This window comes from Lolium perenne, chromosome 5, assembly GCF_019359855.2.
Source record: "Lolium perenne isolate Kyuss_39 chromosome 5, Kyuss_2.0, whole genome shotgun sequence".
NCBI classification, from domain to species: domain Eukaryota; kingdom Viridiplantae; phylum Streptophyta; class Magnoliopsida; order Poales; family Poaceae; genus Lolium; species Lolium perenne.
In genome coordinates this window covers 7298614-7369170 of record NC_067248.2, presented here as the reverse complement: position 1 = coordinate 7369170, position 70557 = coordinate 7298614, and the positions used below count along the sequence as shown (strand labels likewise).

Here is a 70557-nt window from a genome sequence, read left to right as displayed (position 1 = left end):
CGGAAAAGTCATCCATGAATACCTCTACAATACTTTCACAAAAACCATGAAAAATAGCAGACATGCATCTTTGAAAAGTAGCAGGAGCATTACATAAACCAAAAGGCATACGCCTATAAGCATAAGTTCCATACGGACAAGTAAAAGTGGTTTTCTCTTGATCTTTAGCTTTAACAGCAATTTGTGAAAACCCAGAATAACCATCAAAAAGCAAAAATGAGTATTTTTAGACAATCTTTCTAGCATTTGATCAATAAATGGTAAAGGGTAATGATCTTTCTTAGTAACTTTATTAACTTTTCGAAAATCAATGCACATTCTATACCCTACAACTACTCTTTGAGGAATGAGCTCATCATTATCATTAGGCACAACAGTCATACCTCCTTTCTTGGGAACACAGTGCACAGGACTAACCCATCTACTATCAGCAATAGGATATATAATACCAGCTTCAAGAAGTCTTAATACCTCATTCCTTACCACTTCCTTCATCTTCGGAATTAGACGACGCTGATGTTCAACAACAGGCTTTGCATCATCTTCCATATTAATAGCATGTTGGCAAATAGACGGAGAAATCCCCTTCAAATCATCAAGAGTGTAGCCAATAGCGCCTCGGTGCTTCTTCAATATTTCCAATAACCTTTCTTCTTCAATCTCTGAAAGCTTAGAACTAATAATAACAGGATATATTTTCTTATCATCAACATGAGCATATTTAAGATTATCAGGCAATGGTTTTAAATCAAAGACAGGATCTTCCTTTGGTACGCTTTTATTGGTGGACTGCAGAGGGGAGGATTGCTGAGGCATACGCTCACTCGTTTGGCCAACTCAAGCAAGCTGACTTTGGATGAGATGATCTCCATTGCCAGTGATCACACTGCCGCCGATGATGACGCAGGCGGTGATCTCGCGGCTACAGCAATCCCCCTGCATCAACAGAAGAAGAACCGTGATAACGGTAGCAGCAGCAGCCATAAGCGGAAGAACCCTGATGACCAGAAGAATGGCGGATCCGAGATGGTCGCCATGGCGTTTCAACGCGGAGGTTCAGGAGGCGGAAGAGGACGTGGACGTGGAGGCGGAGCCGGCAGGGGTCAGCAGCATACCTCCGAGGTAACGGCTGGCGGATCCCGCGCCCCGCAAACCTATGAAGAGTACAAAGACATGCCCTGCCTGGCTCATCTGGATCCGGCTACAGGGAAGTCCACTCATACCAACCGCAACTGCAAGTGGGTCAATGATCTAAAGAACGACCCGGAGGCAGGATACAAGCGCGCCCGGAAGCATCGCCCACGCGGCAAAGGTGGCAAGGGCAAGAACAAAGACAAAGAGGACGATAGTTCCGAGGCGATGGATGAGGATGATAACTCACCGGATCCCAAGGCAGGAGCCGCAGGTAAATCCAACCCATTCGACAAAAAGAGCGTGGGGGCTTACCACACTTTCCTCGGAACCCCAACAGTACACGCCTCCAAGTCACCTACCCGGATCCTGAACGCCATAGTTCCGGCTGTGCCGCAGTACGTCAGGTGGTCGGAAATACCGTGCACATTTGATAGGAAGGATCATCCTGCAATTGTGCCAAAAGAATGCTACGCCTTGGTTGTAAGTCCCCGCATAGACGGGTATGATTTCTCCAAGTGCCTCATGGATGGCGGAGCCAGCCTGAACATCATGTACCTGGAGACTCTAGAGCGGATGAACCTCACCAAGGAACAGCTTAAACACAGCACCACTGAGTTTCATGGTGTGGTTCCGGGTAAGAAGGCAAATTCCCTCGGCAGCATCACACTTCCCGTGGCTTTCGGTGATGTTCATAATTTCCGCGAAGAGAAGATCACGTTTGAAGTTGTGCCCTTCAAGATCTCCTACCACGTCATCTTCGGCAGGCCCACCTACCACAAGTTCCACGCAAGAGCGTGCTACATCTACAACAAGCTCAAGATTCCGGGTCCTAAAGGTATGATTACCATATCCGGAGACTACAAAAAGGCTCATGAGTGCGAGTTGGGCGAAGCCGCCTTCGCAGAGTCTGTGATATCCGGAGAAGAGCTAAAAGGCTACAGAGCCGCGGTGGATCCGACTGAGATGCAGACCACCAAGAAGCAGATCTCCGAGCAGAAAACCTCCTTCAAGGCCGCGATAGAAACCAAGAAGCACGACCTCATCCCAGGCGACTCTTCCAAGCAGGTTTCAGTCGGAGCCAACATGGACCCCAAATAGGAAAGCGCGCTCGTCAAGTTCCTCCGCGCTAACATGGATATCTTCGCATGGCAACCTTCTGACATGTCCGGAGTACCTAGGGAACTCGCCGAGCACTACCTCAACATAAATCCGGGGGCTAAACCAGTGAAGCAAGCTATGCGACGCTTTGGGGATAAGAAGCGCCGCGCCATAGGAATGGAACTAGCGAAGTTACTAGAAGCAGGTTTTGTAATAGAAGTTATCCACACCGATTGGGTCGCGAATCCCGTCCTTGTACCCAAAAAGAACACTGAAATACTAAGAATGTGCATCGATTACTCTGGCTTGAACAAACATTGCCCGAAGGATCCGTTCCCCTTGCCGCGCATTGACCAAGTCATTGATTCGACGGCGGGGGCGGAACTTCTGTGTTTTCTTGATGCGTATTCCGGGTATCACCAGATCCGGATGAAGGAATCCGACCAAAAGGCGACTTCATTCATTACCCCGTTTGGTACTTACTGCTATGTTACTATGCCCTTTGGTTTGAAAAACGCAGGTGCCACCTACCAACGTACGATGCAGCGGTGCCTGAAGGACCAAATTGGCCGGAACGTGCACGCCTACGTCGACGACATCGCGGTCATGACCCGGAAAGGATCCGACTTGATCAGCGACCTCACAGAAACCTTCGACAACCTCCGCAGGTACAAGATGATGTTGAATCCGCTGAAGTGCGTCTTTGGCGTGCCAGCCGGAAAACTCCTTGGCTTCATAGTCTCTCACAGAGGCATTGAGGTTAACCCGGAAAAGATCAAGGCAATCCTGTGTATCAAACGGCCAACTTGTCTCAAAGATGTGCAACGACTAACTGGTTGCGTCGCAGCAATCAGTAGGTTTGTTAGCCGTCTTGGCGAGAAGGCGCTACCTCTGTACAAGCTGCTGAAGAAAACAGACAACTTTGTCTGGGACGATGCAGCCGACGCAGCTCTTCGGGGATTGAAGGAAATACTCACCTCCCCACCTATCTTGGCAGCTCCAGCAGAGTCAGAGCCAATGCTCCTTTATCTGGCAGCTACCAACAAAGTCATCAGCCTCGTCATCGTGGTGGAGCGAAAGGAAGAAGGTCATGAATATGACGTCCAAAGACCTGTCTACTACATAAGCGAGGTGCTGACAGAGTCAAAGCAAAGATATCCCCACTTTCAGAAGCTAGCTTATGGAGTGTTCCTAGGCAGCCGGAAGCTGAGACACTACTTCCAAGAGCACCCAGTAACAGTTGTGAGCAAGGCTCCGCTGTCAACAATTCTCAACAACGCTGACGCAACAGGACGTATGGCTAAATGGGGCATCGAATTATCCGCCTTCGACATCGCTTACAAGCCAAGGACTGCGGTAAAATCCCAGGTTCTGGCAGATTTCGTTGCAGATTGGACAGAAGCTCCGGATGCAAGTCTGGAGCCGGAACTAGAGACATGGGTCATGCACTTCGATGGATCCAAGCAGCATCAAGGCTCAGGAGCCGGAGTCACCCTGAAGTCCCCTACCGGAGAAGAACTGCAGTACGTTCTGCAGATCCACTTCGAAGCTACAAATAACATGGCGGAATACGAGGCTCTACTACACGGTCTGCGCATCGCTAAGGAAATCGGGATCAAGCATATCATATGCTGTGGAGATTCCGACCTGGTGGCACAACAAGTAGCCGGAACCTGGAACGCCAGAAATTCCGTCATGGCAGCCTACAGAGACGAAGTTGATGAGATCGCCAAGTGCTTCCTCGGATACGAAGTCAAGTACGTCAGGAGAGATGATAACACAGCGGCAGACATGCTATCCAAGCTCGGATCCGGCAGGAAGCAAATTCCGCCTGGCATTTTTCTGGAGCATCTCCGGATACCCTCAGTTAAGGGCGCTAACCCGGAAAACCCAGAGGTGGCAGTGTCTCCGGCTAGGGAAGTGATGGCTATCATTCCGGCTTGGACACAGCCTTTCCTGGATTACCTCATCGATCAGAAGTTGCCTGAGGACGAGGTCCTCGCAAGACAGATCGTCAGACGAGCAAGAACCTACACAATAGTTGATGGACAGCTCTACAAACGAAGTGCAGCAGGGGTATTTCTCAAATGCGTCTCCAATCAAGATGGCATTGAAATCCTCAGAGAGATTCACGCAGGGGATTGCGGGCATCATGCCGCTCCCAGATCACTCGTCGCAAAAGCTTTTCGGTTAGGGTTCTATTGGCTTACAGCTAAAGAAGATGCTGATAAAATAGTCAAGACCTGCCGAGGTTGTCAGTACTACGCTACTCAACCAAACGCTCCAGCCCAAGAGCTGAAGACCATACCTATCACCTGGCCATTTGCGGTCTGGGGGCTCGATATGGTTGGTAAGTTAAAAAGATCATCTCCTGGCGGTTTTGAATACCTCCTGGTCGCTGTTGACAAGTTCAGCAAATGGATCGAGGCTAAGCCAATGAGAAAAGCCGATGGTGCTACGGCACTAAAATTCATCTGCAGCCTCGTGATGAGATTCGGCATCCCACACAGCATAATCACAGATAATGGCACAAACTTCGCTCAAGGAGAGTTGAGGGATTATTGTGAAACGATGGGGATACGGCTGGACCTTGCATCTGTGGCTCACCCACAATCCAATGGTCAGGTTGAAAGGGCTAACGGCCTAATATTATCAGGAATTAAACCACGCCTTGAAGGACCGCTGCGACGAGCAGCTGGAGCTTGGGCTGATGAGTTGGAAGCTGTTCTGTGGAGTTTACGAACTACCCCTAATAGATCAACAGGGTTTACCCCATTTTTCCTGGTATACGGATCCGAAGCCGTACTTCCCTCCGACATCATCCACGATTCACCACGAGTTTCCGCCTACAATGAAGAAACAGCTGATGAGGCCAGACAGCTATCTGTGGACCTGATCGAGGAAGCTCGGAACTTAGCTGACCAGCGCTCCGCCATCTACCAGCAGAAGCTCCGACGCTATCACAGTCGCCGAGTTCGGAAACGCTCCTTCATGGCAGGAGACCTGGTCCTCCGCCTTCGACAGGTGAAAGACCATAAGCTGCAATCTCCATGGGAAGGACCCTTCGTCGTTAGCAAAGTGCTTCATAACGGGTCGTACTACCTTGTTGATTTCCGCGAGCCGAGGGATAGACCTGCTAACTGGCACCGGAAACGCAAGCGTGAGGATCCGGATGACATCTACGATGAAACAGATCGCCCTTGGAATATCGCACAGCTACGTCCTTTCTACACTTAGCATATTTTTTCCGAATTACAAACTCTGTAATAGTTATACATGATCAATGAAATAAAGCTTATGGTTCACTCTTTTGAGTCTTTTACCTCCTTTACTTATTCATTTTTAGATCGTGTATGTTTTCCGACTAAAACCGCAGAGCTGGATCTTTCCGCCTAGGCGTGTATAAAAGTTGTGATTTTCAAAAATCGTCCTTTAGGACGTGAGCTTAAGTTTTCTGATTAAGTTATTGTCTGTTGCGAACTCGTGGATTCCTAGTAGCGATTTCCGGCACCTATGCTTGGGGGCTTGTTTCCGCGGTTATTGACGGATTGCCATTGGGCTTCGTCGCCGCTGGCGAGCGTTTCCGGCTAAGGTTTTCCGGCTCGTGGAAGGTCAAGCGAGCAAGCCGGAAAATAACGAAGTCAGCACTTGCTTTCTGACACAAAACGAAACATGCACATAACATTAACGGATAGCAGGATAAGTGTTTCCGCCCCATGCATAATCGTTTCGTTCCTAGCTACTTAAGAATTTAAGTCTTATTACAAACCCACTCTGGGGCCAAAATGATGCAATTCGTTTCATTTCCTACACAGGAACTCTACTCGGAGTCCTCTTCTTCAGATTGCTGGTAGGTGGAGCCGTCGTCGCTGTCACCAGATCCGGCTTCAGAGTCGTCGCCAGAGTTTCCTCCGGAATGCTCGCTGCTTGACCCGGATCCTTCCCCATAATACTCCGGCTCACCTGCTTCTTCCTCCGCATCGGAAAATCCTTCAGGCAGATCGTGCTTGTTATACCAGAACGAGTGATCCACTCGCCTGACAAACAGCTGCTCATAGCCTTGGGTTTTCGCGAGGAGGGCACCCATGTCGGAATCCTTGGGGGTTCCGCGTGCAACATCCGCCAGGTTGAGCGAGGGGAAGTGAGCCTTGCAGGTGGCCAAGACTAGGGAGGCGGCTCCGCGTGCTGAAGACTTCTGCCAGTCCTTGATGAAATCCAGCACCTGTCGCATAAGTTTGGTCATCGTATCGATGACTGTGGTTTTGGCCTTCTTCAGAGACAGAGCCGTGGCGATTCCGCGACAGGCTTCAAATAACGCGTTAATTGAAATCCGCGCTTCATCGTATGCCTCCGTCCTCTTCAGGTTTGAATCTTTTGTCCATTCAAAGCCAAGGCTTGCTATGGAAGAAAGAGGTTCAGTTCCGCTAGAGAGAAAACATACAAGATGGTCGGAGCAACGACGCGGAAAAATGCTTACGGAAGATAAGTTTGTCAATGGCCTCCGCCTCCTCCTCCAGAACTCTGTTCTTGGATATCACGGAGAGCACGCGGCCCTGGCTTTTCTCCAGTTTGTCAATCAGCTCCGCCTGGTCGCGGGCATGCTTCTCGGAGAGTTCTTTCCTCGCCTCAGCCTCCTTACTAGAGGATTCTTGAATGAAGGCTTTGAGGGACTCGTTCTCCGCCTCAAGCACCTTGACCTTGGCGGAAAGCTCATCGAACGAGGAGTGCTTGGCAGTTTCTTCTGCAGGCAGTAAGTTAACATGTTATGCATCCTGAACAACTATGTCAGCACAAAGAGTGAGGACCCGGATCTCGTACCTTGAAGGCGGGTCTCAAGCAGCTGGATATATTTTTTGCTATTTTCCGCGTGCTGGCGCAGCCCCTCAATTTCCGTGATTTGTTCCAGCACATGCACGCGAAGATCTTCATGCAGTTTCCGCGTGGTCTGCGAAGCAGCAAAGAGTTAGTCGGATGTTAAAATCTGGGGGGCTGGCGAAGATTTCAGTCTTGGGATACAGATTTCAAATTTCCGACTAGCAGTACATTTTGGGAAAGCATCGGCTAATACATGTTACACGGAACTATATCACCCAATGCTTGGGGGCTAGTATTACCTGCCGCACTTCCTTGTGCTTGGCGAAAAAATCCTTCAGGTTGTCCTCCAGGTCGGCGAGTTCACGCACCTCCTCGTCCGGTTTTCCCCATACCTTGTTCAGCATGGCGGAAACCTCCGCGTGACGTTGTGCAAGGGTAAGTTTTTGGAGGGACGGAGTTGGTTGGAGGTTGACTCGGGTCGCGTTGGTAACTTGGAGGAGCTTAGCTTTTTGCTCCTGTTCTTCTCCAGTGGGCCCCGCGAAAGCGGAGCTTGGCTGATCTGGCGGAGGAACGGGTGAGGAGGTTCCCTGGGTGGAGTCGCCATGATGAGCGGGATCTTCAGGAAGGTCATCAATGTTGATGATATCCTTTGGATTCGGCTTGGAGGCGGATGAAGCCTTGGGCGGAACTTCAACCTCAGGAGTAATGGGAAAAGAAGCCGGAGATGGCTTGGCTCTCTTCTTGGGGACCCTTGGGGCCTTGGGGGGCTGGCTTCTAGAGCTTCAGGAAAAACAAAAGTATAAGAGCGAGCGTGAAACCAGAATTTGGGTCTCGGAAGTAGACGCTTACCCGGAAGGCTTGAAGAAATGCTGGATGGCAGGTTGCCCTTTGTTGCTGGTATTAATCAGCGAGAGGCGCTTCTTTTCCGCCTCCGCTTTCCGAGTAGCCGCGATGCTGAGCGCTTCGCGGGGGCGTTTCGCTTGGGGGCTGGAAGGGGCTGGCTTCTTCCTCTTCGCAGGACGTGGGGCTTCAGGAGCTTCCACCTCCGATGCGGCTTCCGGATCCGCGTTACCGGTCGATGGGACTCGGAGGAGAGTTCCGAGGTCATTTTCCTCAAGCGCCTCGAGCTAATACAAAGTTAAACACTTAGACAAAAAAGTTTGAAGAAAAACAGTAGACCAAAGTCAAGACGACGTACCGCGGTTCCGGATCCCTCCGTGTGGATGTCTTTGTTGCATACGTGAACATGGAGTTCACGTGGGATTTTGATGAGGACCCGGATCCTCTTGTCGATGGCGTCGGCGGAGAGATTGTCCTTGGTAGCGCGCATTGGATCGTCGCGCCCTGTGTATTCAAACATCAGGCGGTCCCTGTGTTGCAGCGGCTGGATCCGCTTGGTGAACCAGGAAAGGGTTAAATCCTTCCCCGTCAGCCCCTCCTCCGTGAGCTTGCAGATCCGCCTAACAGCGCGGGTCAGTTGAGGCGAGTCGGAGAAGTGGGGGCAGTGCGTCCATGACGGAAGCTCAGTGGCGGGGCAATTCTTGAAAGGCGGCAGCTTCTTTTCACTCGCGGGGTCGGAGACGTCCTTCAAGTAGAAGAAACCCCCAGACCAGTACCTCGCGGATTCGTGGCGGTCGGTGGGGGGGTAGACGCGGCCCGGGCGGATTATAAAGGTGACGGATCCGCAAGTCGCCAACTCGGAAGTCTGGCGGATCTTCTCCTTCTTGACAGAAAAATAGTATTGGAAGAGGGGAAGCTCGGGAGTTACCCGGAGGTGGCCTTCGCAGAGAGCGACGTGGTTGCTGATGGCGAGCACGCTATTCGGAGATATGTTGTGGGGTTGGAGCCCATACGCCTTCAGAATCTCCAGGAAGAAATCCGAAGGCGGGAAGGAAAATCCGCGCTCCACCAGTGCCTTTGTCAGCACCATCTCGTCGTCCCTCGGAGCCGGAGCTAGTTCATCTGGAACTGACCTCCAGCTTCCGGGTTGCAGGAAACCCTCCGCCTCGAGGTTCTTCAACTCCATCTCGGTGGTGGTACAGGGCCACCATTTTCCTTTAGCTTCGGAGTCCCGCTTGCGAGCTTTCGACTTTTTGGGAACCTCTTCCGCCTGCTGCTCCGTTTGACCCGCCTCGGAGGTTTTCTTCGGGTGAGCAGAGGTCCCCTCAGTCTCCTTGCCGGAATCCTTTGAAGGATCCAGCCTGACTGGAACGAAGGGAGGAGGGGCGGAGGAGAGTGGGGTCGCCATGATTGGTTCCGAGTTCGGAGGCGGAGTCGTTGAAGACATCTGAAGAAAAAGAGTTTGGCGGAAAATGTAATTTAGCCGGATCCAACGTCATCTTCCCCAGGTTCATCCCTACCAACTACGGCGCGAAGATGAAGCTCGAAGACTTACCGTAATGGCGCGTGCGGTGGTTGGAGTCGCCGGCGACGAGTTTTCCGTGCGGTGGCTCGCCGGAGTTAAGAACACGAAGAACACTGCGGTGGTGGGCTCGCTCCGGTGATGCTCCGGCGGCAATTCCGGCAAGTTCCGGCACGGCGGAGGAAGAGCTCACGGGCGGCACTCGGCAGAGAGGTGAATAGGGGGGTGAATGGGGGTAAAGGTCTCGACGGAGGATATTTATAGGCTGAAGGGATAAGATTCGTGTTCCGCATCCTGTGGTCGGAACGCAAGCGTCGCACCGTTGGTTGTGTGACACGTGTCCAAAACCCTAACAATAAAAATGGCTAGAGATAAGTTACCGCACAAATCGCGCGAAAATGGCGCCAGAATTGGCGGAACCGTTGAGTCTTTTAAGATTCCGGGTGATTGCGTGAAGATAAGTTGACTCACATTCGCGAGCAGGGAGTAACCCGGAAATGTTCTTTGGAACGTCGATGGATGAAGTCCCGCAGGGTGGGAGCATTTCGGAAAAAGAAGAAAATGCGAAGTTGGAGCTCTTCAAGTTTCTCCGCGTTACCACCGATGCCGGAAATTAAAGGTGCAAGCATGGCGGAAACTGCAGGCGAAACTCGGAGAACTCTGGGGGCTACTGTTGTGGGTATACTTCATAGGTGTACCATCGACAGTGCCTAGATCCGGCAAGCCCGGGTGGCCCACAGACGGTGATGAGGCATGTGGCCCATCGGGTGGCCCAGTTGCTGTTGATCATGAAGGAAGAAGTCCGGCCCAGGATCAGTAAGCCGGATCCGTACTGACGGTAGGAGTAACCCGGATCCATGGAGGCCCCTGAGGAACCCGGATCCGGTACGACGTATATGGAAGGCGGATCCGTGACGTGCACGGCAAGATATTGTACCGTAGCTAGGCTGTCTGTAATCCGGCTAGGACTCTTCATGTAAACCCTAGATCCGTGCGCCTTTATAAGCTGGATCCCGGGAGCCCTAGAGGCACAACCACAACTCATTGTAACAACGCGAAAGCGCCCAGATAATTCCAGACAAGCAGCAGTAGGCCCTGTCATCGTGCAGGTGTTCCGAAGCTGGGTAACTCGCGTACCACCGTCCCGTGTGCACTCCGCCCTATGGCCCCTACTTCTTCTCCCCCTCGTGAGGATCCCTCCTCCAGGGTACCGTCGATTAGGCAACGACAGGCGGTGTTGTACCCAAATCTTCCACCGGTAAATCATGCTTGAGAATAGGTTGGCGAAGAAAAATTTCCTCAAGCTCATCTCTTTCTTTCCTAAAAACTTCACTCTCGCTATCCTCCAAATGTTGCTGCAAAGAATTGTTAGGAACAAGAACAATAGATGCACACTGCTCCATTTTAAAATCATTACTAGGCAAATCAGCTTTATAAGGAGTTTTAGTAAATTTAGAGAAGTTAAACTCATAAGATTCACCAGCAAATTTAGTCAAAATTTTCTCTTTCTTGCAATCTATAATAGCTCCACAAGTATTTAGAAAAGGTCTACCAAAGATAATAGGACAATAATCACTAGCAGCAGAACCAAGTACCAAAAAGTCAGCAGGATATTTAATCTTACCGCATAAAACTTCCACATCTCGAACAATACCAATTGGAGAAATAGTTTCTCTATTAGCCAGCTGAATAACCACATCAATATCTTCAAGTTCACAAGAATCAATTTCGTGCATAATCTCCGTGTAAAGCTCATAAGGAATAGCACTAACACTTGCACCAATATCACATAATCCATAATAGCAATGATCACCAATTCTAACAGATAGCATAGGTACACTAGCTTGTTTGGGTTTATTAGGATGTGAAACAATATTAGAAGCATCTTCACAGAAAATAATATGACCATCCTCCACATTTTCAGTCACAAGATCTTTAATTATTGCAACAGCAGGTTCAACTTTTATTTGTTCTTCAGGTTCTACAGGTTTCTTTTCACTTTTATGAACCGCACTATTTATAACAGAGTACTCCTTCATTTTAGCAGGGAAAGGAGTTTTTTCAATGTAAGCTTCAGGAATAACATGATCAGCAGTTTCAACTACAACGCATTTATTAATAGATGAATCAATTTTATCTTTATACGGTTCATGATACTTATCAAAATTCTTCTTTGGCAATTCATAATGAGAGGCAAAAGCTTTATAAAGATTTACAAAGAACTTGAGAATCAAGACCATATGTAGCACTCATATTACGAAATTTATCAGTATCCATAAAAGCTTCAATGCATTTATAATCATAAATTATACCTGATTCTCTATCTTTGTCGTTCTCCCAACCTTCAGTATTTTCTTGGATCCGATCAAGAAGGTCCCTTTTAAACTCTTCTTTGTTGCGTGTAAATGATCCAGAACAAGAAGTATCCAGCAAGGTCTTGTCTTGAAAAGAAAGTCTTGCATAGAAATTATCAATAATAACATTACCAGGAAGCTCATGAATGGGGCATTTGAGCATTAAAGACTTCAATCTCCCCCAAGCTTGGGCAATACTCTCTCCATCATGAGGCCAAAAATTATATATGCGATTCCGATCCTTGTGAATTTCACTTGGAGGATAGAACTTAGAATAAAACCGGGCACAATATCATTCAATTGAATAGAATACCAATTATCCAGTAATTTATACCAATGCGCCGCCTTACCGGACAGCGATAAAGAGAATAGTTTCTTCCTCACTTCATCCATAGCAATACCTGCACATTTGAATAACCCGCATAATTCATGCAAAAACAGTAAATGATCACCGGGATGAACAGTTCCATCCCCTTCATAGCGGTTATCCATAACACGTTCAATAATCTTCATAGGTATTTTATATGGTATTACTTCCTCACCTGGCGCCTCATCTACTACCGTTGCAGTAGTAGTAGATTTCCCAAATAGAAATTGAAGAGAAGATCTCTCCATAATGACTTATAGCAGCAGGCAGAAATAAAATCAGCACAACAGTAAAGGTTTTCCTTACCAATTCCACTTACCAATAGCGCTTCACTCCCCGGCAACGGCGCCAGAAAATAGTCTTGATGACCCACAAGTATAGGGGGTGTATCGTAGTATTTTCGATAAGTAAGAATGTCGATCCCAACGAGGAGCAGAAGGTGTTGACAAGCAGTTTCGATGAAGGATTCACTGTAAATGCTCACAGACAAGTATTCAGGGGGTTTTGATGTAACAGTTGAATAAAGTACGAGTAAGTAAAGTGCGATAGTAACAATTGCAGCGAGTGGCCCAATCCTTTTTAGCACAAAGGACAAGCCGGTTTGTTTACTTATAATGACCAAACGTTCTCGAGGACACACGGGATTTTAGTCTAGTGCTTTCGCTACATACGGCTAAATAATCTTCATTGTTATGATAAGTGATGTGTGGGTGAACCTATGCTAATGTACTGCCCTTCCTAGGACTAATACATACTTGTGATTATACCCCTTGCAAGCATCCGCAACTACAAGAAAGTAATTAAGAATAAATCTAACCATAGCCTTAAACTCCGAGATCCTGCGATCCCTCCTGCATCGATATACCAACGGGGGTTTAGGTTTCTGTCACTCCGGCAACCCCGCAATTAGCAAACGAATACAAGATGCATTCCCCTAGGCCCATAAATGGTGAAGTGTCATGTAGTCGACGTTCACATGACACCACTAGAAGAATAACACCACAACTTAAGTATCATACCATTGAATATTACTCAACCATAGTTCACTACTAACATTTAGACTTCACCCATGTCCTCAAGAACTAAACGAACTACTCACGAGACATCATATGGAACATGATCAGAGGTGATATGATGATGAATAACAATCTGAACATGAACTTGGTTCAATGGTTTCACTCAATAGCATCAACAACAAGTATAGATCGATACCGGGAGAGTTTCCCCTATCAAACAATCAAGATCAAACCCAAATTGCTACGGCGGTGACGGTGTCCAGCGGTGATGACGGCGGTGATGATGATGGAGATGATGATGATGGTGATGGTGATGATGTCCAGCTCGATGACGGTGACGATGGCGTCGATTTCCCCCTCCCGGAGGGAATTTCCCCGGCGGATTCTTGCCCGCCGGAGAGCTCTTTTCTCTCTGGTGTTCTCCGCCCCGCAGAGGCGGCTGTAAATCTCCGTGAGGAACCCTCTGTGGCTTAGGTCTTCGGGACGAAGGGTTTCGCGAAGAAAAGGAGGCGAAAGGGGTCGTGGGCCCCCCAGACCACATGGCGGCGCGGCCAGGGCATGGGCCGCGCCGCCCTAGGGTGTGGGCCCACCCTGGGTCCTCCTGGCCCCTCCTTCTGGCTTCCTTCGTCATCTTGAAAAATAGGATTTTTGGTATAATTTCCTTCCACAGTTGATCTTCCGAAATATTGCGTTCTGACGGTGCTTTTTCCAGCAGAATCCTGGCTCCGGTGCTTGATCCTCCAATAATGATGAAACATGCAAAATAGATGAAATAACATAAGTATTGTGTCCCAATATGAAATATATCAATGAATAACAGCAAATTATGATATAAAATAGTGATGCAAATTGGACGTATCAACTATGCATAGTGCTCATACCTAATACTTGTGTTATTGCCATGATGATTGTTGGTATGCTTATCAAATGTTCCTAAAACCCTAAATCTTACTTTTCTTTTCACCATCCAAGATAAAACAAAATAAAAAGAAATTAAATTAAAAAGAAAAGGCCTAGGTAAGCCTATGGCTATTCTTGCAAATAATAAACTATGCCATGTTCTATCTTGTTTAGATGGTTTGAAAAACATCAACAAACCTAACCTATCACTTACCAACTAAATCCAAGGTGAAACGAAAAGAAAATAAAAATATACATAGAGGTATATGTGGCACATAGCCATAATGACAAATCTTGACCTATGCCCTCATACCTTACCCAAATGGTTTGAAACCTTTAACAAACTCAATCTAACCCTAAATAAACACTAAACCATGCCTAAGTGAAGCAAAGAAAAAGAAAATAAGAAAATAAGAAATGCAATTCATCACATACATGTGCTTATGGCCATTTTGCAAAACTTTGACCTAGGCCAATTTAGCTTGTGCCATTGGTTGTATAATGTTACTAAACACTTAATAACACTTTTTGAATCAAAGAAACTCAAATCAAATCAAATTTGAAATCAAATTATGCTCACGTGAGATAATGGTCAAATCTGCCCTTTTTAACATGACACCTACTTTGAGCCTCTGTATTAAGAGAATTTTAAACTAAACCACCTCAACTCTTTGCACCTCATCCAAGACCACATCAAGGTGAACAACTTTTCTCAAAACCACCCCTGCAAATTCTTGCTAGATTCAAAATTATGATCAAGCCAAGTGGCAACATTGAAACAAAAACAAGATCATACACAATTTGAAATTTTGCAAACCAATTCAATTTCGCACCCCACCACCACCATTGTGCATCAAATATTATATGAATCAACTCCACCAACTTTTTTTGCAAAATTCAAAAATAAATTTCTTTCGGCCATTTGGTCGAGCACCTTGCAGGCAGGGAGTAGAATTGAGCCCATGCTAGAAAAATAGGTGGACTAAGTCCAACCCTGGCACCCCTCTGCTACCCTGGACCCCTAGCACCTCCCTTGGCATCAGTGCCAGCCTCTGCACCCCTCCCACTTGACCTCCATGACCATGGCATGGCCATGCCGTGACCACCATGCTCACCCTGGCCATCTCTCTCCCCACACGTCACCAGCTCGCAACACCATGTCTGGGAGGTCCCCCTCACTCTCATGCGTCTGCTCGTCCACCCTCTTGACCGAGACGAGGCCTGCATGAGCCAGCAACGGACGCGCCCATAACCCCTAGTGACGCCAGGGCGTGCCAGAGCGCCGCGTCGACCCGTCAGCTCCGACCGCGCCTCGCCATCAGCGCCCGTTCGCAGCTTCGCCTCAGCGCCAGGACACTGCCAGACACCCCCACTAGCTCGCTGATACGTCTCCGACGTATCGATAATTTCTTGTGTTCCATGCCACATTATTGATGATATCTACATGTTTTATGCACACTTTATGTCATATTCGTGCATTTTCTGGAACTAACCTATTAACAAGATGCTGAAGAGCCGATTCTTTGTTTTGCTGTTTTTGGTTTCAGAAATCCTAGTAACGAAATATTCTCGGAATTGGACGAAATCAACGCCCAGGGTCCTATTTTTCCACGAAGCTTCCAGAAGACCGAAGAGGAGACGAAGTGGGGCCACGAGGTGGCCAGACTATAGGGCGGCGTGGCCCAGGTCTTGGCCGCGCCAACCTGTAGTGTGGGCCCCTCGTGCCGCCTCTTTACCTGCCCTTCCGCCTACAAATAGCCTCCGTCGCGAAACCCCCAGTACCGAGAGCCACGATACGGAAAACCTTACTGAGACGCCGCCGCCGCCAATCCCATCTCGGGGGATTCTGGAGATCTCCTCCGGCACCCTGCCGGAGAGGGGAATCATCTCCCGGAGGACTCTACGCCGCCATGGTCGCCTCCGGAGTGATGAGTGAGTAGTTCACCCCTGGACTATGGGTCCATAGCAGTAGCTAGATGGTTGTCTTCTCCTCATTGTGCTTCATTGTTGGATCTTGTGAGCTGCCTAACATGATCAAGATCATCTATCTGTAATACTATATGTTGTGTTTGTCGGGATCCGATGTATAGAGAATACTATGTTATGTTAATTATCAAGTTATTACCTATGTGTTGTTTATGATCTTGCATGTTCTCCGTTACTAGTAGATGCTCTGGCCAAGTAGATGCTTGTAACTCCAAGAGGGAGTATTTATGCTCGATAGTGGGTTCATGTCTCCGTGAATCTGGGGAAGTGACAGAAATCTCTAAGATTATGGATGTGCTGTTGCCACTAGGGATAAAACATTGGTGCTATGTTCAAGGATGTAGTCACTGATTACATTACGCGCAATACTTAATGCAATTGTCTGTTGTTTTCAACTTAATACTGGAGGGGGTTCGGATGATAACCTGAAGGTGGACTTTTTAGGCATAGATGCATGCTGGATAGCGGTCTATGTACTTTGTCGTAATGCCCAATTAAATCTCACTATATTTATCATGACATGTATGTGCATTGTTATGCCCTCTCTATTTGTCAATTGCCCGACTGTAATTTGTTCACCCAACATGCTTTCATCTTATGGGAGAGACACCTCTAGTGAACTGTGGACCCCGGTCCAATTCTCTTTACTGAAATACAATCTACTGCAATACTTGTTTTACTATTTTCTGCAAACAATCATCTTCCACACAATACGGTTAATCCTTTGTTACAGCAAGCCGGTGAGATTGACAACCTCACTGTTTCGTTGGGGCAAAGTACTTTGGTTGTGTTGTGCAGGTTCCACGTTGGCGCCGGAATCCCTGGTGTTGCGCCGCACTACATCCCGCCGCCATCAACCTTCAACGTGCTTCTTGGCTCCTCCTGGTTCGATAAACCTTGGTTTCTTTCTGAGGGAAAACTTGCTGCTGTGCGCATCATACCTTCCTCTTGGGGTTCCCAACGAACGTGTGAGTTACACGCCATCAAGCTCTTTTTCTGGCGCCGTTGCCGGGGAGATCAAGACACGCTGCAAGGGGAGTCTCCACTTCCCAATCTCTTTACTTTGTTTTTGGCTTGCTTTATTTTATTTACTACTTTGTTTGCTGCATTATATCAAAACACAAAAAAATTAGTTGCTAGCTTTACTTTATTTACTGTCTTGCACTCTATATCAAAAACACAAAAAAATTAGTTACTTGCATTTACTTTACTTGATTCATCATGTTTCCTTTTAATTTTACCACGAAAGACATACCGGTAGGACGTGGGTCTATAGTTGGGAGAAATAATATAGATGAATTTTTCAATCATGTTAGTACCACTGAAGATTTTGAAGATAGACACATGGTAGAACTTGCTCCTACTTATGAAATTGCTGCTGCTTCTTTAGTTCACATGTTGGAAACTAAATTTGTTAATCTTAATCCTATAATCCAACACATGTTTCTCACACTTGGTGATATGGAAGAAGGGGAAAAGAAAGATTTTGTTTTAGAAACCCTTCTTAAAGAATTTGGTGGTGTAGCAAGAGAGGCTAGAAAGGTCTTTATCAAATACAATATGCTTGGTTCTTACACCAACTTTGCTAGTACCCTTAAAAAGATGGACATTGATAGGATAAAGTACACTAATGATGTTAATGATGTAGGGGATATTAAGACATTAATACCTTGCAAGCTCGCAGGAATGTTCGAGGCACTAGAAAAGAATTATGATTGGATTGTTCCTAAAAATTTGTTTGATGAGAATAGCAAGCCTAAGAGTAATGAAAAAGGAGCCTCTGAAACTTACATAGATAAGATAACATGCATTGTTGAGGCAACTCCCAACACCCGAGGTAATGTTGATGCTTCATCTCTTGATGTTACTTGATTTACACTTTCTGCGCCTAGCTGAAAGGCGTTAAAGAAAAGCGCTTATGGGAGACAACCCATGTTTTTACTACAGTACTTGGTTTTTATTTGAGTCTTGGAAGTTTTTTACTACTGTAGCAACATCTCCTTATCTTAGTTTTGTGTTTTGTTGTGCCAAGTAAAGTCGTTGATAGAAAAGTTCATACTAGATTTGGATTACTGCGCAGTTTCAGATTTCTTTGCTGTCACGAATTCTGACCTGCCTCCCTGTAGGTAGCTCAGAAAAATATGCCAATTTACGTGCGTGATCCTCAGATATGTACGCAACTTTCATTCAATTTGGGCATTCTCATTTGAGCAAGTCTGGTGCCATTTTAAAATTCGTCTTTACGAACTGTTCTGTTTTGACAGATTCTGCCTTTTATTTCGCATTGCCTCTTTTGCTATGTTGGATGAATTTCTTTGATCCATTAATGTCCAGTAGCTTTATGCAATGTCCAGAAGTGTTAAGAATGATTGTGTCACCTCTGAACATGTTAATTTTTATTGTGCACTAACCCTCTAATGAGTTGTTCTAAGTTTGGTGTGGAGGAAGTTTTCAAGGATCAAGAGAGGAGTATGATGCAATATGATCAAGGAGAGTGAAAGCTCTAAGCTTGGGGATGCCCCGGTGGTTCACCCCTGCATATTCTAAGAAGACTCAAGCGTCTAAGCTTGGGGATGCCCAAGGCATCCCCTTCTTCATCGACAACATTATCAGGTTCCTCCCCTGAAACTATATTTTTATTCCGTCACATCTTATGTGCTTTGCTTGGAGCGTCGGTTTGTTTTTGTTTTTGTTTTTGTTTGAATAAATGGATCCTAGCATTCACTGTATGGGAGAGAGACACGCTCCGCTGTTGCATATGGACAAGTATGTCCTTAGTTTCTACTCATAATATTCATGGCGAAGTTTCTTCTTCGTTAAATTGTTATATGGTTGGAATTGGAAAATGATACATGTAGTAATTGCTATAATGTCTTGGATAATGTGATACTTGGCAATTGTTGTGCTCATGTTTAAGCTCTTGCATCATATGCTTTGCACCCATTAATGAAGAAACACCTAGAGCTTGCTAATTTGGTTTGCATATTTGGTCTCTCTAAAATCTAGATAATATCTAGTATTGAGTTTTGAACAACAAGGAAGACGGTGTAGAGTCTTATAATGTTTACAATATGTCTTTTATGTGAGTTTTGCTGCACCGTTCATCCTTGTGTTTGTTTCAAATAACCTTGCTGGCCTAAACCTTGTATCGAGAGGGAATACTTCTCATGCATCCAAAATCCTTGAGCCAACCACTATGCCATTTGTGTCCACCATACCTACCTACTACATGGTATTTCTCCGCCATTCCAAAGTAAATTGCTTGAGTGCTACCTTTAAAATTCCATCATTCACCTTTGCAATATATAGCTCATGGGATAAATAGCTTAAAAACTATTGTGGTATTGAATATGTACTTATGCACTTTATCTCTTATTAAGTTGCTTGTTGTGCGATAACCATGTTTCTGGGGACGCCATCAACTATTCTTTGTTGAATATCATGTGAGTTGCTATGCATGTTCGTGTTGTCTGAAGTAAGAGAGATCTACCACCTTATGGTTAAGCATGCATATTGTTAGAGAAGAACATTGGGCCGCTAACTAAAGCCATGATTCATAGTGGAAGTTTCAGTTTTGGACATATATCCTCAATCTCATATGAGAATAATAATTGTTGCCACATGCTTACGCATTAAAGAGGAGTCCATTATCTGTTGTCCATGTTGTCCCGGTATGGATGTCTAAGTTGAGAATAATCAAAAGCGAGAAATCCAAAATGCGAGCTTTCTCCTTAGACCTTTGTACAGGCGGCATGGAGGTACCCCATTGTGACACTTGGTTAAAACATGTGTATTGCGATGATCCGGTAGTCCAAGCTAATTAGGACAAGGTGCGGGCACTATTAGTATACTATGCATGAGGCTTGCAACTTGTAAGATATAATTTACATAACTCATATGCTTTATTACTACCGTTGACAAAATTGTTTCATGTTTTCAAAATAAAAGCTCTAGCACAAATATAGCAATCGATGCTTTCCTCTTTGAAGGACCATTCTTTTACTTTTAATGTTGAGTCAGTTCACCTATTTCTCTCCACCTCAAGAAGCAAACACTTGTGTGAACTGTGCATTGATTCCTACATACTTGCATATTGCACTTATTATATTACTCTATGTTGACAATTATCCATGAGATATACATGTTATAAGTTGAAAGCAACCGCTGAAACTTAATCTTCCTTTGTGTTGCTTCAATACCTTTACTTTGATTTATTGCTTTATGAGTTAACTCTTATGCAAGACTTATTGATGCTTGTCTTGAAGTACTATTCATGAAAAGTCTTTGCTTTATGATTCACTTGTTTACTCATGTCATTACCATTGTTTTGATCGCTGCATTCATTACATATGTTTACAAATAGTATGATCAAGGTTATGATGGCATGTCACTCCAGAAATTATCTTTGTTATCGTTTTACCTGCTCGGGACGAGCAGAACTAAGCTTGGGGATGCTGATACGTCTCCGACGTATCGATAATTTCTTGTGTTCCATGCCACATTATTGACGATATCTACATGTTTTATGCACACTTTATGTCATATTCGTGCATTTTCTGGAACTAACCTATTAACAAGATGCCGAAGAGCCAGTTGCTGTTTTCTGCTGTTTTTGGTTTCAGAAATCCTAGTAACGAAATATTCTCGGAATTGGACGAAATCAACGCCCAGGGTCCTATTTTGCCACGAAGCTTCCAGAAGACCGAAGAGGAGACGAAGTGGGGCCACGAGGTGGCCAGACTATAGGGCGGCGCAGCCCAGGTCTTGGCCGCACCGACCTGTAGTGTGGGCCCCTCGTGCCGCCTCTTTACCTGCCCTTCCGCCTACAAATAGCCTCCGTCGTGAAACCCCCAGTACCGAGAGCCACGATACGGAAAACCTTACTGAGACGCCGCCGCCGCCAATCCCATCTCGGGGGATTCTGGAGATCTCCTCCGGCACCCTGCCGGAGAGGGGAATCATCTCCCGGAGGACTCTACGCCGCCATGGTCGCCTCTGGAGTGATGAGTGAGTAGTTCACCCCTGGACTATGGGTCCATAGCAGTAGCTAGATGGTTGTCTTCTCCTCATTGTGCTTCATTGTTGGATCTTGTGAGCTGCCTAACATGATCAAGATCATCTATCTGTAATACTATATGTTGTGTTTGTCGGGATCCGATGGATAGAGAATACTATGTTATGTTAATTATCAAGTTATTACCTATGTGTTGTTTATGATCTTGCATTTTCTCCGTTACTGGTAGATGCTCTGGCCAAGTAGATGCTTGTAACTCCAAGAGGGAGTATTTATGCTCGATAGTGGGTTCATGTCTCCGTGAATCTGGGGAAGTGACAGAAATCTCTAAGATTATGGATGTGCTGTTGCCACTAGGGATAAAACATTGGTGCTATGTTCAAGGATGTAGTCACTGATTACATTACGCGCAATACTTAATGCAATTGTCTGTTGTTTTCAACTTAATACTGGAGGGGGTTCGGATGATAACCTGAAGGTGGACTTTTTAGGCATAGATGCATGTTGGATAGCGGTCTATGTACTTTGTCGTAATGCCCAATTAAATCTCACTATATTTATCATGACATGTATGTGCATTGTTATGCCCTCTCTATTTGTCAATTGCCCGACTGTAATTTGTTCACCCAACATGCTTTCATCTTATGGGAGAGACACCTCTAGTGAACTGTGGACCCCGGTCCAATTCTCTTTACTGAAATACAATCTACTGCAATACTTGTTTTCTGCAAACAATCATCTTCCACACAATACGGTTAATCCTTTGTTACAGCAAGCCGGTGAGATTGACAACCTCACTGTTTCGTTGGGGCAAAGTACTTTGGTTGTGTTGTGCAGGTTCCACGTTGGCGCCGGAATCCCTGGTGTTGCGCCGCACTACATCCCGCCGCCATCAACCTTCAACGTGCTTCTTGGCTCCTCCTGGTTCGATAAACCTTGGTTTCTTTCTGAGGGAAAACTTGCTGCTGTGCGCATCATACCTTCCTCTTGGGGTTCCCAACGAACGTGTGAGTTACACGCCATCACTCGCCCGCGTCCTCTCACCGCCGTGGACAACGACGACGACCGCCACAGTATCCACGGACGCGTGACCAGCACCCCTGTGCTTGACCACCTCCTGCTGTTCCGAGAGCATCGTGACGCTCGCTGCGCCTTCCTGAACGTTGCCATGCCCTCGCCCATGCCGTTGGTCGCCAGTAGCACAACCTCGCCGTTCGTCACCGTGACCTCCCGCAGATGCTCAAGGAGGCTATATAAGCCGCCCTCATCCCTTCGTTTTTGGCACAGAACCACCCTCTCCTCTCACCACTCCCTCTTCCACAATCGCCTCTCCCTCTTCCACAATCGCCTCTCCCTCGCCGGAATTTGGAGCCGGATCCCCGCCGGAGTCGAGCAAGGAGGAGGTGCAGTTGCAGTGCACCCCAGGCGACGCCACTGCTACCAGCTACTTCCTCTCCTTCCTCTACGTCGATCGTCGTCATCCCCGAGCTCCACCGCAGCCTAGGTACGCCGCCGACCCCCCTCTGGATCCGCCGCTAGGGTTAGAGCTCCGGCGAACTGTGGCGATGATGAGGATGTCCCTCACCCGTCCGATTCGTTTCTAATCCAACGGCCCTAAGCCACGTACCGCTTCGGGTTTTAAAAACCTCACTGACATGCGGGGCCCGTTAAGTCAGGCCGCCGCGGTGCCCGGATTCTCAACTGGGCCGGCCTGTTAGCATTTACCTCTGGCCCATTCTCATTTCCCGCCAAGCCCAACAATTCAAATCCGGGTTAACTCGTTTATTTCAAATTTGAATACTGCTGCCCACTTCAAATGTAAATAGAAAAATATCTACTAAACCAAATTTGATGAATTTTATATTTCTGGAAAGCTGATGAAATTATCTAAATAACTACACTGGTCTCAACCCTAGATTCATTGTGGAATTAGTGTGGTGAAAATAACAAGGCAGGGACTTTTCAAACTTCAAACATTTATTAAAAATCAACCAAAAATGCTTTTGAGTTGATTCCAACTCTCAAAAATCACAATTCATATTGTCTATCTGAATATGTAAATATATGACATAGTTACTTCATATGATCATGGTCTAGATTAAATAATGGCTCTATGGCTATTTCTAGTCCATTTAAATTATCCAAAAATATTTATTAAATCATATGAGAGGTATTCTCTCATTTAAATCTTGTCTCAAGTAACTCAACATGAGGTAGTGACCAGGATATATATAATCTCATATTGAATTATTTGATGACATTAAATCAATACTATGGTTGTATTAAAGTGCATGAGGTGTAGCACCTCATTTAAATCATTTTCCCAAATGATGGTTAGGAAGAGTTGACCTTGGTCAACCTAGATCATATATTATTATTTGAGGAGATTAAATCTTAACAAGATTCAATGAGAGGAAATTATTTCTCCAAAGAATTACATAGAGACCCTAATTAATATTTGTAATGAGAGGAAATTATTTTTCTTTAAAAGAAAACAAAGTCAACCAACATGTTAATAATGTTGTGATGCTACAATAGCTTGTGTGAACCAATTGTGTGCTTAGTCTAGCTCTTAAGATTTGCTTGGTGATTGTGTACATCGTATCCATTTTTAGACGCTAGTACTGAGGAGTACCAGGAGGATGAGGAGGTCTACTTCCAAGGAGAAGAAGATCACTTTGATCAGTACACCAACCAAGGCAAGCTAATATTCTTGCAAAGTGCAAAGCTCTACCAGAGCAAGGCACACTCACCTATTACTTTATGCTTCATGATCCCATCCCAAGTTTTATTCTTACAAGATTTTACTTTGATTTTTAAAGCTTACTTTTATAGTTAACTTTGGTCTAAATATAGAGTATCAAATTTAGCCTAAGAGAGCTACAAGCTAGTTAGCACCCCTCATGACTAGTTGCTAGTGCTAACCAATAAAATTGACTACTCTAGATGGGAACATGTGAAATGAAATGACTTTGAAAGATTTTGAAGGTGAATGTGACTTGAATGACATGATGAATTTGATAAAAACTGATGGTTGGGTTCGGATGCGATACCATTCCAATTTACAAGTACCCCCACAATACCTGATTATGGGTAGGGCTTAACTGGAAGTTTATGTGTCTTAGTATGGGTTCCCTCTAAACAAGCGTCATAGGGGTTATGCCGAGGCTGCCTCCGTTGAAAGTGAAATGATGTGAAATGACGTGAAATGAGGTGAATGTCCGGCCCAAGCCCTGTGCAGTTCCCAGGCTGACGGTTTGTCTTCACTGGGAGGCCAAGCTCATGGGGAGAGGTGCCTATACTAGGGTATGTAAGTGAAAGGTTATGGTTGATGATCCGCGTACTGAGTTACGATTATTCAGGGTTATCCCTGACGGATGTAATCAAATGTTGTGGCACAAGTGTGCAACCTCTGCAGAGTGTAAACCTATTCGAATAGCCATGTCCACGGTTACGGACGATTGGAAAGACCATACTGTTCCGTTGTCAGATGTTTTCTTAAAAAGGAATGATGAATTAAATGGTGAACTTGACTTGAATCGCAACTGAGTTGTGGGAATGACACTAATGTTCCCACTTGAGTTAGTTAGCAAATGATGAGTCTTTTACTAAATGTTTATGAACTAAAATTGGCTTTATGCAAATAAACCTAGAGCTTAGCAACCTCTTAATAAAATTGATGGTACTTACACTAGTATTAGTTTGCGAGTACTTTAAAAGTACTCACGGCTGTGTCCCTGGCTATTCAAATGGTCAGACTATGAAGAGGAGCAGCAGTACGAAGATGACGGCCAGCAGGACGTCTACAACAACTAGGAGTTCTTCTGACGTCAAACGTTGGCATGTGGATTAGATAGTCCACTACTACCATGATTCCGCTATGTAATGTGTTCGTTGATCATTAGATCAACTATTTGTGTAACATGGGATCATGTGATCTATATTTGCAAGACGACTATGGTTTGTAATGAATGATGACTTATGATATCAAATGTTATGTCTCGCAACAACAATCTTCCTGGGATTGCGATGTATGGCATAATAGGCATCTGGACTTAAAAATCCGGGTGTTGACACGCCACCACCGCCGCCTGGTGCCTCCCGAGCCTGCAACCCTAGAAGTGGCCGGCTCGGGCGGGCCTGGGCGGTCTTATGTGTGCGCCAGTGCCGCGCCCCCGGTGTCGGCGTTGCACGTCTACGTGCTGCGCCCTTGGCTGGGGCGTTGCACTACCGCGCACCGGGGCCCGCCAGGCCACGCTGGCACGCCTGCCGCGCCGAGCAGTGGGGCGTGGCATAGAGGCTTGCAACGCCGTCGTTGCAGGCGCAGCACTGAAGGGTTAATTTTTTTAAATAGTTTCGCCGATGGTGCATTTCTGACATTTCTTTCACCCAAGGGTTATTTTTGTCGAATTTGCCGTGAATTGGACTCGGTTTCGTCCTAAACCAAGTTTTTCGTAGAAATTGTGGTGATGTGGACAACACGTGGACGTGGGTCCATGTACAGGACAGCTACAACCCTAAAATTTTGCACGTAAACCCTTTGTGTGAGTCAGTTAGACTGTTGTGGCACAAAAAAGACAAAATAGGTGAGATCTTAGTTTAGTTATTTTTGTATAATTCTAAAACCTACCTCTCTTAAAAACAAACCGTAGAGCTCCAAGGTGCCAATGTTGGATGTATCGCTGGCGAGCACACACATGGCATGACACATCTTATGACTTACTCCTAGCCCTAATATATCTATAGCTCCGTGCGATGACTGTAGCAGATGAGCAGTCGCGTTGCATTACTACGTGAGCGTTGCATTAGGCCCCATTGTGTCCCCGTGCGCCTACAAGGTGGTGCCGGAGGCGAAGAAGGCGATGACCATACCGTAGGTTGGGGGAGGCTTGGCTCAATTCCTTCGACTAAGAAACCTAGGACAAGGTGGCGGAGATATTTGGCATGGTTTGGGCGCACGGAGCAGACCACCAATGATGGCATGAACCGAATGGCAATTGTTTTATGGGCTCTTAGAGGGCTTCCTGATGGCGGGTCTTCAAGCGTGGCGGCCACGGCGGAGATGGTTTGGTGCGGGATTTTCTTTTGTATATGTAAGGATCTAACAAATTGGTCCCTGGAATTTTACAAAAATGCCCATATTTTGGGATCAGTCTCACCCACACATGTCGTCCACATCATCAACGGGCAAACATGTTTGGGACGAAACCGAGTCCAGTTAACAGGTACTTGGCAACAATTCTACAGAATGTGAGTAGGATGACTAAATTGAACCTTGTGCTCAAGTACAAGGACTGTTACAGTGTTTAACTCAAGCAGCAACTCCAATGGCTACTTGACCCATCGATCGCTTCCCTCTACTTTGCTTTCTTTTTTCTAGGGAAAAATCTAAAACAAACTCTAAATTTATAGTCAAAAGCCAAATCAAACCCCCATTGTTTAATCCCCGAAATTGGCACTCCCAACCAATCCATGTCTATTTTAGTTAGACCCTGGACCTGCTTAGCGCACCGGGGAAAAAAACGAACCCGACCGGAGTAAGAGCATGTATAATGGTGATATCTTAGCAATACCACGTAGGATAAATGCTGATGTGGAGGAAAGAGAAAGTCAAAAAAAGACTTTGCCTTCTCTCATCTCTTAGCACAATCTCTCTCAACCATTGCACATCCCCTAACATACTACTCCCATGGACAATACGGCCCCCTTTCCCGACTTTTTGTGAAATTGACTGCCATGTCGCCGAGGGCCCTCACCGGTAACCGTGGCCTCGCTGCTTGCCGTCGTAGCTCCGACTCCACCTCCCTTGTACTTCGCACTAGCAACCGCAAGTGCTCTTAATTGATATTGTGGCGTGTTGGTGTTTTTGCCGAGCCATCTGAATTGTGTGCTCTTGCTGCCTCATGCGTGAGCAAGCTGTCGTGCGGGCTAGTGGCCGAGCGGAGGCATCGAGACGTGCGCCAGCGAGCAGCAGCTCGAATCGCGTGCGAGCTTCGGGGCGGCATGATGGACAGGAGGCACTTGAGGCCATCAAGCTTAGAGGTGGCCGAAGGGAGATTAAGTGGCATGTGGGCTAGTGAGTGAGAGTTCATTTATCTCATTTGTGTTTTTTTTGTTAGAAAAGGGTGCTCCACCTTGTTGAACACTTGGAATGAAGGGTAGACAATGCTGAGCGGTGAGTGAACACTGCAAGCAGTAAGTAATCGGTAGAGTAACGACCTAGTGAAGAGACATTCACAATAAAATCCTAGCCCTCCTCGCGTCGCCCCCTCCTGGCGACCGAGGAGGCGAAACCCTAGCCCTGCGCCGCTCCCCTCCCCTCTCCCCCCTCCTCGTCGCCACCAGAGACGCCGCTGAGCTTGTCTCACGTCGCCGGTAAAGGGGGCGGCGGGGATCTGAGCTCTCGCCCCCGCGCGGTGTGTAGGTGGGGGATCTTCGCGCCGGGATCGTGGCAGGTGCTGGTCTGGCATGCTGATCTCTCCGGCGTCGCGCTCGCTAGATCTGAAGGGCATACTTTTGCTGCCAGATCCGTGGTCCCGCCGGAGCTCGGCTGGGTGCGTCACGGTGGGTTGTGGGGCAGGGGCCTCCAGGAGAAATCCCTGGCTAGAGGCCATGACGATGGTGACGCCTGTGGGCATCACTCCCTTGCCGGAGGCGCCGTCGAGGTGGTTCCCCTCCCTCCTACCAATCCCTTGTGCCCGGGTGAAAACCCAATTCCCCTCGGAATGGGCGGCGTCTACGCCTCTGGCGTGGTGCCCTTCTTGAAGGCGCCATTTTGGGTTAAGGGGGCAGTGTGATGTTGGTCCATCTTAGAGGGCAGTGGGACAATTCTACCTAGAATTGTACCAGCATCCTGCAGTAAGTAATCAAGGAACTTGCAAAAAAGGAAGTGCGGAAGATGGAGATGCGGGGGATCGAACCCCGTGCCTCTCGCATGCAAAGCGAGCGCTCTACCATTTGAGCTACATCCCCTGACGTCCAGTTCACCGCTAATTTATTTTCTAATTCGGGTCGTAATTCGTTCGTAATCTAGTGACGAACGATCAACACAAGGTGCTATAGCCCATAGATTCGACAGAATTGAAACGGTGAAGCGGAGCACGCGAACGTCGCGGGAGTGGTCATGCCGGTCCAAGGGGAAAAGCAGAGCGGCACGGGCTGCCATGGCAGAGACCTCATTGCGTCTCCCTGCTGCGACTGCTCAGCTCTCTCTCTCCATTCCGTTTCGAGCTATCCGCTTCCTTCCACACCCTTCTCTCACCTTCTCCACCTTCCACTTCGAGAGAGAGAGAGAGGGAAGAGAAACCCTAGCTAAATCGCCGCCGCCGCCGGAGCAGAGAGCCGGCATGGACCTCCTCGAGATGCCGCTGCCACACTTCTTCGAGAAGTCCCTCGGCAAAGGTACCTGCTTTCCTTTCCTTTCCTTCACCACTGCCGCTCGACGCTAAACCCCCTCTTAATCCACCGCCGCTGATGCTTCGTTCCTCTCTGTCTTGGTTGGTTCCCCTGCCTGCGCGCGCGATTGGCTAGCAGACGAGGACGAGTGGCCGCCGGAGGCGCGCTTCCTCGTCGCCGCCTACTACGGCAACGTCCGCCGCCTCAAGGGTACGCACTCCACCGATTCTCCCCCAACAAGGTCCCCCCTTTTTGGTCTCTTCCCGCGCTGATCGATTCGGCTCCATCGATTGGTTCGATGGTCCTCTGCTTTTCTTGCTGCTACTTGCTGCGGAGCACACGCAGACACGCTAACCCGGACATGCCCAATTCATCGACGCAGAGATCGCGCGGCGCCTGGACAGGAGCGGGGGGAACAAGGGCGAGGACTCCACGCTGGCCGCCACCACCTATCGCGGCATGAACGCGCTCCACGCCGCCGTCGGGGGCCTCGGGAGGCTCGACGCCTGCCGCTACCTCGTCGACACGCTCGGGATGGACGTCAACATGTGGGACGCATCACCAAGTAAACCACTCACCCCATCCATCCCTCTGTTTCTTTCTTCCCATCCAAAGCATCACCAAGCAAATCAGTAATCTTGTTTACATACGCGCGGTGCAGGGAAGAAGACGCCCCTGGAGCACGCCGTGTCCGGCGGCAACCTGCCGGCCGTCAGGTTCCTGCTTGACCACGGGGCCGATCTCCACCAGGAATGTGAGGAGGGCGCCACTGTTGTCCATCGGGCTGCGATGACAGGTACTACTGCAACAGCAAGCTAGCTAGTACGAACAGGGGAATTCATTGCTGCGGTTGCCTTTTTTATTTTACTAGCATTTGAAACTTTGAACTTCATCCAGAATATGTTACATTGCTCTATTACTATAGCCGTTGAAACTTGTGCCTTTTGTTGCTCCTCAAGTTTAATTTCTTTTTCTTTCGAGAATTCAAGTTTAATTTCTAAAATGTAAAATCATTGTTTTGCTCTGCTCAAACCGTGGTTGTCCAAGCATGGCTTGCTTGCATAATTATTCTCATCTTCAGCTTTCCATGTGCTTCTTCAGGGAAGTCCGAGATACTAAAACTGCTGCTTTCTAGAGGAGCCGAAGTCGACGGCAAGTCAGAACAGGGGACACCACTGTGTCTCGCCGCCCTTAAAGGACACGAGAGTACTGTGGAGGTTTTGTTGGAGCACCATGCAGATGTACACCATTCTTTCTTTTTATCCCTTCAACCTGCATGACTTATGCTGTATTTGCTTCACTTGAAAGTAGTTACCTACTTGTGGCCATGGCCTAAAATTTGCTCTTTCAAGGACCTGTCATTTTATTACGCATTATTGTGGCACGAAAATGCCTTTTGAAAATGTACACCATTCTTTCTTTTTATCCCTTCACCCTGCATGACTTATGCTGCTGTATTTGCTTCACTTGAAACTAGTTACTTGTGGCCATGGCCTAAAATTTGCTCTCTCAAGGACCTGTCATTTGCACATTGTTCTGGCATGAAAATGTTTATGGTAGCCTTCGTTTCTCACAGGTCAACATGGTTGTGCCTTCTTGTCTGGCAACACCTCTAGATGCTGCAGTGTTTGCTGCTTCCAAGCATTGTGTCAAGCTATTGATTCAGGTATATACGCAGCCGTTATCTACTATTTAATGTGTTCTTTCCTAGTTTCCTTGCAAGAGAGGCTCTGTCTAACTATCTTCTCTTGTACACTCATATTTGGCAGGCTGGAGCTAATGTGAACGATGTTAATAATAATTCCTTGGCAAGAGCTGCAAGCGAAGGCTTAACTGAAATTATTAAGTGCTTGTTGGAGGCAGGTGCAGACGCAAATCGTCCTGATGAGGTGATATTCTCTCTTGTTTTTCACGATTATCATAGTGAGCTGATTTACTTTGGAGCATCAGAAGTTCTAGACTTCTGGCACCAGCAAAATTAATATACGTGACACTGGTGTGGCACAATTATATAACATAATAATGCCATGTAGTGTCTGAAAAAATATGGCAGTAGTTTATATGTGAAGGGAACCGAGGATGGGCCAATAAGTCTAATTTTGTCCAAAGTAGTGCTCGAGTCTTGAATCACTTGGGCATCAGTTGAATGGGCTTATTTTGACATCAAGACTAATGTGTTTGACACTGATTTGGCATATTATTAGTTTGATTACTATCAGTTGCCTTTATAGTTTCTATTTTTTGTTTGCCATTTTTTTTGTGATCAGGTATTGTATAGAAAGTTACAGGATACTATCTAGGCCTATCTTGATGGTACCAAATTAATAGCACAAGCTGCATTCTGGACCATTTGTTCTGTTAGGCATTTGTTTTGGTGGTGTTGCACCATTTTGTCGTGTCCATATGGGGAGCAGGATAATTCTTAGATTACCAAGGAACCATTCTATTGTCTTTGTTATCTTCAGTATTGCTTCAGAATAAACATTCTTCTTCTGCTTGACAGTGTGGTATAATACCAATAGAGCTAGCCGCTGTGTATGGTACAAGGGAAGACGTTGAGCTTCTATATCCTTTCACCTCCCCAATTCCAGATGTGGCAGACTGGAGCGTTGATGGGATAATCAATCATGCCAAACTGGAGCACATGCAGCTTATGGTATGTTGCTGCGGCAAAAACAATTGCTTGCTCCCCATGACTTCTAACTCCCCCATGCAATTTTGTAGCAACTCTGTTAATAGGAAATAATTCTCTTTTTCTATCACAGATACTAAATCACTTGTTACATCATTTTCGCGCATCAGGATTTATCGAATGCATGGCTAATGTTACTGTATGTTGCTCAGGATGATGATGCGGTTAAAAAGAGGAAGTCTGACCTGAAAAAACAAGGGGATGAAGCATTTGAGAAGCAGGATTTCGCACATGCATCAGTGCTCTACACAAAGGTACACCGTTGTGCAACTTTTTTAGGAATATAATCTGTTGAGTTAGGAAGGTACTAGCTAGTATCATCATCTCCCATCTCCAAAGGTAAAGCTTGATGTGTTAAATATGAGCTAAAGCAAAACCAGGAAAAAACATGAGGTGATGAACAAATGCCATGAAGTTCCAGCACACTCTTGCCTATACATATAGGCCTTGGATTAGTTTAGGCATGGAACATCATATATTCATATCACCTGTTGAAAATACATTTGATGATTTAATATGAAACTGAGTGACTGTACAAATCTGGGGTTATGTGTCCTCCAATTTTCTTTCTTTTCAAGCAATGTTCAGTTTTATTTTCAACCTCACTTGAACCTAACAATAAAACAAGACAAAAAAATCTTTTAGCTAGCAAGCACCATTTATTTTTTTATGTTACTGTAAAAATATACTATTGACAAAACTTTTGGCTCAAATTTTACAGGCGCTCAGGGCTGATCCGTTGGATCGTAAAATGCTGGCCAACCGGAGCCGCTGCTGGCTCCGTCTAGGCGATGCAGAGAAGGCTGTGAAAGACGCGATCAAATGCAAGAATAGCCACGAGGGGTGGGCAGAGGCACACCATCGCCATGGAGAAGCTCTGATGATGCTGAAGGTGCACTAGAAAATCACATTTCTTGCATTTCATTTTGGCTGGCCATGCACTTAAAATGTGTTTCCTCAGGAGTATGAGAAGGCTTGCGAGGCGCTCACACGCGGCCTGGAGTTGGACCCCGAGAACGATGAGATGGATAAGCTCTTCTGGTAAGACAAGAGATCCACCATTTTTGTTAACACAATTTGTAGTTTTGTCTAATTGAAAAAAAGGATTAGTAGTTACCTTGTTAAACTGAGATGAGCGAGTCATTGGCCTGTTTGGTGTTCTGATGGGTCTGTACTTTCAGGGAGGCGATGGAACTTAAGAAGAAGAAATGATGCCTGGCGGAGGTCGCCAGATCAAGGCCCTTTTTTGCGTTTTCAGAGATAGTTACAGTCTTACAGAAGCTCTGTCAGGAGTAGTAGCAGCATGTTGCTGTTAATTAATCTTGAAACAATGGCTCTTGGCGTCATTTTGGTGACAGTCTAGTCTAGCTAGTCTGAAACTAGTAGATGCAGTGGTAGTTTACTGGCAGCAGCTTTTTGACTTGTGTGCGCCTTGGGTGGCTTTAAACTTGGATGGATGGATGATGATGGATTGGGTTTGGGATGCTGAGAGAAGTGAAAACTTGAATCTTTATCTTTACCCCAGAAAAATTGAAGTTTGTTATGTCACAGTTAACTGTTTTTCCCCCTTAGCTCATGATCGGTTAATCGGTTTCTTTTACATGGATGTTTCCTGATCCTGTAGTTACCAAAAGATGGACTGCTGGCAGGGGAGTGGTCTGAAATCTGGAACTCACACCAAAATGCGGTATGAATTTGCACCAAATCGTGATGCTGTATGGACTGAACCATGTGATGTCTGTTCACCGTCAGTCGGCACACCTTGTGATATCTCCTCATCACCGATCACAATCTTATTCTTACCATTCTCAAGCTTTACTGCCATTTTGGATTTCGAATATTTATAAATCGTGTAACAGATCTTGACTGAGTAGCAGCGAAAGAACCAAAAAAGCATGTTTAAGCTTACGAAAAATGCAAAATCTCTCGCTGCTTACGAAAAAAATGAAACTGCAAATCTACAGTTAACCACGACAGCAAAAGGTTCGATTCGCGCGGGAAAGATGAAATATTTTCCCGCGGAAGCAAAATCTAGAAGCCGAAACCACCTCAAAGCCCATCCATCCATCCCTCCCTCCAAAAGGCCTACGCCCCAGCCTTCCGGCCCACCCAACGGAGCACGCCGCCGCCGCCGGAGCAAGTCTCTCGTCTTCCTCCTCCCAGGCCCCAGCGAGCGACGGCGAGCGGCGGCCGTCCGCCACCGCCGACGAATCCCGGTACGTCTCAATCCGCCAACCATTTGTCTCTCTAGCTACGTGGTAGATTTGTCCTTCGGCTGCATTCATCCCGAGATTCATCCATCTCTCGACGCTAGCTGTTGTGTTCATTTGGGTGCGCCGAGCGAGTTTTGGCCATAGCTTTGTTACTCGGTTGGATTGATCTCGAATTCTTCACGCAATAAATCTATCGCGTTGTTGAACTCTGCAAAAATTCCACCCATTAGTCTTTCAATCTCGCACCACCTCCCTGTCTGACTTGCTGGGTACTTTGCGCTTCCATACTTTCAGCTTTACTGGAATTTGTAGGACAAAGTTGAACTGATCGAATAACATTAAATAGCAGTAATAACTCCATCATTGTAATTGTAGGACTGCAGGTCACGCTACTCTATTATGTATCTTTTCTTGATTCAGACAGTTCACTGATTTTTAATTGTTTCAGTTGCTGAAATTGTGTTATTAGCCAATCTATCGCCGCTAGCAGTTGTGTTCATCTCTCTAGCAACCTGGTAGATTTGCTATTCCGTTGCATTCGTCTGGAGATCCCCCAATCTATCGCCGCTAGCAGTTGTGTTCATCTCTCAAGCTGTAAGCCGAGCGAGCACTGGCCATGCGTAGTTCTGTTGCTCGGTTGAGTGGATTTGTTGCTTGATCTCGAGTTTTGATCAAGACGAAACTGCTAGTAACCTACCACTGATTAGGCTTTTATTTAGTTATTATATTATTTATTATTATTCTGTATGCTTCCTTGGGCAGTTGGTGCTTCTGACGCATACTTTCAGGTGTATACTGAGATTTGTAGCATAAAGTGGCCTACCAAGTATCGTCAGGCTGAACAACTGATTGAATAACACCGCATAGCAATAACATTTCCATCACCCTAGGACTGCATATAATGCCACCCTGTTCTTTCTACTTTCTTGCTTCAGCCAGTTCATTGCTTTTTGTTGTTTCAGTTGCTGAAATGCTGTAAGCAGACAAGGTGAATTTCTCGTTTTGTTAGTCCAGGATCCAGATGCTACTGGCAGAGGTGTTCAGAGCAGGAGCCTGCATCGCTAGGGTTTCTCGACACGCATCCCAAGTATACCACTACTAGCTAAATCATAGCACATTGCTTCTCAAATGCCTTTCGTTCCAAACCGAATGCAGATTTTTGCTCGGGAGGTTGTGTAGATCGTTACTTGATTGTCTGTTGTGTGGACACTTATCTTTGTATTGTGATGGCCCGTGATCTTCATTTCCTTTTTTTAGTAGTGGTATAGAAAACACCATATATCTTGTGCTATCATGGTGCTTCTATTGTTTTCCAAGAAATAGTGAGCCTTTTGCGTTTTTATTTGTCTAGTGTTCTGTGCTGTATAGTACTATAGTTTCCTACAGTTGACTAAACTACGAGCTTACAAGTTACATCTTGCTTCTTCAGATTCAGGCTGTGAGATTTTTCAGCGTTACTTCTGCACCCGTTTCTCGGCTTGCAAAACGCCAGTCTCTGGCCATCAGTAGCCTAAGAAGATCTTACAGCTTAAATCAACCTCGGCTTATAGCCATGGCAGCCGCTCTTGCCAATGGCGATTCAACGAACGGCCTTCAGAGGAACTACCAGGTTGTCGTTGCTGCTACCCGTGACATGGGCATTGGGAAGGATGGAGTCTTGCCGTGGAGGCTTCCTTGCGACCTTAAGTTCTTCAAGGAGCTTACGCTGACTACGGCTGACCCTGCAAAGAAGAACGCGGTCATAATGGGACGGAAAACCTGGGAGAGCATACCCCTTAAAGCAAGGCCTTTACCTGGCCGTCTGAATGTCATATTGACTCGGTCTGGTAGTTTTGATTTTGCAACTGCCGAGAATGTTGTTATCTGTGGAAGCATGAACTCTGCCTTGGAACTTCTAGCGTCCACTCCCTATTGCTTGTCGATTGAGAAGGTTTTCTTGATAGGGGGTGGGCAGATACTGAGGTGAGTTGTCGCCTTCTCCAGGAACTTTTTCTACCTGTGCTGTGTTATATGTATTCAGCTGAATTGCAGTGCTATTGTTGACCCTGTCTGCAAAATCGTTCTGCAGGGATTCGCTTAATGGACCTGCATGTGAGGCTATCCATCTAACTGACATTCAGTCAAACATTGAGTGCGACACCTTCATTCCTCCAGTTGACTTCTCGGTGTTCCAGCCATGGTGTTCATCTTTTCCAGTGGTTGAGAGCAACATCAGGCATTCTTTTGTGACCTATGTTCGTGTGAGAAAATCAGTTTTGGAATCTCATGACTCGATTGGCAAGGAATCAACTGAGAATGATATCAAGAGTAGCAAGTTTGAAATCGAGAACTTCTCTTTTCTCCCTAAGATGATATTCGAGCGCCATGAAGAGTATTACTACCTCAACCTTGTCGAGGATATTATAAGGCGTGGTGCTCAGAAAGGTGACAGGACTGGAACAGGGACGTTGTCTAAATTTGGTTGTCAGGTATTTCTCTATTTTTCCTTAATATTTACTTTGATAATAACAGAGAATGAACCTTGTCTTCCTTTTTCCTATCAGATGCGCTTTAACCTAAGGAAGAGCTTCCCCTTGCTGACAACGAAGGTATGCATCTATTTGCCCTGGACTACACCTAGCTGTTATTACTACTTAACAACACTTGGTCATGTCGAGAATTGCCTCCTTTTTTACTAAAGAAATAAAAAATAACAGTAAAGAAACAAGGGAAAACAGTGATTTGAAAATCGCATCTGTTTCCCCAGTTTTCGTATCTTCCTACTGATTCAAACCTAGTGTCAATGCATGCCACCTAGGTTGCTGCCGCTTTCTCTATTTTGCGATGCTTACTTGTATATCCAATCAATTATGATACCGCTGTACTTTCAATCTTACTATAATTGCATGGGCTCAATGAACACAGAGCGTTTTGCATTATCTGATTTGTATAGTTAATTAGTTATTGTCTAGGAATAGCTATATATCTCACTACGGAAAAATAAGCTGTGCGGGATGTATTCTGTTGTTGCAGCTTGTGACCCTTCACGGTAGGAAGATGCTTATCCTTTCATTATTTCAGTAGTGATGATCGTGAATGCTGATACTTGGGTACTGCTGCATAACAGTGTTAATGTCCTTAAACTGTCTTGGCCTACGTTAAACTCTGAATTGAGAGCTTTGGTATTCCCCTTTTGCTTTAATGAATAATATGATAGCATCTGCTCTTTACCAGAGGGTGTTTTGGCGTGGTGTTCTTGAAGAACTACTGTGGTTCATCAGTGGCTCGACAAATGCAAAGGTACTTCTTAAATGTTTTGTTGGATCAGTTGCTATCATTTCTTATTTTGTATCTATACTCAATACTTTGGTCACTTATCATGTTAATGCCCCAGGCTGTATCCACAGACTAGAATGCACTCTGAAAAACTTGCGCTTCATCTTGTTGCACCCTGTATCCACTGTCCATGACAAACAATTCCCATGGCTTTACACTATTTGTAAGATAGAATTATGGTGTCTGCCAACTTTATAAAACCTGCACACCTGCAAGATTGGGTGCATGATCTCTTGACTTGAATGACTTCTTAGGAGTCTTTCTTCCATTAGTTGATTTCCATTGCTAGTTGGGAACTTCTCCTTTTCATATTGCTGCATTGAGATGTTTGGGAGCACTTTTAGATTTTTTGAACTTTTTTATTGCAAAGTCATGTGGTGTCTGCAAGTCTTGGAGAGGGTTTGCTCAGTTAAGCGTTCAAGAGAACCACATTAGTTTTACTTGCCCATTCACACAAATAGCTCAAGGCTTCCAAGCTTTTGAAAAGCCCATAGAAATGTTACGTGATCCCCGGATATGCATGTAGTTATTCTTAGAGACCTCTAATTTAAAATTTGGAATTTTCTCCCTGCTTTCTAACTGAAGTAATAGGTTTCTTTGTGTTGCTCGTTTGTGAATGTGTTATATGCTAGTTAATAAGTTGGGTACATGCTCTGTTAACACTTTTTTTTGTATGAATCATATCTGCAAATCTAGTTTCTGTACCCGTTGAGATCCTGGGGTGTAGTGATGGCCAGTTGCGCAAAAAAGTTGCTATCCTCCACGCACCTAGGGTTGAGTGCCCCTCTTGTATTAATTGAGACAAGTCTTATCCCTCATATCCTGAAAGAAAGTTAATGGTACCAGTTCCTTTAGGTGTATTTGTTAACATTCCCAGCACTTCAGGCAAAAATATATGTTAGTAGTTTTAATTTTTCACATGAACTTACTTTGCTCCAGACTTCTGATTTTGGTACGATATGTATTATTTTCTCTTTGTAGGTTCTGCAGGAAAAGGGTATTCATATATGGGATGGCAATGCGTCAAGAGAATATCTTGACAGGTATATCTCTTGGATATAAGCGACTAAAGAACAATGGACACTACTATTTCTGAGATCTGATCTACCTGGCAATATTTTGTAGTGTCGGCTTAGCAAATAGGGAGGAAGGTGATTTAGGCCCTGTTTATGGATTTCAATGGCGACACTTTGGTGCTGAGTAAGTTCCATTGCTCACTCTCCCTCTCTCTTCCTCCCATCCTCCCTTACTGTTTCTATCCATCTTTTCTAAGCAATGATGATATATACAGATACACAGACATGCATGCTGACTATACTGGAAAAGGTTTTGATCAGCTAATGGATGTGATTGACAAGATCAAGAATAATCCTGACGACCGGCGAATCATCATGTCTGCATGGAATCCTTCAGATCTAAAAAAGATGGCCCTTCCTCCCTGCCACATGTTTGCACAAGTTAGTATATTCTTATTAAGCTTTGGTAAAATCCGAGTCTAGTTTATTTGGCATGAGTAACCATTAATTTTTTTTTACTTAACGTCTGGTCATTATGATGTTAAGCCTGGTGAGCTATTCTCCCCTCAGAATGTATCCTTTTCACAAGTCAATTGCAATGTTGTTGATGTGCTTCAAATGTGAATGCTATCGGTTCTTATTCTTGCATGCAACCAATCGATCCTCTAGAGTCTAGATGTACTTCTGCCTTATAAATATGGTAGGACGGTAGACATATTTCTTGTGGTAATTTTAGAGATAACAATCATGTTGCTTATTATAAATTATGTCTTGCAGTTTTATGTTGAGAATGGGGAGCTATCGTGCCAGATGTATCAGCGTTCTGCAGATATGGGACTTGGTGTTCCATTCAACATTGCATCATATTCTCTTCTGACGTGCATGATTGCCCAAGTCTGTGGTATGTTCTTGTCTGCTTCCTTACAAGACTCCCACTTGACTGCCAAAGCCAGCACTTAATGTTGAGTTGAAACATTGTTAACAATAACTTAGTGTATGGCTGTGCTGCATGACGCCGTGCTAATTTCAGTTGATGTTGGGTGTAAGTGCCAGGGAAACATTTTGAGTACTTCCCAAGCTCCAATACGTACCTTTTTTTTACTGTCCGTTGCAGTTATTCATGAATCACTGTTAGGCTGTTCTCTATAAGGAAAATTGACGAATTATCACTCATAAGAGCTGCTTTTGTTTCTTCCTGCCTATTTCTTGCATATTTTTTTTCGATAAAGGATGCTTTTATTACTTTTGATAAGCAATTACATCCAGCCTCTGCACAGCCAGGGTGACCTATTTCTTGCATATAGTAGGCAGTAGTAGTAGTTGGGAACCAGGGCATGCTGCCATCTGTACCTGTCTCTAATGTTGAAGATGCTTAACATCCTTGTATATCCTGTTATTCACGTATCATCTGTTTATATCTGTGCACAGGTCTCTCCCCTGGAGATTTCATCCACGTCATAGGGGACGCCCACGTGTACAGAACTCACGTCCGAGCTCTAGAGGAGCAGATCCAGAAGCTTCCCAAACCGTTCCCAGTAAGCACATTTGAACAACTTATTTCATCGAGCATATCACAACATTTGCAGATAAGAAAAGCAACTCTTGTATACTAGTAATACGATTTTACATGGTCCTTGTTGTGCAGATTCTGAAGATAAACTCTTCGAAAAAGGACATCGATGCTTTCGAGGCTTCGGACTTCAAGCTGGATGGCTACAACCCGCACAAGAAGATAGAGATGGAAATGGCAATATAGTGGTGCCATTTCTGTATCATCAGAATGTTCATCCTGGGGTGCAAATTGCACTTGTGTTGGATCGTGGACTCTAGAAAAACTGTCTCCCATTTTTTATTTGGAGCACAGTGGTGACTCGAGTGTGTGAGTTGTTTGAGTGCTGGAAGGGCCGACTGGCTTGTGCCTCGTGACGAAAGACCATATTGGACTCGGAACTTGTAAGAGATTCTTCTGTCTGCTAATGAACTGAAGTGGCTGTCGATGTGCCCGTGGTGCTGTAGTGTTTGAACTACATATATCCTCACTTTAAACTTTATCATTGCTGTCACGTTTTTATCTCCACATAGTTCAAGAAAAACATGAGATAGATAACATGCAGGATGCCCGACATTTGAAATAAACTCATGTACTAGCTAACTGTGGCATCGGCAACATAGAAAAAAAAATACTAATAGATTGAAGATGACGCAAGAACATCATGAACTGTGCGAAAAAGAGTGGTCTTTGTGTATGCACAGAAAAAGTTAACCTTCAAAGCGAATTTGTGAAATGGATAAAATTTCTAAAGCACTGCATTGGGCTAACATGAAGCGACTTTATGAGGACGAGGATGGGAACTGCTATAGGCGGGATATTTTATAATATGCCACACTTTTCTTTGATCCTCTATTATTTGGGATGTGACCACCACATGTTAGTGACAATGACAGGTGGTGGTCATGTAGCAAATAATAAAGGTATAAAGAAAAGTGTGGCAAATTATAAAATGCTCCGGCTCATTAGGCTCACTTACCTTGGCCGTGACCCATTAGGCTCAGGTACGATTCTTTTTTTTTTATTTTTTCTATTATTAATATTTTCTTTTTCAAAATCTAACATTATTTTTGGAAAAAAGATTTGTCGAGATTTTTTCAAAATATGAATATTTTAAAATTTGAACACTTTTATATTTGGAAAATTATATTATTTTCAAAATTTGGAATTTTTTCTATTTGAACAATTTTATAACTCGTACAATTTTTAGATTTGAACAGTTTTAGAATTGAATTGGATTTTAAAATATAAATAATAATAAAAACAAAATTTGAACAATTTTAAAGCTGGACATTTTTTGAACCGACCAAAATTCAAATTTAAACATTTTTAGATTTGAAAAAAATCAAAATTGATTTTTTTTAATTTGAATAATTTTCAGATTTGAACAATTTTCAAATTTGAACTTTTTAAAATTGCAAAAATTACAAATCAAAAACGTTTTTTTATATTTTTTTGAGTATTAACATCTTTAAACCCTGTAAGAAAAAAAATCAGAAAAAAATAGAAATTAAAAAACATAACATAAAAAATGATTCAAAAAAAATTCAGCCAACACCCGAACTGGTCCCGCCCGTACCCCGCGCGGGAGTGTGTGGCACGCGGTACGCGCCAACCTGGTCGATGTATAGGACGAGCTGGGCTATCCTCCTGTCTATGCCCACCAGCGCGACCCCTTCCTTTTTTACCTCCCACTCCCTCTTCTTCCCCATCGCCGCCGCCTCGTTCCACCGCCCGTCTCTGCCGGCTCGCACCAGCAGGATTAAAAAAACTCATATGCAACCTTTTTCTGTGGCATCCAAGTCAATTAAAAGAGACTGGAGGGAGTACTAGCTAACTGTGGCATCTACAACATGGAAAAAAAAACTCATCGATCGATGATGACGCAAGAACATCATGACTTGTGCACAAAAAAAATAGAAACAAAAAAGTGGTCTTTCCGTTTGCGCAGAAAAAGTTCAACCTTCAAAGCGAGTTTGTAACATGGATAAAATTTCAAAATCACTAGGCTCGTTCAAACATGAAGACCACTGGGCTTTTGCTGGGCTATATCCTATCGACGCCCACCAGCGCGACTTGTTCCTTCTCCCTCTTCTTCCCCGCCGCCGCCGCCTCGCACCAGCCGGATGGACGCCGCCACAGACCTCGCGCGCTCGCGCTCGCGCCGCCGCCGGCGACGCGACCGCTCCGCCTCCCCGCCACCAGGTAACGTCCACACCATCCCTCTCCGATCCGATGATCAAACAGCAGCCGACTCGTGACACTCGTCCGCTTCCGTCTCTTCCAGCCACGGCCGATGCGAACATCGCCGGTCCGGAGTACGACCTGAGCGAGCCGACCATGGAGGAGAAGCTCGCGGCTCTGAACCTGCCCTCCGACGACGCGGACGGCGGCGCCGAGGAGGAGGAGCAGGCGGCAGCAGCCGTGGCGGTGGTGCCGCCCAGCGCGGACTCGGTCCACGTCCTGCTCAGGCAGGCTCTGAGGGCCGACGACCGCGCCGCGCTGCTCGGCTGCCTCTGCAACAGGGACGACAAGGTGCGCGCGAGCAAGCTCCCTTTTTTTCGTTCTCTGTCTCGCTTTCTTCGTATCTGCAATGCTCGCTCGCGTTGGTTGGTTACAGTTTTATTCAACTATTCTCCCTGTCGTGCATGCCAGCAAATTTAATTTAATCTCATTTGCTCCTCCGTGCTTGGTGATTATGGGTGGATTCTGTTGTTGGCTAGCCAAGTTTCATGTCCTGGTTACCAACCAATGCTTGTTGCAACTTACCCATGGCCAGTCACACTTGGCGTAGTCAAAACGTTTGGAAAGATTATCAGGGCGAGTTTCGGTTCGAGCCAATTTAGCTTTTGTTCTGCTGTGCTGGTTCCTGCACTGCCCGTTTTCAATGAATTCCTCCAAACAAAATTGAATTAAAGTTATGGCCAGAGTGCTGCGATACCGACAGCTGGTGTCCATGCTGTGCTGTTCTAGCATTAGTTTACGTAACCACCAGCTCTGCCTCTGCTAGAGGATCTCAGTTTTGTTCATGGGATGCGGCGCGATGGATGTTCTCTGCTCACGCGTCCGATTGAGCGCGTTCAGGTGGGTTTAAATCTGCTCCATGGGGAGTTTTATTATGGCCTAATATGCAAGCAATGCTTACTACTTTGTTATAACTTCCCATGGCCAATCACACTTGGCTTAGTTTCAGTTTGATCAATATTTAGGCGATGTTTTGTTCGGGTGGTCTATATGTCAAACGAATTCCTCCAGACTAAAAGTGGAAATTGAAACTGAAGTTATGACCAGTTGAAATCAACCTGCTAGCGGCAACCCACTCACAGTTTGACAGATGTTATATACCAGTGGTTCTTAAAGCAATTAGGTCATCGAATATGACAGTCTCATATCCAATGCTTGGCTTACGTGCAGGTTATTGTGAAGTCGGTATCGCTTCTGACGCCGGCAGACGCTGTGAAGCTTCTCAAGTCCTTGATATTGCTTATGCAATCTAGGTATGATAATGCCTTTTGAGCCTCTGGTTTACAAATTTAGCACAGAAATGGCTGGGGCGCACCTCGGTTGACATGAAAGCGCAATTCTTTTTGTTCACTTACGTGTTTGACCGGATTTATCATGGGTTCTCAAAGTCTCAAGACATTTTTTCTGCCGTTGTACTGAGGCCTCATATCCGCTCTTTTCTCCGCCTTGGCAGGGGTTCGGTACTAGCCTGCTTGCTTCCATGGCTACAGTCTTTGCTAAGTCGACACATGAGCAGCATAGTATCTCAGGAGTCCTCTCTGGTGCTGCTCAACTCGCTCTATCAAGTGAGTATTTCCATCAGAGTTCAACTGCAGTGTTGTGCTGATATAAAGTAGCTCAAATACTTCGTTTGTGTGTGAATTAAACTACTCCTAGCTCATATAGCCATATCTATGAAGAGAATATAATCAGTGATGTTTATTTTTAGACAGTAACGTTTCGTGTTGTGCATTCCTTTTCAGTTGATTGATGCAAGAACATCTACCTTCGCATCGTCACTCAAATTGTCTACCTGCCTAGATTACCATTTTAGCGAGGTAAGTTCATCCTTGCAGAAAAGTCGACTGTTTGCAGCATCGCAACCAGTTGTGTAATTCATGCATATGTGTTCCAGATCGGTGATGATGAATCTGACGAGGAAGAGGGAGCCCCGGTGATAATCTACGAGGACAAGGACTCTGATGATGAAGAGTCTGAAGTCGATGATGATGATGCTATGGAAACTGAGGAGAAGGAGACAGACGAGGAAGAATCTGAAGTTGATGATATGTAGAAGACAAGGAGTGAAAAAGATGACGGCATTTTCAATTTTGTGCCTTCGTTATAGCTGTGCTGTCACCGTCATGAACAATTGATACACTCTGCGTCTGCGGTAGTCTAATCTGTTGCATCTTGTAATCATACATATGCCAGAAGTATTAAGATGATTTTGTTTTATGGGTTATTGTTGACCCTGAAGTTTTGTTGATCATGGTGAATTCGCTAAAATTTGTTGTTGCCCTTCAAGACTCTTATTCATGTCCCTCCCTCTAAATATTAACCAGGTACAACTTCCATTATGCCAGAAGTATTAAGTAAGATGATTTTGTTTTACAGGATGTTGTTGACACTGGAAGTTCTGTTGATCATGGTGAATGCGCTAAAATTTGTTGTTGCCCTTCAAGACTCTTATTCATGTCCCTCCCTCTATATTCATATTTGCTTTGCCATAACAAATGCATTGCTTGGAATTTCAGATGGTGTGCAACAAACAGTTTCGTACAGATTGGTTTAGATAACAGAAAAAGCAAACCCAGATCAACATCAATCTGCAGAGCTAAATATTAACCAGGTACAACTTCTATTGTGCATGCTACGAACATATGAAGAAACAGGCAGAAACAGTCTTCAAATCTAAATAGAACAATATCATCAATGCAGGAGGGAGGCTACTCAAACGGCATTGCAGCTGCCATGTTTGACAATTGTTATCATCTAGCTACAGAACTTCCGAAAGTTTTACTGGAACATACCTATGAGGCAAACACTATGGCTCACGAATTAGCTAGAGTAGCCCGGGGATCAGATGAGCAAGTTTGGCCTGATGATCCACCAAAGTTTCTTATACCCTTGTTGCTAGCCTGACATAACTATGGTTTTCTCATAAATAAAGAGGTTTAAGTTGTTAAAAAAGGTAAGAAATCATCATTCAGAATTTCAGATAGTGTACGACAAACAAAACCTGATAATTTACGGCTAAACATAAATGGGTTGACAGAACAGCATTCCCAGATCACACATCACATGAACAATTTTTGAAGAGTTGGAAATTCACCAGCTACAACTTCCGTTGCATGGTACCAAAATAATATATGAAAGAGACGGCAGGAACAGCCGTCAAAATCTAACTAGAACCACAAAAAGCAAGTACGAAGTGAAGGGGAAAAAAGAGGGTAAGAACCGCATCCAGTTCGAACCCTGTTAGTAACAACAGCACATCTTCGGCATATACATCGCATAAAGCCAGCCTCCTCTCCCTACCCTTGTTCTGGTTTCAAGAAATCCAGGCTGCTCAGCTTTCCATACATAAACTACCACCAGATCCATTGGAGATTTGGAGGGACAAAAAAATCAGAAGAAACGTATAATCCTTTGCACATGGATGTACAATCATGTTTGCGGTGGCATGTTGGCATAGAGGAATGTGTAGAAGAGGTCCACCTCCGGCATACTCCGGATGGTCTGGATGTGCTTGTTCTTGCTTGGTTCCTCGAGCAATGCTGAACTCAGTTGAGCTACTCGGGCCAAGAGCTTCGCCAAGGGAAGTCCTGATGGGGGAATCGTGGCTCCAACCTGTGTACCCAAGTCCTCAATCACCAGATCAGCTACCTTCCTCAGTGACATGTGCATGATATTTCTGAAATCATCGCTGCAGACAAGAGGTTCCAGTTGGATTGAGTGAGATACTGTGGAGCCTCTTTTGAAAGACAAATGCAGCTCTCAAAGAAGTCGAAATCAATGCATGGCATTCTCAACAGTTAACTATCATCTACAGTAAACAGGCAACACGGCTCCAACATAACAATCAAACATGTTCCTTATCTCGTTTTTCAATAGAGCTAATGGCCCATATATCATGTGAGCAACTGTTAATGGTAGAAGAAAATGAGATTATTCCTCCATGTCAAGGGTTCAAAAGCCAGTTACAGGAAGAAGATAAAACAGACACTGGCCAGCTGGTAACCAGCTTTACATTAAATGGTTAGTATCATTCTAATTTCAAGGTATGAATATGGTCCCACATAAAAAAAGGTCTGAATATGGTTGGTTTCCTGCCGATCAGGGCTAGCAGTTACCATCGATCAATTCAAGATTTCAAGTTCAAAAGTCTCCTCTGAGTTTCCTTAAATTTTCTATGAATTAGCTTAATTTTCTATTACCAAACAAAATATTTAGATGGGTGCTAGCTAAATCAATCAAAATAGATCAAAACTATACATCAATACCGGAGCTACTAAGCCTACTATGCTACCCACTACCCATCAACACCAATACGGTAAGTTACATCAGGTAACTGGCTACTACCTCCTTCCCAGAGCTTAAGGCTTATATTATTTTTAGAAAGTCAAATTGTGTCAAGTTTGACCAAGTTTTTAACAAAAAAATCATTAACATGCAAAATACAAAATCAATATTATTATATAGATAATGAAATATATTTTCATATGGTATCTTCAAAATATCATATTTGTTGATAGATTCTTCTATTAAGTTTGGTCAAACTTTACTTCGTTTGATTTTTCAAAAAAATAGCCTTAAGCCTGGAATGGAGGTAGTAGCCATATTACATATTAATATATTATACAGTGTTTTAAATTAAACACGAACTCATAAAGAGTACTTTCATTGATCCAGTAGAAAGTAGTAGCTCCATAACAATGGTGTATCATGGATGTTACTGGAAAAGGGAAAATAAACTGCAGCCTCATCCTTTGCTACTTTTTCTAGCTATATCTCAATTTGATCAACCCACTCCATCATATATTGTTTAAACCTCAAATGAAGCTTATATAAAAAATGGCATATGACATCAATTCAGAGGGTAGTGTTCAAGCGATTCAAAACAAAATGGATGAACGAAAATATTTGAATGGGTGGCAATATACAGATTTGAGAAAACAGCAGCATCATGCTGCAAACTACAGTATTACTAAACCAGCATATATAATACAAATATACAATACATGGAAGTTATATTACCTTGCCAACACTATGCGTGTCTCAGTCATTAGCTGGTCAAGCTTTCTAACATCCATTACAAGAGATGAGTCATCAAAGCCGCTACTGGCCACAGCCATCAACTGTGCATAACGATTGGCATTCTCGGGTACAAGGTAGTTTATCCATGAGTTATCGTCACAAAGACTCATGAACTGGTCCGATATCTCTAACATCGTTTGTAATACTTGGTCCATGGTCATGGGGTCTTTCAATTGCTTCCTGCATATTTTTTTCCATGTTAGTACATCAGGTAATCTATTGATGAATTAGAGCTTTGCTATAAAGGGATTTCGTCATGTAGAAGTGCAACAATAATCTAAATAAGAAAGTCAGCATATTCTTGATGAGCCGGAGCTTTGCTATAAACGTTTTGTCATGTAAAAGTGCAACAATAGTTTCCCTAGGGGCTTCTTGATTTTGTTTGTTACTATTCGTTCGTTTCTGAACATGCTGGCAATACGATAATTGAATGACATGTTGGTAACAGAACAATCATATGAATCAGTGCTTTGCGATAAAGGATTTTGTCATGTAAGAGTGAGTGCAACAATAATTTCCCTAGTGACTTCTTAATTTTGTTTGTCTCTATTCATTTGGTGCTGACATGTTGGTAACAGAACAATCATACGAATCAGAGCTTTGCTAAAGGATTTTTGTCATGTAAAAGTACAACAACAATTTCCCTATTGGCTACTTAATTTTGTTTTTCTCTATTCATTCAGTGCTGAACATGTTGGCAATATGACAATTGGCTGGCATGCTGGTAAGAGAATGGTCATATGAACAGGGAAAGAAATAATTACTCTTTCAAGATCTCAGTTGCAGCATGTTGCATTTGCATGATCAATGCAGTGATACCATATGTTGCGAGGTAGTCAGCAGTTGCAAGGAAGTCTTTATGCCCGTTTCTGCTAAAAGTGTCAGATTCAGCCTACACAAAAGTGAGACATTTCAATATCAGGCAGCAGCTTTGTCTCAATGGAAGTCACCCATATTGTAGTTCAAAGGTATAAGAGTCTCATGAGCAATGATCAATACCAGAAAAAAAAACTAAAGGAATCAGCCATGACTTATGCATAAGGGGATCATTCGAGCAGAAATTTACCTGTAATTGTGCACCATCTGTACCGCGAGCAAAGTCCAAATAGAGATGTCTGCCTAATATGGTGACCTGGACTCTAACATATAAGCTCAGCAATGTCATCGCCCACAATGAAGACACTGTCCTTGTGAAACCTAATAGCACAGGAAATGCATAGAGAATTAGTAACTTGGATACCAATCCATGCCCTATGCTTGCTGATGACAAGCCATGATGCAACATGATGAGATAAGCCGGGATCGATCGTACTCAGAATTTTAATCCTCTCCCAGGTGTCGAGCTTCTCCTTGGGCGTCAGCGCGGCGGAATCTCCCCCCTTCCCTTGCAGCAGCCTCTCGGTCAAGTGTGAGATGTCCAGCTCCTCGATTATCCGCGAGCGGAGGTAGTGCATGGCGAAAGGCAGCGTGGTCGTGTCCGAGATCCTCTGCACGTTCTCGAAGTGGGCTTGCAACCTGGCAGAGAGTAGCACCGAATCAGCGATCGTAAAGGAGGGGCCTGGTTTGCCGATGCGCCGCAGATTGGCCTCAAAGTCTTGCTAGTTAGTTCTATGAATCGCACGCAGGCTACTACTAGGTGACTGTGATCACCAGTAGACAAGAAACCAATGAATTGATTGTTTGGATTCTAGCAAAATAGCTGCAAATCAAAATAAATGCAATGCGGCAGTATCACCAGTAGATCAAAGTCTTGCTAGTTAGTTCTATGAATCGCAGGCTACTAGGTGTTATCACCAGTAGATAAGGAACCGATGAATTGATTGTTTTGGATTCTAGCAACATAGCTGCGAATCAAAATAAATGCAATGTGGAGATCCTCTGCGCGTTTTCGAAGTGGGCTTGCAGCCTAGCAGAAAGTGGCATCTAACGATGGTAAATGAGTGTACTTTACTGACGCGCCACAAATTGATCGGAACATCTTGCTAGTTCCATAAATCACAGGCTACTCAATATCACCACTCAGAGAAGCGATCAATGAATCAATTCTTGTTTTCTTGCAACCATACATACCAGTAAGGAAAAAATACATAGCTCAGTTAATGCTAGAGCTGGATGAACGAGAACCGCAGGCAAAGAAACGTAGTACTAAGTAAAAAGACTCGTGAAAAAAAGCTGGTGTTTTGTTGTGAGCTCACTGGTTCTTGACGAGCTCGTCGGCGGCTTGCTCGTCGAGCTGGCGCTGCTCGACGCGGACGAGCTGCTTCTGGTGCGCGTCGTAGAAGCGGTACGCCGCGTAGCCGGCGCCGGCGACGCCGAGCGAGAGCAGCATCTTCCACCGGTGCCGCGCCCAGAACCCCTTGCCGGGGGCGGAGCTGAGCTGGAGCATGGCCGCGGAGAGCTGGATCGTCTGGAGGAGAGGGGAGAAGGGTTACGATTGCGGCAGAAAGAAAAATGTCAGCCGTGAGGACGATCGAAGCAAGCGAAGGTAGGGTTCGTCACCGGATCCGGTGAGACTTACTGGAGGAGCAGTCCAGTAGAGGCCCGGGCGAGGAGGAAGACGAGGACGTACGGCCGCGAGAGGAATTCCGGCGGATCTGGGCGGGCGGAGACGGGGGTCCGATCGGTGACGTCACCGGACGGGACGGGGGAGAAAGGTGGGGGATAAGGGCTGGGAAATTGTTGGATGTGAAACTGTTTGAAATACAAACCAAAGAAATTGTGTTTGTTTTAAACGAAAATGCGAATCAAAGTTCACATGTTTACAATAATTTGCATTTTTTTACAACCAATACCATAAATATGCATTAGAAATAATACATGGTAGTAGAGATACACGAGATGACTTCAATTCTTTATAAATAAAGTCGAAAAGATACAGGTAAATTTTTAAGGCCTTCAAACTTTTTCCTTGTTTCATATGCAATCTTGTACTTTCTAAAAGAAGTCATATACTAATAAGAGTCCATTGACATGTAAGTACAAATAAAAGTTCTCCCGTATTTTAATTTTAATGCTCGCGTCAGCTGCACCCGATCTCCACCGGCCAGGGCGTTGGCCTTGATCCCCTCTCCCTTTGCTTGTCGCTCTAGCGGTGGCAGGAGGGAGAGGGGGTCTCGTTGCTCCGTTCTGGCCTAGTAGTTAGGGTTAGGTTTTGTCTGTTGTGGTGCATCGTTAGGGTGGTGGGAGCGGCGTCCGGGCTAATAAATCTGCCTCAACTCTATTCCCACACCGGCGACAATTTTTTGGGTTGTGCCTCAGAGTTGATGGCAACGTGCGCTGGTCGGTCCTTCAGATCGTCAGCTTGGTCTTCTCGCCGTTCTTCAGATCTGGCGAAATCAGTTCCTCGGTCTGTCGCTGGCGTTTGTTGTTTAGATAAACCTCTTAAGAAGTTGATTTCTCTTTTGCTAGGCCCAGCACTAAAAACCCCACTTTTTTACGACTACGAGGTTTATTCGAAGAGGAAATTGCATCATGTAACCACATCATTTCTCCCTTTTTTTCTACCCCGGGCTTTGCAACATTTCGAAATCGGGAAATTGCAACAGGAGCAGGTGCTATTAGAGAACAATTAGCAGATTTGGATTTGCGAATTATTATAGAGAATTCCTTGGTCGAATGGAAGGAATTAGAAGATGAGGGGTATAGTGGAGATGAATGGGAAGATAGAAAAAGACGAATAAGAAAAGTTTTTTTTGATTAGACGCATGCAATTGGCGAAATATTTTATTCAAACAAATGTAGAACCAGAATGGATGGTTTTGTGCTTATTACCGGTTCATCCTCCCGAATTGAGACCCATTGTTTATAGGTCTGTCGGACATTAATGAACTTTATAAGAGAGTTATCCGTCGGAACAACAATCTTGCCTATCTATTAAAAAGAAGTGAATTAGCGCCCGCAGATTTAGTAATGTGCCAGGAAAAAAATGGTATCCACGACAACGATGGTGGCCAGGCGAGGTGGTTCTTCTGGAGCGAAGATGTTGGTCCGGAGGTGCTGGATTTGTCGTTCTTCTCCGACTTCGTCGATGGGAGACGGCAGATCTTGGTCCAGGACAGCACGGGGACATCCCCGGTCGACGTGCCACATCGACATGTGCCTCGCTGCCTGCAGCAGGCCTGTTCATCGACTCACAAAACCTCGTTGGCGATGGTACGTTTTTGGATCTTGTAATGGTGGCAGCTCGGCGTCTCTTCCGGCGTCCGTCTCGACGCCGTTGGAGTTGGGCGGCGGTGGTTGTAGGAAACCCTAGGGATTATTTTGTATTTCTCGTTCTTTTAGGCTTTTATTTGCAAATTATAGATAATCATTCTATCTCGGTTCGTCTTTCAGTTTCCATATGTGTTGCTTCATGTAACTTTTTTTCGATTAATGAAATACGTGGTTGCTCTCCAAAAAAAACTTCTAAAAATATGTACCGTGACGGTGTGATTTAAATAAAATTAGTGCCCGGTTAAGCCTCAGTATATCGAGCCGGTTGCAGGGCCTATTTTTTTTGTTTAGAAAATCCAATTTTTTCCTTACCTTCTTCCTCCGTGTCCTTTTTTTTGTGTCAGGTTCAGCCTCATTGATTCTTTCTGTAAATACCGCGCGCATTAGAATTTAGAAAGACGCCATATTTTTTCCGAATAGAAGGGCCATGACTAAACGTAGCTCGAATAGATATGCACGCGCAGCATGGCAAGAGATCTGCGAGTACTTCCAATTCCTCCCTTTGCCCAACGCGCGGAAGGCAATCAACCCTTTCCATGTTTATGCTGCGGCTCTGCTGCTAGATACGGAGTATATAGCAGCTGATATATACGTACCCGGCTGTTGGATGGATACTATTCAATCAGGCATGGAGAAAAACGCCGACTCAGCCATGGCAGATAACGTCGACGTGCCCCTAGAAGAAGAGCAGCAACGAGCTCGACGCATTATCCGCGAGATCGTCGTGTATCTAGGCTCCATCTTTGCGATCGGCGTCGTCATGTTCCTGGGAATCAGGACATGGATTCGGAAGTAGCTAGCCAAGCCCTTGCGATCGAGCCTCGCGCGCAGCCGCCGGATCCAGGGCAGAGCTGGAGGTCGTCGATCGTCTCAAGTTTTCTACACTAGCTAGTAGTGCATTTTATTCGTTGTACTACCTCTAGCTGGCTGGCCATTATATATGTGTCAAGTCTCAAGTTTTTGTACTACATTATTGTAAACACATGCATGCATGCCTCGTGTGTATCCCTTTTGGTTCTATGTGTACTTTGTAACTAGTTTTTGTTGTCCATCGGCCATCGCGCGCGTGACCTTGAAAGCCGAATCAACCTCGTGTGTTTTCTTACTACAATGTTTATACAGTCAACATGTGAAGTTATATTATTAGTTAATTCAGAAGAGCTATAACGGCAAAAGTAGTGTCCATGGATGACGGATGTTCTCTCCCCAATTCCCTATATGGCATCCGGAAGTCCGCGCAGTTCAAAAATGCATCCGCTCCCTATCCCAGCGACCCGAAGCAAAATGACTGGTCTCACTGGTGGAAAAAGGGGCTTTGGTCGCGGTTCGCAACTGCCATTAGTCGCGGTTGCGCAACCGCGACCAAAGTAGCGCGACTAAAGGCCCCCCCTTTAGTCGCGGTTCCTTACGAACCGCGACTAAAGGCCCGTCCACGTGGGCCGCAGGCGAGCGCCAGGGCGGAGGACCTTTAGTCGCGGTTCTTCTGGCCAACCGCGACTAAAGGCCTCCGCAGGGTTTAGGGTTTAGCCCCCCCTCCCCCTAAATCTGGTTTCTTTTTAATTTGTATTATTTTATTTCTTTTGGGTTTTAATTTTGAAGGAGTTTCACATATTCTACGGTACTACATACATGCATATGAATGTACAATTTCAAACAAATTTGAAATTAGAACAAAAAAGAATTCAAGAGGAATATACAATAATATATATTCAATATCGGATGACCATATACAATATATATTCAATATCGGATGACCATATACAATTTTGAACAAGTTAGTTACAAATTCTGGTGCATATAAAGTTCTACGTCATCGTAATGGTGTTCTCCTCTAGGATCGATGACTTCCCTCGCCAACCATCCAGCTAGTTCCTCTTGAAGTGGTCGGAAGCGAGCTTCTGGACTAAGCGTCTTCCGGAGGTTATTCCTCAGGATATTTTCTCACACTTCTGGTCCGGCTCATTGCAGTATCTCCGGATCCTCTCACAAACATAGTATCCACATAGATTGGTCCCCGGTGGCTGAATCTCCCCAGTCGTCCGCACTGCCATTTTAAAATGTAGCTCTTTTTTGAATTCACCGACCTTGGTATCTACGAACCGTCTCCAAACCCTACGAGGCAAAGAAAATTAAATAAACAAGAGAGTTATTAATTAGTTACTTGATATTAGGAAATGATGAACGAAATAGGCCGATCGATATAGAGCGCAAATGAATGAAAATAATTACTTTTGCATCATTTTTCTCATGTCGGCCCAAAGCGCCGGATCCATATTCAGAGAGTCGTGGACGAGAACTGAGGAGGTCTGAACTTGAATTACCATAAGAATCCAGTGGAACCTGCGGACACGATACATGCACAGTCATGCATAACTCATCGATTAGCCACATACCATGCATGGAGTAAACAAAAGAGAATGTGCTCAAGACAGAAACACTCACCCAAAATAGTAAGGAAATAGAATATCACTTTTCTGTTGCTGTTTTCTAATAAACCGCCACAGGTCATCCTCCACGTCGGCGGGGTGGTGTTCTAACACATGTGAATTAACGATGTGTGGGTCAATGAACCCAACATCATGGATGTTCCTTATTCGCATTTCCCGCTTCTTCATTCTGCATAATAGCGTACACAACAAGATAGTTAGGACAATATATATATATAGTGCAGGCAATGAACGAGATGGGGTAGAAATTAATAAATCACTTACAGAACGTAGCAACTGATGATAGATTTGTCGAGGTCGCGCAGATTGAACAGCTGGAACAATTCACTCAGATGAATTTGTACCCAGTAATGTTTGAAGTGATGCTCATATCTAACTTCCGCATAGATATAGTCTTTGGCGTTTTTATGTTTTATGTAACCCTTGTACCAATTTAGCAGACCTTTCATTTGTCGAGGTAGATCCTCTTCCTGCGCAGGCTCGACGAGAGGGCCATTCTTCACATATGTAAATACTACGTCCTTCATTGGCGCCTCATCAAGGCCTAACGATTGCACGAAGAGTGATACCTAAGTCGGCCGCTTGTTCTACGGCACTCGTTACAGTCAATCCCTGTGCTGCCGCAGCTGCTATGATATCGGGGTCATCCGGACCGACGGCTTTCACTATAAGCGGGGCAATCGATTGTTTACTTTGTTCCCCGAGCTGGGCAACTTCTTTCCCCCTTTCTAATTTTTTCTCGGCCTCCTCCTCCAAGGCTTTCTTCTCCGCCAACTCTTGGTTCCTCTTGAACGCGAGTGCTTGCCTACGAAGTTCACGTAAATAGTCGTCAGGCAGATTCTTCGCGGCTTGGGACGGTGTGGTCAAAAATGACTTAGCCCACTGCTTTTGCTTGTCAGAATATACTGGCTTGGGCTCGCCCTCTCTTTTCTTCTTGCAGTCCGCCTTCCATTTCTCATATTCAGCAGCCGCGCGTGAGTCGACTTCCTCGGCACTACGTTCCCAAGGCCTTGTGGGGAGAGGCTTCAGTGATGGCTCTGGTATCTTTGTGGTTCTAGGTACATAAGGGTCCGGGTTAATAACCCAGGACTGCTTCTGCTTCTTCGCCGGAGGTGGATTGGGGGCGGTGTCTCGCCGATCACCCGCCGGACGAGGACCGGGGGCGGCGTCGCTACCCGCCGGAGGTGAATTGGGGGGCGGCGTCGGCTGACGTGAACGAGGTGTAGGTGAAGCACCACCACCACCGCCGCCACCGCCACCGTCACCGCCACCGCCACCGCCACCGCCACCGCCACCACCACCACCGTACGGGGGTGGACTTGTTGGCGCCTCGCCTGGAAACTTGATAAATTTCTTCTGCCATAGAATGAACTGGCGCTTGACATCTCCAAGTCTTTTCACCCCTTCAGGTGTAGCAATGTCAATGTCCAGGTCCTCAAACCCTTGGACTATCTCCTCCACCGTGACACGAGCATAGCCATCTTGAATGGGGTTGTTGTGGTGGAGTGCTCCAGGTGGCAAAGCACTGCCGATGGCTACCTTCATGGACATGTTCCCGATAGGATAATACAGATGACATGCTTTCATCTCCTTTATATCGTCCACGGGGTAGCGAGGAGGCTCCGGTGCAGTAATTTCGACCACCAGAGGCTCCGGTGCAGTAATTTCTATCGTCGGTGCACCAGCCGGTGAGGCCTCCGTGGAAGCCACGCTGCTTCTTCTCCGCTGCTGGCTTCCGAGATCCATTGGATGATCTTCATGCTGCGCCCGAGCTGCATCTCTTTCGGCTACTAGTACACTCACGGTTTTCTTCATCACATCCATTTCCGTTACCAACTTCGCCACAACATCTGCATCCCGATCCATCTTTCTCTTACGGCTTCTGTAACCGTACGGGTCATCGTTCTGGGGGAACCCTACTTTCCACGAAATGGGCCCCATGCCTCGTACACGTCCTCCGTGTTCAGGATTCCCGAGGGCTTTTGTCAGGGCGTCGTTCTCTCTGTTGAACTTGATCCTCCCCTCTTGAGCATCCCTCATTGCCTCAATAAGCTTTTGGGTGGGTGTAATTATTTTGCCCTGATAAACACACTCCCCTGTCTCCGGGTTCAGCGATCCCCCATGCCCGTACCACCAGCTTTTGGCCCTTGGGTCCCATCCCTCCGTACCTGGACGGATTCCTCGCGCCCTCAGCTCGCTCTCCATCTTCTCCCACCTAGGCTGCCAAAAGCGATACCCTCCTGGCCCCATAATATGATTGTACTCCTTCTTGGCCGCATTCTTCTTATTTTTTTCGACATTTCAAGGAACTGCTCTGATTTCTTTTGCTTCACAAATTCTGGCCAATCATGTTGCAGTTTCTCATATTGTCCTTTGAAATCCAGAGTCTTGCCCTGCTTGACAAAGTCATGGGCTAGATTTTGCTTGTATTTCCGGAATGCGTTGGACATCTTAGAAAGAGCGAACTGTTTGACTAGCTTGCACCTCTCCTTGTTTTCCTGAATCTTGTTACCCTCCTCATCGTATCTGCGGTATTCCAGAGGTAGAACGAAATGTTCCATAAGCTTCTTGAAGCAATCTTTTTTTGTTCTCTTATCGACAAAAGTGAAACCAAGACGTGCCTTCTTTGGCTCATTCCACTCCTGGAAGGTGATCGAGACGTTGTCTCTAACAACGGCTCCGCATTGGCTGATAAACTTGGTGGCGTTCTTGCTGGGCTCCAGCGGCCTGCCGGTTTGTTCATCGACAACATCGATGGTGCATGTTTCGTTTGGTTTCATCGTCTTGGTTGCGCCACGCTTTGACGACGTACTCGATTTTTTCGACGATCCGGCCGAGGGCTAAAATAAGAAAGAGAGTCGCGCGCGTTAGTACACACACATTTATTCAAATCAGTTAGTTTGTATCACCAGACGCTAGCTCAATATGTATATATATATACCTCGGCGCCGGAGGTGGTTGCTACTTCCAATTGAAGATCGTCGTTTATCGACGTTTCTTCGGCATCATCTGCTTGCTGACGGCGCCCTTCATCTTCACCCTCAAGGTTCAGATAAGAAGAGATATCATCTTCTTCTTCTCCGGTCGGCACATATAGAATATCGCCTTTTATGATGCCGAACATATGGTCTTCAGCGTCCGGATCATAGTTGTCCAGAATCGGGTCAGCTCTATCGTCCGCCATATGTCAGTCCTGAAAACATGTAGTCAAAACAAATTAATTGTGTATATGCCAGCATTATCATATCTCTTCTACATATAAAGAGAGAGGGCGACGAGGGAGGCGAGAGGGGGGACGCAGTGATCGCGTGACCGAGAGAACGGTGGTGGTGGCGAAAGGGGGGACGCAGTGACCGCGTGACCGAGAGACCGGTGGCGGTGGCGAAAGGGGGACGCAGTGACCGCGTGACCGAGAGACCGGTGTGGCGATGACCGAGAGGGCGGTGGCGGTGCCGAGGACACATAACCTCATTTGTTTTATATATTTTTACATGATTGTTTTTGCATAGTTTATTACAAACTTGGACTCTTTCCCGATGTGATGGATAAAACAAGGACATGGTCCACTTAAATTAATCATTGTCTCCAAGTTTTAAATTGAATTGGTAAACTTAATCTGGTTAAGTTTATTTTGCGGGGATGTTGGAGGATAATGATGACGGCAACATAAGTGGTCGACAAAGAATAATATTTAGGCCTACAGTATATACACGTACAATTTGATGTTCCAATAATCAAGCACATGCAAGTTGATTTTCATTAACACAACAAAATGAATATTTTAGATGTTTTCATGATTCGTGAACAACACAAGTATCTTTAATTATGTTTTTGCTTGTACATGCGTGCAAAACACTAAAATGATAAGATCATGTATTTGAACATTTGTATTTATACCATCGCAAAAATTAAGGTCTCACTAGCACCCGAAGAATTGAACATGCGGTTAACATCTCAAGTTAAATCGGTATGAGAAAGCTAAAGTTAGCACAAGAGAGTCCTTGTGTTAATTAAACAAATTTTACAATTTTACAATTTTAATTAAACAAATTTTACAATTTTAGTTTACAATTTTAATTAACAAATTTGTGAGTTAATTAATAAAAACAAAAAAAAACAAAAAAATGGGGGCGCCGGCCACGGCCCCTGCTTCGTCTCTCCCTCTCCATCGATCTCTCTCCTCTGTAACTCTAGCGCGGCCGCGCGCGTGGCCGGAGGCCGGCGGCGGGCCGGTGTGAGAGCGGCGCGCGCCGGCGACGGGCGAGGGCGGCGGCGCGGGCGACGGTGATCGAGGGCGAGCGCGCGCGGCGACAGGTGATCGAGGGCGGCGGCGGGCGAGGGCGGCGCGCTCGGCGGCGGCGGCGGCGAGGGCGCGCGGCGCAAGACACGTGCGCGGTGGCGAGAGAGGGCGGCGCGCGGAGAGCGGTGACGTACGGGGCGGGCGAAGGGCGACGGCGGCGAAGGCGAAGGCGACGGCGGCGAAGGCGACGAAGGCGACGCGACGGCGGCAGTTCGATCGGCGCAGAGACGGAGTGGGCGAGGAAGAGGAGAAGAGACGCCGCCCGCTCGTTTTTATAGGCGAGGGCCTTTAGTCGCGGTTGGGGTCACCAACCGCGACTAAAGGCTACCCTTTAGTCGCGGTTGGTGATCCCAACCGCGACTAAAGGCTTTTTTCACCCCTTTTGCAGTTCCCGCGGAAAATGGCCTTTAGTCGCGGTTGGCCAGGCCAACCGCGACTAAAGGTATTTTTTCAAATTAGTTTTCTTTTTCTAAATGTTAAAAATACAAATAATGTATGAAAAAATTCAGGAAAATAAAACTAATTCATTTCTAAATCTTAAAAATACAAATAATATATCAAAAAAATCAGAAAAATAAAACTAATTCATTTCAATATGTTAAAAATACAAATAATATATCAAAAAATTAAGAAAAATAAAACTAATTCATTTCAAAATCTGAAAAATACATATAATATATCAATAAATTCATAAAAATAAAACTAATTCAATTCAAAATTTTAAAAATACAAATTATCAAAAATTCATAAAAATAAAACTAATTCAATTCAAAAGTTCGTTGGCCCCCTCTTCCCGCCTCTTTTCGCCGACCCCCTCTTCCCTCCTCGTCTTCCCGCCATTTCTTCCCTGTCTTCCCGCCTCTTTCTTCCCGCCAATTGTTTCCCGCCAATTTCTTCCGGCCTCTTTCTTCCCGCCAATTTTTTCCCGCCAATTTCTTCCCGCCACTTTCTCCCCGCCTCTTTCTTCCCGCCTCCTGTCTTCCCGCTCCCATTTTTCCCGCCATTTGTCACTACATATAGGTAGCCCGGATTGGCCAGCATTATCATCTCTACAATCTCTCATCACTCTCTCATGGCTTCCACCGCACCCACTCTAACCTACCAGCAGGTGGAGGAGCTTTGCGCCTCGAACTACCCTTGCCCTCCGGGCTACCGCGTCCCTGCCGGCTGGAGCCTAAGCGCCGGCGGCGTGCCGATCCCTCCCGTCCCTCAGGGTACTGCGCGCCGGGCGGCCATCACGAACCACTACTACCTCGACCTCACGCCGGAGCAGCGGATGAATCCCCGCTGGCATCCCGATAACCAGCATACTTGGGACGCCTTCTTCATCAATCGGCGTGAGAGGGCGCTCGCTGTGTATGAGGAGGACGGTCTGCCTCCCGGAAACTTCCACGAGGCCGGCCGTCGGCTATGGTGGTACGGCCGGACTCTGCAGAGCGTCATGGACTACATCACGGCCGGCGATATCCCCCGCCTGCGCTACCCTCAGTTCGAGCCACGAGCGCCGCCCGACGACAGCGACGACAGCAGCGACGACGACGCCGGCAACTTAGAAGGCGACGACTACCAGTACAACGGCGGCGGCTATGAAGATTACGAGTATGCATATTATACGCCTAGGCAGGAGTATGACTAAATCACTCCAAATTTCATGTATGCAGGAGTATGACTTAGTCACTCCAAATTTCCTATATGCAGGAGTATGACTTAGTCACTCCAAATTTCATGTATGCAGGAGTATGACTTAGTCACTCCAAATTTCATGTATGCAGGAGTATGACTTAGTCACTGCAAATATCATGGATCATCTGGGCTATCTCGAGTCAATTGAATCATTCGAAAATGGACACCAAACACATCACGGGTAATATAATTCACATGATTCATTCAACAAAGTTTGGTACAATAAATTATTACACATCATTTCTTCCCTTGTGTCCCTGCTTGCTTACGATTGTGCCGTATCCATGGAGCATCCTCATCATTTAACTTAATGCTTGGGTCGGTGTTCACTTTGAAGGGCGGAATTTCAGCAAACATATTATAATCTTCTGACATGTCTGTCTTGTCCTCCACTCCCACGATGTTTCTTTTCCCTGAAAGAACAATGTGGCGCTTTGGATCATCGCATGATGTACTGATCGTTTTCTTATCTTTCCGTTTCCTCGGTTTGCTACTCATGTCCTTCACATAGAAAACCCGAGCGACATCTTTCGCTAGGACGAATGGTTCGTCAAGGTAACCAAGATTGTTGAAATCCACCATTGTCATTCCGTATTGCTGGTCCACCTTTACCCCACCTCCTGTTAGCTTGAACCATTTGCACCGGAACAAAGGGACCCTAAAGGAGGGTCCATAGTCAAGTTCCCATATCTCCTCTATGTAACCATAATATGTGACCTTTTGCCCATTCTCGGTTGCTGCATCAAAGCGGACACCACTGTTTTGGTTGGTGCTCTTTTTATCTTGGGCGATCGTGTAAAATGTATTCCCATTTATCTCGTACCCTTGGAAAGTCGTTATAGTCGAAGATGGTGTCTTGGCCAACATGTACAGCTGATCTACAACCTTATTGTCACTCATTAAATGTTTTCTCAACCAACGGCCGAAAGTCGGCCTGTGGGCCTTCCTACTCCAGGATTCAGGATTCCCAGGGTTGTGCGCGCGTCAAATATTCTTGTGTTTCTCAAAGTACGGAGCCACCAAGCTGGAATTGGTCGAACCGTGTGGTGTGCTTCGATCGGAGAATGGCCGTCCATACATATCATTGATTTCCTTCCGATCGTGCCTTTTCCACTTAGTCTCCCCTCGTGCCGCGATTGAGGAAGACCAATCGGCTTAAGGTCAGGAACAAAGTCAACACAAAACTCAATTACCTCCTCATTTCCATAGCCCTTGGCGATGCTTCCTTCGGCCTAGCACGGTTACGAACATATTTCTTTAATACTCCCATGAACCTCTCGAAGGGGAACATATTGTGTAGAAATACAGGACCGAGAATGGAAATCTCATCGACTAGGTGAACCAGGAGGTGCGTCATAATATTGAAGAAGGATGGCGGGAACACCAACTCGAAACTGACAAGACATTGGATCACATCGTTCTGTAACCGTGGTAGAACTTCCGGATTGATTACCTTCGAGAGATTGCATTGAGGAATGCACATAGCTTCACAATGGCTACTCGAACATTTTCCGGCAGGAGCCCCTCAAAGCAATCGGAAGCAATTGCGTCATAATCACGTGGCGGTCGTGAGACTTCAGGTTTTGGAACTTTTTCTCCGCCATGTTGATTATTCCCTTTATATTGGACGAGAATCTGACGGGACCTTCATACCGCTCGGCATTCAAAAAGATGACCTTCTCTTCTTTGGTCGTAGCGTAGGCCGGCACGACCTTGAAACCGTTCCGGATGCCGGTCATCGTGGTCTTTCAAACTTTGCTGGTCCTGCCGTGCTTCCTTTGTATCATTTGACTTCCCATACACGCCCAAGAAGCTTAGGATGTTCATGCAAATATTCTTCGTAACGTGCATCACGTCGATTGCAGAGCGGACTTCTAGGACTTTCCAATATTCTAGCTCCCAGAATATAGATTTCTTCTTCCACATGGCTACGTGCCCGTCAGCTCCCTTTGGAACTGATTGTCCGCCAGGACCCTTTCCAAAGATGACTTTCAAATCCTTGACCATATCAAATACCTCAGCACCAGTGTGTTCCGCAGGCTTCGGCCGGTGATCTGCCTTGCCGTTGTAATGCTTGCCTTTCTTTCTTCTCGGATGACCTTTCGGAAGAAATCGACGATGCCCAAGGTACACGTTCTTCTTACAATTTGGCAAATGTACACTTTCAGTCTCATGTAAGCAGTGCGTGCATGCATTGTATCCCTTATTTGACAGTCCCGAAAGGTTACTAAGAGCAGGCCAATCGTTGATGGTTACGAAAAGCAACGCTCGTAGGTCAAATTCCTCTTCTTTGTGCTCATCCCACACACGGACACCAGGTCTGCCCCACAGCTGTAAAAGTTCATCAACTAATGGCCTTAGGTACACATCGATGTCGTTGCCGGGTTGCTTCGGACCTTGGATGAGCACCGGCATCATAATGAACTTCCGCTTCATGCACAACCAAGGAGGAAGGTTGTAGATGCATAGAGTCACGGGCCAGGTACTATGGCTGGAGCTCGCTCGCCAAAAGGATTCATGCCATCCGTACTTAGACCAAATCTTATGTTCCTTGCGTCAGCTGCAAAATCTTTGAACTCTCTGTCGATCTTTCTCCATTGCGTTCCATCTGCGGGTGTCTCAACTCCCCGTCCGACTTACGGTCCTCTTTGTGCCATCGCAACAACTTGGCATGCTCTTTGTTCCCGAACAGACGCTTTCAACCGTGGTATTATAGGAGCATACCACATCACCTTGGCGGGAACCCTCTTCCCCGGGTTTCTGGCCCTCAACATCGTCGTCACCAGGGTCATCGCCTCTGATCTTATAACGCAATGCGGTGCATACCGGGCATTCATTCAAATTCTCGTATTCACCGCGGTAGAGGATGCAGTCGTTGATGCATGCATGTATCTTCAGAACCTCTAAACCTAGAGGGCAGACAACCTTCTTTGCTTCGTACGTAGTGGCGGGCAACTCGTTATTCTTTGGAAACATATTCTTCAACATTTTCAGCAAGTTTTCAAATGCCGAGTCAGCTACACCTGCCTGTGCCTTCCATCTCAGCAAATCCAAGCAGTGTGCAGCCCAGCTTTTTCAGACCATCATCGCATCCGGGGTACAGCGCCTTCTGTGATCCTCTAACATGCGATCCAAATTCTCCCTCTCTTTTTCAGTTTCGCAGCGTCTCCGTGCATCAGCAATGGTCCGACCAAGATCATCAACGGGATCATCACGTGCCTCTTCTTCACCTTCCCCTTCACCTTCCCCTTCACCTTCAGCATCCTCCATGAAAGTATCACCGAAATGAGCAAGATAGCTTTCATCGATGAAATCATCCCCTTCTTCATCTTCTTCCATTATAACCCCTCTTTCTCCATGCTTGGTCCAACAATTATAGCTTGGCATGAAACCGTGCCGAAGCAGGTGCATGTGAACATCTCTTGAGGAAGAGTAACCATTCTGATTCTTACATTTAACACATGGACAGATAACAAAACCCCCCTGCTTGTTCGCATTAGCCACTACGAGGAAATCTTTCAAACCCGCACTGAACTCGCCGGAGAGTCGGTTACCGTACATCCATTGTCGATTCATCTGCATTATTATAATATAAAATATATAATTAACCATCATGCATTTGTTAAACTAACTAGCTACAAACAATATAAATTAAACAATGAACTACACACACATGCACATTTTATCAACGACACATCAAAGGTTCAAGTTGCTAACCGCGATCGAGGAGGAAAAAATAAATGAGAAAGCTCAAGTGTGGCTCCAACACTTCATATCATGTTTGTTTCATGCTCTTGGGGCATTTCATCAAACACCTTATGTGCATAAGAGGAACCAAAAGCAAACCTAACACCCACTTGTGAAGCTTGTGAAGAGAATGGCACCAAATGGCTAAGTGTTGGCTGCTGCGTGGGTATATATAGGGGAGGGGCTTTAGTCCCGGTTGGCCTGGCCAACCACGACTAAAGGCCTTCGGGCACCTTTAGTCGCGGTTGGCCTAAAGACCCCCACGTGCACCGGCTGGCCACCGAGCGCCCTGGGCCCAGGCCTTTGGTCGCGGTTCGCCTCCCGAACCGCGACTAAAGGTACCATTAGTCGCGGTTCCTGCAGCTTCGCGACTTATGGGGCTCACCCGAAGCCTGTTTTTCCACCAGTGTCTGCCCGCGAGAACGTAAACACGGCTTAAATTTGCGCCGTGAATATGTCAGCGTGTATGCTACGCGGTCAGCTTGCGCGTTCGCCTGCCTGGTATCCGGGCTCTGTGAGCACTAATAGCCTTTCATTAATATTACTTGGCTAAAAGAATTATCTTTACATAGATGGTTAGACGAGTCAACCTATGCTATGATGGCCGTACATACTCGACATCGGCCGACCCAATAAGGCCGGCTTACTATCACCTGCATCTCCTGATGGGCCGGCTGCCTCGTCCCGTCGGCAGCACGCCTTCCCCTCAGCCAAAGCCACATCCTAGTGGTTTCTGGTCGCCGCCTCCGCCGCTTCCTCCGTAGCTATTGCCTCCGCTGCTTCCTCCGCCGCCTCCCTATCGGCCTGGTAGTGGGCCATGTCCCTTGCCACCATGGTCTCCACAGTGGTGACGGCCGCAGCGGCCTCCTCCCGCTCCTTGTTTGCTGATTTTCACGTCCGTGGTTCAACCCAAACGAAAACTGACCGAAATACGTCGGCCGGTGGAGATGCTCTGTCTCCAAATCCTGAGATCGGCACACTCAAGATCACCAAGATCCATATCCATGCATGCAACTCCAGCGGATGCAGGAGTGTCTAGCTAGTGTTAGATTATTAGGCAATTTCCATGTGAGTTTAATTACCGAAATCAATATTACAGATGCACAAGCATACTTAACCATACACATCAGACTAAGCACATGCATCAGATCTGAACATGGAACAAGTAGCAGTGCAAGGTAGGAGAGGAAAAGCACGTACATCGCGACCGGGAAGGTCGCACCAGCAGCACCACCACCACCACCATGGGTATTGTTGATGTCGCCCATGGTGTAGTCGGATCTGTCGATGAAGCGGCCGGATCGTCGAGGAAGAAGACGAACAGCAGCGAGCAGTCGCGCCGAGACGCTCCCCAAAAACCTTATCGCCCGTCTCCCGGTGCAGGATCTCAACGGACGGAGTTTCGGAGGCCTGCTCTCCCGGACGGCTGTGCACGCAGACGCCGGGATGGGGAAGACTAGAGAGTAGCGCAGCAAAAGGAACTTCGCGAGAGAGATGGACTAGAGAGTTCTGAGAACTGTATGTATCTCTAGATCTGATCTGTCTCCTTGTATAGCCTGGGAAGCCGACCCGACCCGACCGCGTTGACACGCGTAGGAAGCCAGGGACACGCGGCGAACATGCACATGCAGGTTGACACGTACCCAACACAGTTGGTGCACCAAGCAAAAAGTTTAGGCTTCCTTGAGTGTGTCTCGAACTCGAACTCGAGTCACGAAACGCGACGTGCGTGCGTGACGAGGCGAGGCGGGGCGGGCGGAGGAGGAGGAGTGCGCGAGGGCTCTTTCTATTCTCACTCACTTGGAATGACTAGAACAGCAGCCCTTATATACCACTCCAACTCTCTCCCAACTAGCAATGTGGGACTAAACTTTGTCCCCCAAGGCTGTCCCAAGCTGCCAACGTGATGGGCCTTGAGATTTCAGGAATTGTAGACTATATGGGCTGCCTTACTGGGCTGCAGCCCATCTACATTCAACAATCCCCCACCAGATCTCATATGCACATCAGATGACACATTAGTTCCATTCACTGTTTGATATACCTGCACTTCGGTGGAGACTGTTAAGTTGAACTTCCACTTAGGCAAGGTGCTACGCTTGACTACAACTGAACAATGGACTATGCCTTGAATTGTCAGTCTTTGTGCAGCAAGTTTCGCTCAATGCCGGCACGGTACTAGGCTACCATAGCCTTCCCCTCGGGTGGAGCTTATAAGTCATACTCCTCGGCCTTTCATGAGCTTACTAGAGATTCACCCAAATCTCCCACACTATGACCAGTAGTGTCACTCATATAGGTGTGTTCTTCAAAGATCGCCCTGTAGGACAGCGTCTTCGCTCATTAGGAGCCGCTCAGAACACATTAAGACATTGTCAACCTGCCTTACAGTAGCTATGAGAGAATTGCATCTGCAGCGGAGTGGGAGTATTAAATTTTCTCTCAACTCAGTTACTCCGGTTTGTTTTCCCAGGTCCTACTTCCCGGAATTTCCGATCACATAGGTTGGGTTACCCCCTCGGCAACTCAAGTGGGTCTCAAACCCATCTCCATCGATGCAAGGTCTATCATATTTCTTGATAGTCCTTTTGTGAAAGGATCTGCCAGATTTTTAGCACTTTGGACATAATCCAATGCTATCACTCCGGAGTTCTTCAGTTTTCTGACAGACTTCAATCTCCTCTTGATATGTTTGGAACTTTTCATATTATCCTTAGAACTTTTCACTTTGATAATCACAGTTTGATTATCACAGTTCATGAGGATGGCCGGTATTGGTTTTTCAACCATAGGAAAGTCCATCAAGAGCTCACGAAGCCATTCCGCTTCGACAGTAGCTGTATCTAATGCTGTGAGTTCTGCTTCCATAGTTGACCTCGTTAAGATGGTCTGCTTGCAAGACTTCCAGGAAACAGCGCCACCACCAAGAGTGAAAACATATCCACTTGTGGCCTTCATTTTAGCATCAGAGATCCAATTGGAATCACTATACCCTTCAAGTCCTCTTGGATACCCGGTATAATGAATTCCATAACTCATGGTTCCCTTTAGATAGCGCATCACTCTCTCAAGAGCATGCCAATGATCATCTCCCGGGTTGGCCACAAACCGGCTAAGTTTGCATACAGCAAACGAGATATCAGGCCTCGTAGCGCAAGCTAAATACATGAGTGAACCAATGATTTGAGAGAATCTCAATTGATCTTTAGTTGCCTTTTCATTCTTTCGAAGCAAGACACTAGGATCATAAGGTGTGAGAGAAGATTTGCAATCAGCATAACCAAATCTGCTCAGCACCTTCTCAACATAATGAGATTGCACAAGTGTAATCCCATTATTCTCATCTCTCAATAACTTGATGTTCAATATAACATCAGCTTCTCCAAGATCTTTCATCTCGAAACACCGAGATAAGAAGGTTTTTACCTCCTGAATCACTTTGAGACTTGTCCCAAAAATTAGTATGTCATCCACATACAAGCATAGGACAACTCCCTCACCCCCACCATGGCGGTAGTACACACATTTGTCGGCTTCATTAACAACAAAGCCCACAGATGTCAAAGTTCTTTCGAACTTCTCATGCTATTGTTTGGGTGCTTGTTTAAGACCATACAAAGATTTCTTTAATTTACACACCTTTCTTTCTTGACCTTGTAGTACAAAACCATCAGGCTGTTCCATGTAAATTGCCTCGTCCAACTCTCCATTTAGGAAAGCCGTCTTAACGTCCATTTGATGAACGAGAAGACCGTGTGAGGCAGCCAATGACAGTAGTACTCGAATTGTGGTCAATCTCGCTACAGGTGAGTAGGTATCGAAGAAATCTTCGCCTTCCTTTTGGGTATAGCCTTTGGCTACAAGTCGAGCTTTATACTTCTCAATAGTACCATCAGCTCGAAGCTTCTTCTTAAATACCCATTTACATCCTACAGGTTTGCACCCATAAGGACGCTCAGTTAACTCCCACGTTCCATTAGCCAAGATGGAATCCATCTCGCTTTGAACCGCTTCCTTCCAGTAGTCTGCATCAGGAGATGCGAGAGCTTCTGAAACAGTAGTGGGAGTATCATCCACAAGATACACAATGAAATCATTACCAAAAGACTTCGCAGTCCTTTGTCTCTTACTCCTTGTGGGAGCTTCATTGTCATCTTCATCAGAATCTGAACTCTCATCATCAGATTCCTCATCAGACTCCATAGGAGTTTCATGTATTGGATCAGATTCCCAACTAGACATGCCATGCATATCTCTCATAGGAAATATATCCTCAAAGAATGTAGCATCTCTTGATTCAAAGATGGTGCCTACATTCATGCCATCCACTCCAGATTTCACCACAAGAAATCTATAAGCAATGCTATGGGCAGCATAGCCAAGAAAGACACAATCCACGGTTTTTGGTCCAAGCTTTCGCTTTTTGGTGATTGGCAAATTCACTTTAGCCAAACAACCCCAAGTTCGTAGGTAGGAGAGTGTTGGTCTTTTCTTTTCCCATTCCTCATATGGGGTAATCTCTTTATTCTTGGTTGGAACACGATTTAGGACATGACACGAAGTCAATATAGCCTCCCCCCACCATTCCTTGGATAAACCCGAAACATCTAACATGGCATTAACCAAATCTGTTAGAGTACGGTTTTTCCTTTCCGCAATCCCATTGGATTGTGGGGAATTGGGAGGCGTCCTCTCATGGATTATACCATGTTCCGCACAGAATAAATTGAACTCATTAGAAAAGTACTCTCCACCACGATCGGACCGAACCCTTTTTATCTTTCTTTCAAGTTGATTCTCAACTTCAGCCTTATAGATTTTAAAGAAATCAAGAGCCTCATCTTTAGTTTTCAGGAGATACACATAACAGTACCTAGTGGAATCATCAATCAAAGTCATGAAAAATTTCTTTCCACCTTTTGTCAACTCACCATTCATCTCACATAGATCTGAATGTATGAGTTCTAGTGGTGCCAAGTTTCTTTCCTTCGCAGGCTTGTGAGGCTTGCGAGGCTGCTTTGCTTGCACACAAGCATGGCACTTAGAGCCTTTGGCAAAGGTGAATTTCGGAATTAAACTCATATCAGCAAGCCGCGTCATACAACCGAAATTAACATGACAAAGTCGTGAATGCCAAACATTAGTTTCATTAACACTAGTGCTTACATGGTTCACAACATTATCACAGAAGTCTTCTAGAGAGAAACGCAACATTCCCTCACACTCATATCCCTTTCCAACAAAAGTTCCATACTTAGACAGTACAACTTTGTTGGACTCAAACACCAACTTAAACCCATCTTTCATAAGACGGGAGCCACTAACGAGATTCTTCTTGATAGAAGGGACATGCAGCACGTTCTTCAGTTGCACGATCTTTCCCGAAGTAAACTTCAGATCTACCGTGCCAACACCACGAACAGTAGCATGTAACCCATTCCCCATCATTACTGAGGAACCTCGTGCCTGATAAGAGGTAAACATGGAGATGTCAGCACACACATGAACATTAGCACCTGTATCAACCCACCATTCCGTGGGCTGAAACACCGAAAGAACAGTAGGTAACATATTACCATACCCTGTAGTTCCTTCCTCCGTGTTGCCAATGACCATGCTGACAGAATTTGAGTTCTGTCCTGCCTGACATTTCTTTCCTTTGCGTTGTGGACAACGATTGGCCCAATGGCCAGTCTCGCCACACACCCAGCAAGGATCTTTCTTCTCCGTTTTCCCCTTCTTCTTGAAGTTGGTAGTCTGGGAGACTCCCTTGTTCTTTCCCTTGGACTTGTGGGCATTTTTCTGCACCATATTGGCAGCAGAACGTCCCTCGGATCCTCCAGTGTGTTTGTCTTTTGCCCTCGCCTTCTCCTCAACATCCAGAGAGCCCATGATATTCTCAACAGAAAACTCATGCCTCTGATGTTTCAGGGAAGTGGCAAAGTTCCTCCATGAAGGGGGGAGCTTAGCGACAATGCATCCCGCGACAAACTTGTCCGGTAGCACACACTTGAGGAGCTCGAGTTCCTTTGCCATGATCTGTATCTCATGAGCCTGTTCTACTACAGATCGGTTCTCAACCATTCTGTAGTCATTGAACTGCTCCATAGCATACAGTTCACCTTCGGCATCGGCAGCACCAAACTTAGCGTCTAGTGCATCCCACAGTTCCTTCCCATTTCGTATGTGCAGATAAGCATCAACCAACTTGTCTCCAAGCACACTTAGGACGGCACCCACAAAGATTACGGTGGCATCCCCGAACGCTTTATCCTCTTCAGGAGTAAGCAGACCTCTGGGAGTACCTTCCGCAACACGGTGCACGCCCATAGAAGTGAGCCACAAGAGGGTCTTACTTTGCCATCTCTTGAAATGAGAACCCGTAAACGGGCTCGGTTTAAGCGCAGCAGCAAAACCAGACGGTGAAAATTGCCTAAGCATATAAGGTTTTTGGATTGTTAGATTATTAGGCAATTTCCATGTGAGTTTAATTACCGAAATCAACATTACAGATGCACAAGCATACTTAACCATACACATCAGACTAAGCACATGCATCAGATCTGAACATGGAACAAGTAGCAGTGCAAGGTAGGAGAGGAAAAGCACGTACATCGCGACCGGGAAGGTCGCACCAGCAGCACCACCACCACCACCATGGGTATTGTTGATGTCGCCCATGGTGTAGTCGGATCTGTCGATGAAGCGGCCGGATCGTCGAGGAAGAAGACGAACAGCAGCGAGCAGTCGCGCCGAGACGCTCCCCAAAAACCTTATCGCCCGTCTCCCGGTGCAGGATCTCAACGGACGGAGTTTCGGAGGCCTGCTCTCCCGGACGGCTGTGCACGCAGACGCCGGGATGGGGAAGACTAGAGAGTAGCGCAGCAAAAGGAACTTCGCGAGAGAGATGGACTAGAGAGTTCTGAGAACTGTATGTATCTCTAGATCTGATCTGTCTCCTTGTATAGCCTGGGAAGCCGACCCGACCCGACCGCGTTGACACGTACCCAACACAGTTGGTGCACCAAGCAAAAAGTTTAGGCTTCCTTGAGTGTGTCTCGAGCTCGAGCTCGAGCTCGAGTCACGAAACGCGACGTGCGTGACGAGGCGGGGCGGGCGGAGGAGGAGGAGTGCGCGAGGGCTCTTTCTATTCTCACTCACTTGGAATGACTAGAACAGCAGCCCTTATATACCACTCCAACTCTCTCCCAACTAGCAATGTGGGACTAAACTTTGTCCCCCAAGGCTGTCCCAAGCTGCCAACGTGATGGGCCTTGAGATTTCAGGAATTGTAGACTATATGGGCTGCCTTACTGGGCTGCAGCCCATCTACATTCAACAGCTAGCTAGGATGGCTAGTACTCATGTGATTGTTTTGACACAAGCTCCATGTTTTTATATAGTTCGATCAGGATTCAGGATACGAAGGACAGAATCGGAAAGAACAAGAAGTATATAATCCTGGCAAGCTTTAAGTGCTAGTTGGCGCGAAGAATAGCATCGTCACCCGCCGCGCAACAATGCGCCCGTATATGAAGGCGCGCGCGCCAAGAATCGAATTACGAGCTGACTCACTCCACCACTCGCCCACGAGCTAGCTAGGAGCCACCATAGCCCCT

The 70557-nt window shown here is 45.8% G+C and overlaps 5 protein-coding genes and 1 non-coding gene across 7 annotated transcripts in view; 4 read left to right on the top strand and 2 right to left on the bottom strand.

The window, feature by feature from the left end:
• Positions 1–27945: 27945 nt before the first annotated feature.
• TRNAA-UGC (transfer RNA alanine (anticodon UGC)) lies at positions 27946–28018 on the bottom strand. Its single transcript has one exon. It is a non-coding gene; the product is annotated as a tRNA-Ala (tRNA).
• Positions 28019–28175: 157 nt separating this feature from the next.
• Positions 28176–32652, top strand: LOC127299053 (ankyrin repeat protein nuc-2). The gene is made up of 12 exons (XM_051328933.2): positions 28176–28447; positions 28580–28651; positions 28824–29006; positions 29103–29237; positions 29543–29682; positions 30018–30107; positions 30211–30330; positions 30945–31097; positions 31286–31387; positions 31855–32025; positions 32095–32174; positions 32315–32652. The coding sequence occupies exons 1-12, from the start codon at positions 28210–28212 to the stop codon at positions 32343–32345; spliced, it is 1515 nt and encodes a 504-aa protein (XP_051184893.1). The 5' UTR covers positions 28176–28209; the 3' UTR covers positions 32346–32652.
• Positions 32653–33217: 565 nt separating this feature from the next.
• On the top strand, positions 33218–39708 carry LOC127299054 (bifunctional dihydrofolate reductase-thymidylate synthase). Of its 2 annotated transcripts, none has more exons than XM_051328935.2 (11): positions 33218–33349; positions 34776–35308; positions 35415–35814; positions 35890–35934; positions 36560–36625; positions 37643–37704; positions 37787–37861; positions 37953–38118; positions 38455–38578; positions 39106–39212; positions 39323–39708. In XM_051328935.2, the coding sequence occupies exons 2-11, from the start codon at positions 34899–34901 to the stop codon at positions 39431–39433; spliced, it is 1566 nt and encodes a 521-aa protein (XP_051184895.1). In that variant the 5' UTR covers positions 33218–33349; positions 34776–34898; the 3' UTR covers positions 39434–39708. The 2 variants fall into 2 exon arrangements, with proteins under 2 accessions (XP_051184895.1, XP_051184894.1); XM_051328934.2 differs by lacking the exon at positions 33218–33349 and adding an exon at positions 34361–34433.
• Positions 39709–41278: 1570 nt separating this feature from the next.
• Positions 41279–43756, top strand: LOC127299055 (uncharacterized). The gene is made up of 6 exons (XM_051328936.2): positions 41279–41431; positions 41514–41761; positions 42641–42723; positions 42924–43035; positions 43213–43287; positions 43365–43756. Exons 1-6 carry the CDS (start codon positions 41353–41355, stop codon positions 43521–43523), a joined length of 756 nt encoding a protein of 251 aa, XP_051184896.1. The 5' UTR covers positions 41279–41352; the 3' UTR covers positions 43524–43756.
• A 764-nt stretch (positions 43757–44520) lies between these two features.
• LOC127299056 (peroxisome biogenesis protein 3-1) lies at positions 44521–49229 on the bottom strand. The gene is made up of 7 exons (XM_051328938.2): positions 49068–49229; positions 48745–48956; positions 47862–48064; positions 47616–47746; positions 47314–47441; positions 46490–46729; positions 44521–45158 (listed from the first exon to the last, which is right to left on the bottom strand). Exons 2-7 carry the CDS (start codon positions 48933–48935, stop codon positions 44900–44902), a joined length of 1152 nt encoding a protein of 383 aa, XP_051184898.1. The 5' UTR covers positions 48936–48956; positions 49068–49229; the 3' UTR covers positions 44521–44899.
• Positions 49230–70435: 21206 nt separating this feature from the next.
• The window catches only part of LOC127304590 (uncharacterized), an 819-nt gene continuing 697 nt past the window's right edge, over positions 70436–70557 (top strand). The window contains exon 1 of the mRNA XM_051335231.2: positions 70436–70557. This exon is cut by the window's right edge and continues 697 nt beyond it. The gene's annotated coding sequence lies outside the window, so the exon portion shown is untranslated.

Excerpts from the sequence above, each read along its gene's own strand:
- LOC127299053 (XM_051328933.2), top strand. The coding sequence starts at position 28,210 with ATGGCAGAGACCTCATTGCGTCTCCCTGCTGCGACTGCTCAGCTCTCT. Across the intron at positions 29,007-29,102 it reads CATGTGGGACGCATCACCAA|GGAAGAAGACGCCCCTGGAG; the intron begins GTAAACCACTCA and ends CGCGCGGTGCAG. Across the intron at positions 30,331-30,944 it reads ACGCAAATCGTCCTGATGAG|TGTGGTATAATACCAATAGA; the intron begins GTGATATTCTCT and ends TCTGCTTGACAG.
- LOC127299054 (XM_051328934.2), top strand. The coding sequence starts at position 34,368 with ATGCTACTGGCAGAGGTGTTCAGAGCAGGAGCCTGCATCGCTAGGGTT. Across the intron at positions 34,434-34,775 it reads TTTCTCGACACGCATCCCAA|ATTCAGGCTGTGAGATTTTT; the intron begins GTATACCACTAC and ends TTGCTTCTTCAG. Across the intron at positions 35,309-35,414 it reads GGGGGTGGGCAGATACTGAG|GGATTCGCTTAATGGACCTG; the intron begins GTGAGTTGTCGC and ends ATCGTTCTGCAG.
- LOC127299055 (XM_051328936.2), top strand. The coding sequence starts at position 41,353 with ATGGACGCCGCCACAGACCTCGCGCGCTCGCGCTCGCGCCGCCGCCGG. Across the intron at positions 41,762-42,640 it reads TCTGCAACAGGGACGACAAG|GTTATTGTGAAGTCGGTATC; the intron begins GTGCGCGCGAGC and ends GCTTACGTGCAG. Across the intron at positions 42,724-42,923 it reads ATATTGCTTATGCAATCTAG|GGGTTCGGTACTAGCCTGCT; the intron begins GTATGATAATGC and ends CCGCCTTGGCAG.
- LOC127299056 (XM_051328938.2), bottom strand. The coding sequence starts at position 48,935 with ATGCTCCAGCTCAGCTCCGCCCCCGGCAAGGGGTTCTGGGCGCGGCAC. Across the intron at positions 47,747-47,861 it reads GGAGAGGATTAAAATTCTGA|GTTTCACAAGGACAGTGTCT; the intron begins GTACGATCGATC and ends CTGTGCTATTAG. Across the intron at positions 45,159-46,489 it reads ACACGCATAGTGTTGGCAAG|CGATGATTTCAGAAATATCA; the intron begins GTAATATAACTT and ends TCTTGTCTGCAG.